This window comes from Ovis aries, chromosome X (assembly GCF_016772045.2).
Source record: "Ovis aries strain OAR_USU_Benz2616 breed Rambouillet chromosome X, ARS-UI_Ramb_v3.0, whole genome shotgun sequence".
Classification (NCBI taxonomy): domain Eukaryota; kingdom Metazoa; phylum Chordata; class Mammalia; order Artiodactyla; family Bovidae; genus Ovis; species Ovis aries.
Genome location: NC_056080.1, coordinates 34153315 through 34225403, shown reverse-complemented (window position 1 = coordinate 34225403; position 72089 = coordinate 34153315). Strand labels below are relative to the sequence as shown.

At 38.0% G+C, this 72089-nt stretch overlaps 1 protein-coding gene and 2 non-coding genes across 3 annotated transcripts; 2 read left to right on the top strand and 1 right to left on the bottom strand.

Annotated features, from left to right (window-relative positions):
* Positions 1–5149: 5149 nt before the first annotated feature.
* TRNAS-GGA (transfer RNA serine (anticodon GGA)) lies at positions 5150–5221 on the bottom strand. Its single transcript has one exon. It is a non-coding gene; the product is annotated as a tRNA-Ser (tRNA).
* A 10731-nt stretch (positions 5222–15952) lies between these two features.
* On the top strand, positions 15953–16024 carry TRNAS-GGA (transfer RNA serine (anticodon GGA)). Its single transcript has one exon. It is a non-coding gene; the product is annotated as a tRNA-Ser (tRNA).
* Positions 16025–18172: 2148 nt separating this feature from the next.
* LOC101115943 (zinc finger protein 671-like) lies at positions 18173–71324 on the top strand. The gene is made up of 3 exons (XM_060407744.1): positions 18173–18240; positions 66101–70384; positions 70588–71324. The coding sequence occupies exon 2, from the start codon at positions 68916–68918 to the stop codon at positions 70137–70139; it is 1224 nt and encodes a 407-aa protein (XP_060263727.1). The 5' UTR covers positions 18173–18240; positions 66101–68915; the 3' UTR covers positions 70140–70384; positions 70588–71324.
* The last annotated feature ends 765 nt before the right edge of the window (positions 71325–72089 follow it).

Here is a 72089-nt window from a genome sequence, read left to right as displayed (position 1 = left end):
TAAAGACAACTCTTACATGCTTTCTATAAGTTTTGATCTCCAAGCTAAACATTTCCCAGATTTTCTCTAATTCCTCCTAAGTCATCATTTCAACTTCCCACTCAGCTTCCTTTAAACATACTCCAGGCTTTCAAAGAGCCTCATAGAATGTAGTACCCAGAACTGAACCCAACATGCCACATATGACCTGACAAATACTGAGTATTCTGGAAACATCAGTTCCCTAATGTGCACATTATTCTTCTATAAATAAATAGTAAATAGCTAATTTACTAGTATTCAACCACTAATATGTTCTCCCAACAGATGTAGTTCATATGGAAAAGTATTCATCATTGACACTCAAACTGTATCACATAGCCTTATTTTTAAATAAAGGGTGAGGCTGACTTGATATCTAAATATCTATATGCTTCTAATTCACCTTGCTAAGATCACCTAAAGAGTCATACAGTCATGATTTACTACTAAAGTATCTAAAACTTTGAGCTGTACTTCTTTTGAGGATTATGTTTTCTGCCATTAAACATACATACACAATAGATTATGGAATCTTTATTTGAAAAACTTGGTGATATCAGTTCATGAGTTAAATACGGTGAGATCTAATCAATCAAGTTAAAGCTTCTTTGTTTCTTTCTTTATATATTCACCTTATTATACTATAATAAACAAATAAATTGTATATATTTAAAGTATGCAATGTGATTATTTGATATATGAATATACTGTGAAATGATTATTACAATCAACACATCCATTACCTCACATATTTACCATTTGTGTGTGTGTGTTGAGAACATTTAAGATCTACTCTCTTAGCAGATTTCAAGTGTACAATACTTGTATTAATGTTTGCTCTTATGGGAAAATCTCAACAAATTTACTTTGGGCTAATAGTGTTTTTTAAAAAAACAATATATTAATATCTTTTAAAAGTCTGTGAACATAGAAATCTTACTATGAGAATTTCTTTTGGGAGAAGTCAGAGCTTAGACTTGCAGCAATCAAATTAAAAGTGTCCTTAGGAGAGTAGAAAGTACAGCTGAGATAATATTCTCTTCGTAATGAAGAAAATTTTGTATTAATTTAATCACTATTAGAAGATATCCATTTTATCACTTATATAAATATTTATATAAGCATCTGTATACATATATACAATAATTTTATTTTATAAATAAAAACAAACACGAAATTCTTTTGAGACTGTCATCTACAGTCACGGAACAATTAGAATAGAAATCACATTACTTTTCAGACAGGTTTATGAGGATATTACTGAAGTAAAATCTTGTGTTAAAATTTCCTCTGGACTGAGGATCATGAAATGAAATAATAAGAAAATGACATAAGTGAAAACCATTACATTCATGGGCATTAAGCCAGGGTTTAAAAAGTAGACATTATAGGGGCAAAAAGACATAAAAAAGAAAATTAAAGTATCAATGCCTTTGGAAACCATTTTGGACACTATTGATAGGATTGTGTGATTTTATGATGACTTAGATCATTTTTCCACATGATACCCTTATATAAAATGACAGTATCACCCCCCTCATATCACTGATGAAGATATTTGGGCAGCATTTCATCAGCCTCACTTCATCAGTAGACAATGTAAGACAAGCTTCTTCAGGCAGCAAAATGTAATGAATGGCATTTATATACCTCTAATTCCAGAAACATAAAAATCCTGGACAGAAGTCATCACACACAGCTTAGCTATACACAGAGAAAAAGATATCCCTAGTTTCCAAAAGCAGAAAGTCAAACCAAAACTATAGGTTGATATCATGGTACTTCAGGATGTTATCAAAACTGAATATAGGCCCTGACAGAATGAAGTTGGAGTTGTAAGGCCCACAGAGGGTATGGTTTTATGCTTGTATAAAGTTTAATTTGAGGAAATGGAACTGAAATCCCCACAGAAAGTCATAAAAGGAAAAAAAAACACTATACTTTCTGGGAAAGAGAGGCAGCAAGGCAAATTGTCATCTGCCCAGTCTTCTGGCTAAGAAATAATTGAGTTCCCTCAGAAATCAAAACTTTAGATTCTGCCACACATGAGTGGAAATCCAAATTTGTATCTCCCATAAGACAGATAAATCCCACAGTTACACATTAATGCCAAAATCATCATCTGATATGAAATCCTTGGGGTGCCTGTCAGAAGACAAGGAGGACACTGACACAAACACAGAAGCCTTTCCCAGAGAAACAATTATGCAAAAAACTTTCTCAATATACTTTCTAAAGCTGGGTAATTTTAATCATTAAAAGACAATAAAGGAAAACAAAATAATATACCAATTTTATTTGGGAATATAATATTAAATCCTAAATGGCGTTTTAGGAAACAGAATGCATCATTCTATTAAGCAAATCAAGGATTTCATTTCCATTAGTGTGCTGAAAAACCTTACCATGGAAAACTGAAAGAATATGTGATAATTTTTTTTTAAAACCATCATTGAGCTAAGAAAAAAGTAATGAATTCTCAAATGTCAATAACAAATTTAAAGAAGTACTAAAGATAGATGAGCTACTTCAGAAGGCAGTTTTTAAAATTTATTTATTTTAATTGGAGGATAATTACTTTACAATATTGTGATGGTTTTTGCTATACATCAACATGAATCAATCACAGGCATACATGTGTCCCCTGGTGCCCTGTGTCATACATCAAACTCGCACTGGTTATCTACTTTACATATGGTAATATATATCTTTATATGCTATTCTCTCAAATCATCCCACCCTCTCATTCACCCACTGAGTCCAAAAGGCTGTTCTTTACTTCTCTGTCTCCTTTGCTGCTCTGCACTAAGATCGTAGGTACCATCTTTCTAGATTCCATATATATGCATTAATATACACTATTTGTCTTTTTCTGACTTCCTTCACTTATTTAATAGGTTTTATGTTCATCCATCTCATTAGAACTGATCAGATATACTCCTTTTTATAGCTGAGTAATATCCCATTATAAATAGGTACTACAGCTTCCTTATCCATTTATCTGGTGATGGACATCTATGTTGCCAGAAGGCAGCTTTTAAACAGAGGCCTTGTACCAAACTTTCGTTCACTGGAGGAGGAAAAATATTTCCCGTGTTGTTGTTCAGTTGCTAAGTTGTGTTTGATTCTTGCTATCCCACAGACTGCAACATGCCAGGCTTCCCTGTCCTTCACTATCTCCCAGAGTTTGTTCAAATTCATGTCCACTGTGTTCTCTAACCATCTCATCCTCTGCCACCCTCTTCTCCTTTTGCTTTCCATCTTTCCCAGCATCAGTGTCTTTTCTAGTCAGGAGGCCAAAGTATTGAAGCTTCAGCTTCAGCATCAGTCCTTCCAATGAATATTCAGGGTTGATTTCATTTAGGATTGACTGGTTTGATCTCCTTGCCGTCCAAGGGACTCTCAAGAGTCTTCTCCAGCATGACAATTCAAAATCATCAATTCTTCAACACTCAGCTTTCTTTATGGCCCAACTCTCACATGTGTATATGACTACTGGAAAAACCATCAGTTCAATTCAGTTCAGTTCAGTCGCTCAGTCGTGTCCGACTCTTTGCGACCCCTTGAATCGCAGCACACCAGGCCTCCCTGTCCATCACCATCTCCTGGAGTTCACTCAGACTCACATCCATCGAGTCCGTGATGCCATCCAGCCATCTCATCCTGGGTCATCCCCTTCTCCTCCTGCCCCCAATCTCTCCCAGCATCAGAGTCTTTTCCAATGAGTCAACTCTTCGCATGAGGTGGCCAAAGTACTGGAGCTTCAGCTTTAGCGTCATTCCTTCCAAAGAAATCCCAGGGTTGATCTCCTTCAGAATGGACTGGTTGGATCTCCTTGCAGTCCAAGGGACCCTCAAGAGTCTTCTCCAACACCACAGTTCAAACGCATTAATTCTTCGATGCTCAGCCTTCTTCACAGTCCAACTCTCACATCCATACATGACTACTGGAAAAACCATAGCCTTGACTAGACGGACCTTAGTTGGCAAAGTAATGTCTCTGCTTTTGCATATACTATCTAGGTTAGTCATAACTTTTCTTCCAAGGAGTAAGTGTCTTTTAATTTCATGGCTGCAGTCACCATCTGCAGTGATTTTGGAGCCCAAAATAATAAAGTCTGACACTGTTTCTACTGTTTCCCCATCTATTTCCCATGAAGTGATGGGACTGGATGCCATGATCTTCGTTTTCTGAATGTTGAGCTTTAAGCCAACTTTTTCACTCTCCTCTTTCACTTTCATCAAGAGGCTTTTTAGCTCCTCTTCACTTTCTGCCATAAGGGTGGTGTCATCTGCATATCTGAGGTTATTGATATTTCTCCCGGCAATCTTGATTCCAGCTTGGGTTTCTTCCAGTCCACCGTTTCTCATGATGTACTCTGCATAGAAGTTAAATAAGCAGGGTGACAATATACAGCCTTGATGTACTCCTTTTCCTATTTGGAACCAGTCTGTTGTTCCATGTCCAGTTCTAACTGTTGCTTCCTGACTTGCATACAGATTTCTCAAGAGGCAGGTCAGGTGGTCTGGTATTCCCATCTCTTTCAGAATTTTCCACAATTTATTGAAAAACCATAGCTTTGACTATACAGACCTTTGTCAGCAAAGTGATGTCTCTGCTTTTTAATATGCTATCTAGGTGTGTCCTAGCTTTTCTTCCAAGGAGAAGGCATCTCTTTTAATTTCATAGCTGTGGTCACCATCAGCAGTGATTTTGGAGCCCAAGAAAATAAAATCTGTCACTGTTTCCACTTTTTCCACTTTTATTTGCCTTGAAGTGATGCGACCAGATGCCATGACATTAGTTTTTTGAACTGAGTTTTAAGCTAGCTTTCTCACTCTCCTCTTTCATCCTCATCAAAAGTCTCTTTAGTTCCTCTTTGCTTTCTGACATTAGAGTGGTATTATCTGCATATCTGAGGTTGTTGTTTCTCCCTTTGAATCTCCAAATGCACACTGATCTAAGAAGATGAGTTTGCAGCTCAGTTTCACATTAGTGAAAGTGAAGTCACTCAGTCGTGTCTGACTCTTTGTGACCCCATGGACTGTAGCCTATCAGGCTCCTCCCTCCATGGGATTCTCCAGGCAAGAGTACTGGAGTGGGTTGCCATTTCCTTCTCCAGGGGATCTTCCCAACCCAGGGATCGAACCCAGGTCTCCTGCATTCCAGGCAGACGCTTTAACCTCTGAGCCACCAGGGAAGCCCCCAGTTTTACATTACTTGCAAGTAAACATAAGTCTCGGAGAAGGCAATGGCACCCCACTCCAGTACTCTTGCCTGGAAAATCCCATGGATGGAGGACCCTGGTAGGCTGCAGTCCATGGGGTCACTAAGAGTCGGACATGACTGAGTGACTTCACTTTTACTTTTCACTTTCATGCACTGGAGAAGGAAACAGCAACCCACTCCATTGTTCTTGCCTGGAGAATCCCAGGGACGGGGGAGCCTGGTGAGCTGCCATCTATGGGGTCACACAGAGTCAGATACGACTGAAGCGACTTAGCAGCAGCAGCAGCAGCAGCAGCAGCAGCAGCAGCAGCAGCAAACATAAGTCTTCCCCTGGAGGAATGACCATCACTACAAAGTCTAAGAATGAGGCACCATGATCAAGTCAGAAAAAAGGGTGGACTTGGTTACACAAAATTTCATGTACAGGAATCATCAGACACAATATAAAATAATCATGTTCAAAATAGCTGAAGAAATAAAAGAAGAAATTTAAAAAATCAGCAAGTACCCATTAAAGTAACTAAATAAATCACAAAAAAGGAAACCAATGGAATATCTAGAAATTGATACTCAAGTTCAGTTAAACAATAGATTCAATAGAGAAGAGGAAAAATTAATAATTGATAGATTGAAGAAATTATCCAGAATGTATAATAGAGGAAAATGGTAGCAAGTATATTAGAGATTAAGAGAAAGGTTAAACTTGCTAACAGTTAAAGGAAGAAGAGAGAAATGGAAAACAAAATAAGAAGGACTAGTATTTTTGAAAAACACTTCTATTTTCTCTATCTTCTCCTTCTGGAAATCATATTAGAGATTTATTAGCAGAGGACTTTCCAGAATTGTGTAAATATATCAAGCCTCAAAGCTATTCAGTTATACATGAAATATTTGTTAATGGCTCAAATGGTAGAGTCTTCCTGCAATGCAGGAGGCTCAGGTTCGATCCCTGAGTCAAGAAGATCCCCTGAAAAGGGGGATAGCAACCCACTCCAGTATTCTTGACTGAATAATTCCATGGACAGAGGAGTCTGGTGGGCTATAGTCTATGAGGTCACAAAGAGTCAGACATGACTGAGTGACTAACACTTTCACTTTCACATACATTTTATCATGTAGCAAAAAAAATATTAATAAACTGCAATCATATACAATATGTTCTCTGCAACAAACCAATTAAGTAACTAAGTTAAAGTCAGCAATAAATGACAATTAGAAAGGCCTCATATATTTATAAAATATAAACCTATTTCAAACAACTCATCATTAAATGGATTAACCAGGATGGAAAGACATATAGATGATAAATGGAAAAATACTTAAAATAAGCATTCACATTAAGAAACAGAAAGGTTGAAATTTATAACTCAAACATAACTGAAAAGGTTTGAAAATGAACATCAGAATCTAAGGGAAGTAAGATTAAGACATAATACAACTATAAGCATAGCTTACTAAATGAGAAACAAATAAGAAAACAATAAAAAAACAAAAAAAATCAACAATATTGATTATTTTAAAAGACTAATAAAAGTGACAAAAAGATAGAAAAGTCAAAATAAAACATAATAAAAAAGGAGGATATTAAAAATGTCATAGATAATTAAAAGTTGAGAAGATGAAATAACTACACATCAATAAATATAAGACAGCTCATGTAAACAAATTTATAAAAATATTATTAAATAATATTGACACAAAAGAATATGGGAAATATAAACAGCCTTTTAAAATAGCTAAGCAGTTGAAGAAATTGTACCAGATCTTTAAAACTTTCCCACAAATAAGATTCCATGCTTCACAAGCTTTACCAGTGAACTCTAAGAAAAATTTTACCAACCTGCTCAAAATATCCCAAGGTCTAGAAACAGGAAGAAATGCATTTAAATATAATAATCAAAATCATTATTAACTTGATACCATAAACCAACAAACAAAAAGAAGTGTTAAAAAACTGACCAATCTTAACATGAATCTAGATAAAGGTTTGCAATCTTTTTCTGTAAAGGGCCAGATGGTAAATAACTTAGGCTTTGTGGGCCAGTCTCCATTGCAACTACTCAACTAAAAGCAGCCATAGACAAAATGTAAATGAATCAGCATGACCGTGTTTCAATTAAACTATTTACAGAAACAGCGTGTGGTCTGGATTTGGCCCTCGATCCCTGATCTAGATACATTCAATCTTAAATAAAATAATAAATTGCAGAAACTGTTTTTGGTATCCTGAGCAGATCCCTTTTACCAACTGATATTAATTACAAAAGCTGAGCCATTCATTTCAAAGCAAGAAGTCTCTGGAGGGGTACCTTGAGACCAAACTGTACCTGAGACTACATCTTTACTTGATTCTGTCCCCCTCCCTGAGAGTTTAGCAAGTTTGCTAGAAAAAAATTAATATAAAAAAATCAAGAGCAACCCAGTTTACACAGAGATAGATCATGTAGGTATTTTTTTAACTTCCCAATAGCAACAAAATATAGCTGAGACGAAATCTAATAATAGTTGTGCAAGGTCTTTTTAGAGGAAATTACAAAGCTTATTATTAAAACTTACATGAATAGACAGACTATGATTTGGAAACCACAACATCATAAATATGTAAGTTATCCTCACATTATTTTACAGTTTCATTTTAATTTTAATCAAAATTTCATCTGCTATGAAAGAATAATACAATATATATTTATGTTATTAATATTATTTCACTATTACCAGATAAAACACAAGGGGAATATGTTTAAGAGTATGGATTTGGCAATCAGTTAAGGTGAAAAGCCCAGCTCCAACACTTACTGTCTGTGAAACTTCAGTAAAATTACTTAGCCTCTCTGTACCTCAATTTCTTCATTTATAAAATGAATATAAAAACATTTATTTTATGGAGTGTTGATTAAGATGTGTACACTACTCCAAAGGTTAATTTTAATTTTATGTCAGCTTGATGGGGCCAAGGGATGACCAGATAGCTGGCTAACTATTATTTTTCTAGGAGTGTCTGTGAGGGTGTTTCTGGAAGAGATTGGCATTTGTATTAGTGTACCTAGCAAACAGATGGCCTTCCCCAATGTGGATGGGCATCATTCATTCTACTGAAAGCATGACTAGAAGAAAAAGGTGGAAGAAGGTTGAATTTGCTCTCTGCCTTACTATTTGGTCTTAATCATTCCGATAAGGCTAAAATCTACACTATTAGCTTTCTGACTCTTACGCCTTCAAACTACACTATTATAATTCCTTGGTTTCCAACTTGCAGAAAGTAGATCATGGGAATTCTCAGTCTCCATAACTGCATAAGCCAATATTTAGACTCTATTGACTCTGCTTTTGTGGAGAACTCTAACTAGTTAAAATAGCAAGAAGAGTGTTGCCTATTTTCTGTTAACCCCCAAGATATACTCTACATCTTAGATCTTTTTCCATTCTTCTCTGTACCCTAAGTGGCTATTCTTTACAAATTGAATCCAGTCTCCCTAGCCCTCAGGCTCTGAGTTGAGTTCAGTCAATGAGAGACACTAGTAAGAACCTGGAAAGTAAAAGAAGTACGACAGCAGAGTACTTATTTTCCTGAATCATTCCCCCTAACCTCCCTCCCACCAACTCCTGCTTTCTTCTGTGGGAATCCAAGCAGCTACATTCACCTCCTTCATGCCTGTGGCAGAATGAACTCCCCACTGTTCCTAGCACAGAGGTACTGCACAATCATATGTTATTTTGCTTAAAGTATATCTACAACTTTGTAAGCAATCAATTGCCATTGCATTGTATTAGAAAACGTACACAATCAATTGGGCTTATTATTTTCTTTGAAAAATAAGTTGCTAATACTTAAGAGGCACCCAGAAATAAATTTAATAAAAGATGTCAGAAATAGTGGAGAAATTAATAAAAGTTTACTGTTATAGACAAAGGAACAGCTAACATTTTCAGACATACAGATTATATTCATGGATAGGAAGATCACATGTGGTAAAGACATCAACCTTTCCTTTTCTTAATTAATCTGGAGTGGGTTGCCATTCCCTTCAAGGGATCTCCCCAACCCAGGGATAGAAACCATGTCTCCTGAATTGCAGGCAAATTCTTTCCCATCTGAGCCACCAGGGAAGCCCTAAAAGGGCCATATTAAGAAGCTAATTTTGAAGAACTCTAGGAGGGATACTCTAAGACATTAAGGCGTATTAAAAGTATATAGGAGTTTTTTAAACGTGATGTTGACAGTAATTTAGGGATAATCGATATAACAATGGCAAAAAATTGAGTCTATAGGTATGTTAACATGCATACATGCATATGCATACACTTCAAGAATTTAAGAGATTGTACTATGAATATATGAGAGAAAGAATGTGCTATTCAATTCTATAAAAGTTACTGATACATCTTGCCATTCATATGGAAAACTTTTTTTACTGCATACACTATACAAATCAAATATTGAAATCTGATGAAAATAATTAAAACATAAAAATATTAAAATAAAATGTAGAAAATACATTATGACATTGGGTAGTAAAGGAGAAGAGAAAGGACCCCAAAAAAGGAACTGAGAAAGAAAAAAATGCTTATGAATTTAGCAAAATTATAACCTTCCTCTAATATGCCATAAAATTAAAATATGAGCCACACTGTGAGAAAAGATGCTTGGAGTGATTCTAATTCTAATGGACTCAGCATTAATATACAAAATAAAGATGTAGATATAGATGTACATAATATTTATTGTATGTGTATGTGTTTAATACAAGAAAAGTCTTGAATGGCTCATAACATTAAAAAATATATTCTACTTCCCCACTAACCAGAAAAAATAATTATAATAAAATTTTCATGTCATTGTATATCCATATGATCCACAGCTACTTAATATGTCTGATATTATCAAGTTTTGGCAGGAAAAGGCAACAGAGAAACTTCCATATGCTATTGGTTGCAAGGTAACATGGTGGTTCTATAAAATCTATAGCCCAAATTCAGGAAATATCTCCTTCTCCCTTCTGAACATAAATTAAATTAAATATTAGGTTCTTACAAGGTAATGAATACCAGCTTCATAATTCTAACATATAGATAACAGAATGATTAATCAATATATTTCTTGTTTTGTTTCCTGCACAAGATGGTATTAGGTAGTATTCTGGTCTTACTTGCACTTTCAGCCTTCTCTTGAGATCTCTATCCCTTAGCAATTTATACTTCTGAATGTAAGTAGTAGAGTTGTTTAGACTTCATTGTTAAAATCAAATGATTATTAATAACAGGTGATATTTATTTATGATCACCTTGTATTTATAATGTGGCCAAAACATAAAATACCATTAAATGTCATGAACACACACATACTTTACAATAATAATGCACAAGTCAGAATAGAATGTAATTAGGTCCTAAAACAAAATAAGTGCTCAAACCTGCTTTCTATCTACAAAATTATTCTGCCTCTCAACACTGATATGATGGTAGTAATTTTATAAGCCTGGTTGTTGAAAACCCAATATGAATTTAAAAGAAATCTTCATTACTTTTCTTTTAGCTCCAGAATACAGTACATAAATTGGAAATATTCACTTGTCAAAGATACCATTTCACATTTTCAGTTCTAATTTCCATCCTAAAAGTCATTCTGTGTGTGATACCATAGCAAGACTTCTAGTTGTTCAGCCTCTGACATTAACAGAAGTAAAAAATCTCATACTTGAGGGAGGAAGTTCTCTCTGACACAGAAGGCATTTCTAAAAACTGCAAGATTCTTCCACAAATAGTATCATTTAAATAATCCTTTTAATAAATGTCAATATCTAGCACTCTAGATAATATTTTCACTTACTTTGATTTCCCTAGTCCCAGTAACAAATTACAGAAAAGCAATAAAATCAATGAAATCTACTGTATTCCACTTATCCAGCTTGAACAAATTCTCAAGATAATAAGAGGATTTCAGATGTATTTTGAGATGTCAAATTGTTTCAAAAGGCTTTTAAAAAGTTAGAACAGATGAAGATAGAGTGAAAATTTTAAATCACACTTTCTTCACAGTAACAACTCAACATTTCAGTCAAAATGTTTACTGTAACAATCTTATGATGAACATCATTAAAACAACCTATGCATCACCAAGCACACCGTTGGTGGTTTTTCTTAAGGTAGGTATCCAGAACTGGAGTTGCTGGATCAAAGTACACATTTAAAACCATAGGAAATTGTGCCACTATCCACACAGAGTTTGTACCAGGATACACTCAAATCAACAGTGTGTGAGAATCAGCATATACTCACCCCCTTGCCCACACTGTTAATTTTTTTTTAATTGCAATACAGTTGATTTACAGTGTGTTAGTTTCAGGTGTACAACAAAGTGAATCAGCTAGACGTATAGTTATATCTACTTTTTAAATATTCTTTTCCCATATAGGTCATTACAGAATATTGAGTAGAGTTCCCTATGCTATGCAGTTTGTCCTTATTAGTTATCCATTTTATAGATAGTAGTGGAGAAGGCAATGGCACCCCACTCCAGCACTCTTGCCTGGAAAATCCCATGGATGGAGGAGCCTGGTAGGCTGCAGTCCATGGGGTCGTGAAGAGTCAGACATGACTAAGCAACTTCCCTTTCACTTTTCACTTTCATGCATTGGAGAAGGAAATGGCAACCCACTCCAGTGTTCTTGCCTGGAGAATCCCAGGGACGGGGGAGCCTGATGGGCTGCCGTCTATGGGGTCGCACAGAGTTGGACATGATTAAAGTGACTTAGCAGCAGCAGCAGCAGCAGCAGTGTGTATATGTCAGTCTCAATCTCCCAGTTTACCCCCCTCACACCATCTTGCCCTCTGGTAACCATAAGTTTGTTTTCTACATTTGTGACTTGATTTCTGTCAACTCTTTACTGTGTGACAGGCAAACATGAATATGCATTCCTGGTTTTACCTGTATTGTTGAATATCTTCCCAGAGACATACTGACACTTTGAAACCTTCTAATCTTTTTCCTGATCATATACTTCAACCAATTGTCTATTATTTTTAATTGCCTATTATTTTTCCTTATGAAATTTAATTGAACTGTACTGCTTTCACCAGTGTAATTCAATAATGTATCAACAAAATTATGAACATGTATCCTCTGCTGAATATGTTGAAAATATTTTCTTCCATTTTACACATAACTTTTAATTTTGCTTTGGTGAAAAATAGATTCGTTTTGTAGAATCAAACTGAATTCCTGGTTTTCCTGATGTCTTTGAGATTTGGAGTGTCATTTGAGAAATCGAATTCAAGAATGGTAAAAATGTTCTCCCATTCGTTCATCTAATAAAAATTATTCAGGCCGAGAATTTACCTAAAATACATTCTCATATATGGGATGAGGCAAATAACTAACACTTTATTTCCAAGTGTATGGTCAAATTGATACAACACCACTGAATATCCACTCTTTTGCTCAGATATAAAAAATAGCATCTTAACCATTTATTAAAAGTTGGGGCTTCCCAGGTGCCACTAGTGGTAAAGAACCCACCTGCCAATGCAGGAGATATGAGACTCAGGTTCCATCACTGGTTTGGGAAGATCCCCTGGAGGAGGGCATGACAACCCTGAGAGATGGGATGGGGAGGAAGGTAGGAGCAGCTTCAGGATGGAGGGACACATGTACACCCATGGCTGATTCATGTCAATGTGTAGCAAAACCCACCACAATATTGTAATTAGCCTCCAATTATAATAAATAAATAACTTTTTAAAAATTATCTTAGTATTTCTAATGAGAAATAAGGTTCAGTATATCAGCTGAACTGCAATATAAGGTGGAACAGGAAGATTTCACTTTATTCAGAATAAGTTCTTTAATTAAACACCCTGGTAAATGCCTTGGAGAATGTTCTCCATTATTTTATTTTCAATTTGATTTTGGTATTTTTTAGTATCTGTTCTTATTGCCCTGGGATTTTTTTCAATACACAGTGTAATATGTTTAGTTAATCAATTTCCTCCTTTTTTCCAACTTCTAGAAATTTCTCTAAATTTATGAGCCACCTATCCCACCAGTTCTTGCTTACAAGCATTCTTTGATGTTGGCTATTTTTTATAATTTTAGGAAATAATGCATAGGTAACAAAGTTCATGGGTATAATCAGCTTGCCATAATGATCAAATCTCCAATGTTAACACATTTTATAATTCTTTGAGTCTGTGTTCTCTATGTTACCATGAAAACTGAGTTATTTTGAAAGTCTCACTCACCTTTATTTCCAATCTTACACTTGATTTAACTATTCATAAGTACAACTGGCTTTATTGATAGTTTTTGTTATGACAAAAAAATTGGGCATCATGATTCTCAACATGATGAAAGCAGTCTTGAAGTAAAATTAAGGATACAACTTTGATCTTCTAAATATTTATTCAAGTTTTAGAGAATTATTCCAGCAGCTCCTCAGTTATGAACTAAAGTAAACATAATTAAAGTAAGATGTATTATAAAGCAAATTAGAGGTCAGGCTTCAATTTTTTCAAACTTTGAACTTTGCCTCTCCTCTGATTCCCCATATTTCAAAGGATGGCTCCACCTACTACTCACTACCCCATATCTGTGTGCCCTTCTCAATTAGTCTCACACTTCTCACAGCTAAAACCTCGCCAAGTACTGAGGATCTGACTTCCTAAATACTTCGTTTTTATTATTGCAAAATGTATATAACATAAAGTTTGTCATTTTAACTATTTTGAAGTGTACTCTTCAGTACTATTGAATTCAGTACTAAAGACAATTGAATCAAGTTTTGCCTCCCTACTACAATGACCCTCTTGGGGTCAACTCAAAAATCATCTAATGTCCTGCTTCCTTCCATAAATGATGGGTTATCCAGATGATTAAATAGTTTAAAAATGCTATAAAATAATTTTAATAATAAGAAAATACTCAATATAATTTTACACAAAGACATTTATATTCTGGGAGTTCTCACTTCCTTTCTTCATGTGGTGTTTTTATTTTGTTTTGTTTTTGTTTGTGGCCTAGAGTTCCTTTCTGAACTGTTTGAAGGTGTTATAATCCTATTCTTTTAAGGCCCAACCGAAATGCTATTACTACTGTGACTTATTCTCAGTTTCCCCTTTTTTATATTCATATTCTATACTTACATAATGTTATATGTCAGGGTTTTTAAAAATATATTATGTCGTCATTGGTAATGATATTTATATAACTATCTCCTCTGTTAAAGATAAGTGACTTAAATACAGAATACATCTCTTATTAATAAGAATGGGGGTTCAATATACCAAAAAGATGTATCAATCTTAAACATCAGTTCAGTTCAGTTCAGTGGCTCAGTCGTGTCCGACTCTTTGCGACCCCATGAATCGCAGCATGCCAGGCCTCCCTGTCCATCACCAACTCCCAGAATTCACTCAGGCTCACGCCCATCGAGTCGGTGATGCCATCCAGCCATCTCATCCTCTGTCGTCCCCTTTTCCTCCTGCCTCCAATCCCTCCCAGCATCAGAGTCTTTTCCAATGAGTCAACTCTTCACATGAGGTGGCCAAAGTACTGGAGTTTCAGCTTTAGCATCATTCCTTCCAAAGAAATCCCAGGGTTGATCTCCTTCAGAATGGACTGGTTGGATCTCCTTGCAGTCCAAGGGACTCTCAAGAGTCTTCTCCAACACCACAGTTCAAAAGCATCAATTCTTCGGCGATCAGCCTTCTTCACAGTCCAACTCTTACATCCATACGTGACCACAGGAAAAACCATAGCCTTGACTAGATGGACCTTAGTCGGCAAAGTAATGTCTCTGCTTTTTAATATGCTATCTAGGTTGGTCATAACTTTTCTTCCAAGGAGTAAGCGTCTTTTCATTTCATGGCTGCAGTCACCATCTGCAGTGATTTTGGAGCCCCCAAAACTAAAGTCTGCCACTGTTTCCCCATCTATTTTCCATGAAGTGACGGGACCGGATGCCATGATCTTCGTTTTCTGAATGTTGAGCTTTAAGCCAACTTTTTTACTTCCACTTTCACTTTCATCAAGAGGCTTTTGAGTTCCTCTTCACTTTCTGCCATAAGGGTGGTGTCATCTGCATATCTGAGGTTATTGATATTTCTCCCGGCAATCTTGATTCCAGTTTGTGTTTCTTCCAGTCCAGCGTTTCTCATAATGTACTCTGCATAGAAGTTAAATAAGCAGGGTGGATGAACCTAAAAAGTAAACTTAAAAGTACATTGAGAAAATGATAGAACTAAAAGGAGAGATAAATGAATCACAATTAAAGTTGAAGACTTCACTCCACTCCATTCAACAGAATAATTAGTAGTAAGTATGGGATAGAGAAAGGATAAGAATAGAGAAAATATGAAAAATATAACCAACCAACTTGACCTAACTGCCACTTATCAAACATACCATCCAGCATCAAAAGAACATGCATTCTTTTCATGGTCATGTGGAATAAAAGCCAAGATAGATTACATCTTAAGTCATAAGACAAACCTTGACTACTTTATAAGAATTGAAATCATTCAAAGTGTGTCCTCTGGAAAATAATGGTTATATGTATAACTGAATTATTTGCTGTACATCTGAAACTAACATAGCAGCATAAGTTAATTATCAAAAAGAAAGAAAGAAAACTGCATAATTCAGAATTAACTACAGAGAAAAAAAAAGATAACCATTAGGATTATTAGCATCTATTTTGAATGGGCTTCCCTGGTGGCTCAGAGGTTAAAGCATCTGCCTGGAATGCTGGAGACCCAGGTTCAATCCCTGGGTCGGGAAGATCCCCTGGAGAAGGAAATGGCAACCCACTCCAGTACTCTTGCCTGGAGAATCCCATGGAAGGAGGAGCCTGGTAGGCTACAGTCCATGGGGTTGCAAAGAGTCAGACACGACTGAGCAACTTCACTTCACTTCACTTTGCATGTCCTTAATGGGGCTAACTCTTGTTGAGACCCTATCCCTTTTATTCTTCTAAGTTTTTCAGACAATACAATGATAATTTGCTGTTTCATGCTATAAAGATGTTGCATAAAAATGAAGTTTCTCACAAAAAACTTCAAAATTCATAAAACAAACATTTTACATATTTGACCAAATTTTTATATTTCTGTATTTTTAAAGATATTGTGGCCAAAGACAGAAAGCAAGGCACAAACCAGGAAAACAATTTTCAACACATACAGGAGTCAAAATATTTATAATCAAAATACATCAAAAAGAAAAATACAATGCAATGGAAAAACAAAAAAAGAATAAGATAAAAGTAACTCAAGGAAGAAATATAATCAGCCAGTAAATACAAGAACATGTTTCAACCTAAGAATCAGGCTAAGACAACTTGAAAATAAGACTTTTTTTCTCATTTTTAGCAAAAAATGAGAAAGGACATTTTCTAAATATTAATAACAAGTTTTGATAAAGGTGAAAAAATAGACAAGTTCCTCTACTTTTAGTAAAGCCATTTTGGAGATAATTTCTTTTAAATTTCCACTTCTCGGAAAACTCTACCTCTGCTCTACTTTACAGAAGTGCAAGCATGTGTGAATAAAGACTATGTAAGGATAAAAAATTAAACAATTTTAAAAAAAGAAACAAACTGATTATAATGGAATTAACCAAAAATGAGTACAGAGACAGGAGAAATGACTAGATATTTAGAATCCTAAAAAATAATTCAGAAAAGAACTCATAAGGAAAATTATAAAATATTTTACTAGAATAAAAAATGGCTTTAATCATAATCATCAAAAATTAAAAAAGGTTCAAATGATCTTCAACTATGATACATCCTTAACATGGAATACTACCTATCCATAAAAACAATGATCTCCTGATAGATACAACTTCTGAGACACACAACAACATGCTAACTGTCAAGAACTAAGTGAAAGATGCCAGACTGAAAAAAACTCATACTGTATAAATCCATTTATATGACATTATGGGAAAGGTAAATGTAGAAACAAAATATTTCAAAATTCAAAGTTTTCCAGGGGCTGGAAGGGAACTGATTTTAAATGGGCAGCACAAGGGAAATTGTTTGGCTGATAAAAGTCTTGTTTTTATTTTATTTCTGGTGATCTTTATTTAACTGTATACATTTGTCAAATTCCTAGAAATGCACAGGTATGATTTTTTACTCTCTATAAATTTGGAAAGAAAATAAAATGGAAAAAAAATCTATGGATGGCAAAAAAAAACAATCCAAAGTTATCTGGGCAGAAGCCTTTCAAATTCCTTTTCACAAGTTTTTGTTCTTCCTTATTGGAGAAACTGGAGCCAACAACCCCCAAAAGCAGAAAAAAGGCAGAAAAGGAATACCTTCATGATGGTTTCAAAGGAAAAAAAAAGAAAAAGAAAAATGGGAACAGAGAGAATAACTAAGATTCTCTTAATGTCCTTTTTCAGCCCTATTTTTTTTGGGGGGGGGGAGGGGATTGTTTACTGCAGTATTATTTCAGCAATACCCAGTGGGGAATGACCCATTTGTTCACTGCGGAGCAGTAACCCCTTCTATTTCCAATTTGTCCTTTTGAGTGTCCCCCAGTTCTGAGGAGATACCCACTCTGCTGTTCAGCTTGACCATGAGAATTCCTTTTATCTTTCAGTTCAGTTCAGTTCAGTTCAGTCACTCAGTCATGTCCGATTCTTTGAGACCCCATGGACTGCAGCATGCCAGGCTCCCCTGTCCATCACTAACTCCCAGAGCTTACTCAAGCTTTTATCTTTAAATTACCCTCATCCTGGCTGACATGCCAGCTCTTTCTTTCGATGAATTTCTCTAGCTCGAGGTGGCCCAGCTCTCGCTCTGGGAATCAGCTGTTCATTCCCATCTAATAGCCATGAGGAAGTTTCTTTGATCCTTAGACCCTCCTTTGGTTACCCCAGCAGCTGGAGCATGAAGTCTTGGATTACAAACCAGTCTTCAGAGACTGAAAGCACCGAACAGAGACTGAAAGCACCAACTGAAGCATCCAAGAAATGAAATAAGAGAGGTAAGATTTTTAATGGGGCGGGGGGTGGGGGACTGCTATCTTCAATGACTGAATGTACATCCATGCTGCTTCAAACAAATGATTCAATGATTTTAAAATGCCACAGTGGTAAAATTTCTACGTGTTACAGAGAAGAAAGAATCTAGGTTAGAATCAAGCAAACTGATGCTTATCTGATACCCCTTCAATAGAAGCCTTACTTCTCCAGGTCCACTGCCTGTCCCCACTGCTTAAACACCAAGGGTGCAAATGAAGCAGCTGTGACCTGTAACTGCCCAATTCAAGGATTCGTGAAGTGATGTGTAAGAGATGAAACAGTGCTATACCTGTCATGTGTTTACCCTCTTCCCTTCTAACTCAAGAGTCTTCAGTTCAGTTCAGTTCAGTTCAGTCGCTCAGTCGTGTCCGACTCTTTGCGACCCCATGAATCGCAGCGTGCCAGGTCTCCCTGTCCATCACCATCTCCCGAAGTTTACTCAAACTCACATCCATTGAGTCAGTGATGCCATCCAGCCATCTCATCCTCTGTCGTCCCCTTTTTCCTCTGTCGTCCCCTTTTCCTCCTTCCCCCAATCTCTTCCAGCATCAAAGTCTTTTCTAATGGGTCAACTCTTTGCATGAGGTGGCCAAAGTACTGGAGTTTCAGCTTTAGCATCATTCCTTCCAAAGAAATCCCAGGGCTGATCTCCTTCAGAATGGACTGGTTGGATCTCCTTGCAGTCCAAGGGACTCTCAAGAGTCTTCTCCAACACCACAGTTCAAAAGCATCAATTCTTTGGTGCTCAGCTTTCTTCACAGTCCAACTCTTGCATCCATACATGACCACTGGAAAAACCATAGCCTTGACTAGACGGACCTTTGTTGGCAAAGTAATGTCTCTGCTTTTCAATATGCAAGAGTCTTATTGAATGTTAACTCCAGGAGTTAACTGCTCTGTGGAACTCGGGGTAGGTGGCTATGAGTCATATTTTAGTCATACTTCAAAAGAGTAAGAAATAAACCACACTAGTTTTCCCTTGTCATGTTATTCTTTTGCCTTTGATGAACCTGTTAACCTATTCCTTTATGGGTACATTATATCAGTTAATAAATGTAAATTCTAGATTTTTAAATTCAGTGAGATGCTAAGCTTCTTTTTTTGTTTGTTTACATGAGAAATTTCTAACTTTCTGACAGACAACATGAAATGCAGAGTTGAGAATGTGTGAGAAAATATTTGAGTAGAAGCATAGAGATCATAAATATTTCTGCTCATTACTCACATTTTATGGTTTTTTTCCCCCCACATTTTTCCATGAAAAAAGGCTTTCCATAGTGGAAAAGCATGACATTCTTGCCATATGTAGAGCACTTAAAAGTTTTATCTCATCTGCAAAAACTATGGCTGAAAGATGAAGAATGAGTGGGGAGAAGGGCTACAGGGCTTCATGCCATGAAGGAATAACGAATATCCTAAGTTAAGGTTCCTTAATCATTTTGCTGGTAAGATATAGGTGGCCAGGCTATGGTGTAGGAATCTCCTACATTAAAGCTACTGGATATGCTTTAGAAATAGATTAAATTCATATGGTGAAATATCATTGAAAACTGAATTTTTTCATCCCTATCTCTGCCTAACTTCTGCACATCACCCACCCTCCCTAAAATGCTGGCATGCCAGAAATGACATGCTAAAAAAAGAAGTAAACTATGCTGCAGGAATCAGCTATGTAATAATCACTAACAGCTCTGCCACAAATATGACAATTAGAACACTCTGCATTTTGAGTAATGACATCCATATTAAGAGGAAACATGAGCAAGGCTCTTCACTGATGAGCCAAACCCATTTCCTGAGGGGCATATCTATTGACTAATTTTAGAATTTCAAAATAAAACCAAGTTGGCATCTTTTTATTTTGTGCAAGCAGAAAGTGAACAGAGGAGGGAAATAGGAATAAATGGAAGTTACTGAAAGATTGGTGGCTGTGGTGGGGGCCATTCTGTGCTGGGCATTTGATATTTCCAAGAGATCCATCATGTTGCAGTGGCGTCTCACATCTGCTCACTTCCTCACACCTTTGTGTTCATGTGAGGTGATGCCACAGTCTGGCAAGACCACATCTTTCCTCCACTCGCTGCTGTTTATTCTGGCTCTTTAGAAATATGTCCTTGTTGCTGTGGTGATCTCAAGATGAGTCGGGAATGTTGATTTTTCAGTGTGTGTTCTTCCAAACTGGCCATTTCTTTGGCAGTCTAATTCAGTGAAGGCAGTAAGAATGAGTCATGTTATCCAAACAGAGAGAAATAAAACCACAGCTAGCTCACCATGAGACGCCTGCTGCCAACATAATGCCTGCTGCTGCTGCTGCTGCTGCTGCTGCTGCTGCTGCTGCTGCTAAGACGGCATGGCACCGTCTATGGGGTCGCACAGAGTCGGACACAACTGAAGCGACTTAGCAGCAGCAGCAGGCGTTATGTTGGCAGCAGGCGTCTCATGGCGAGCTTTCCTGTACAGTCTGGCCGACTGTTCCCTCAATTGCCTAAGGTGAGAAACTCGTCACCAGATATCACTGCACGTAGGATGAGAAGACTTCCTGACCCGGGGCTCCTCAGAGATGGGTCTCAGCACGGCCCTAGAAGGTTTCTTCCTTGGACTTCACCTTGCTCAGAGCTGGACTTGGTGACACGTCCACCTTTATCCTCCCCAAGGAAATAGCGTCCTTCTCCCACCTCACCTGAGACTCTGGAAACACAGCTGTGTGGGGTGCTGATCGGCTCCCATTGGCCACACACTCAGACAGCGTGTTAGCACATAGACAGGCTGCTGTTCTGAAAACAGATCAGTAATAGAACATCTCGGCCCTGACTGAGGAGCTGAGCTTGATAAGAGCAGCGGAAAGTGAGGGAAAATCTGGGAGTGGGCAGGACAGAGAGAAGGGCCATCCCATCTCACTAGGGCGACAGGCCCACTCATGGAACTGCTACTTTCTATTTTCGTAATGTCACCACCCTCACTGTGGCATATCTTGCTCTATAGCTTGTGCTCCTGTTAAAAATGTGTAATGTTCGTGGTCTTCTCGAGCAAGAGAACGTGTTTGTCATTTAGTCAGGCTCACATGACTCAGAAGATGGCATTGATGGAGGAAAAAAAATACCATGATTTTACCACTGTCACTTTAACTCTGTGCAGCTGTCTCACCTCATTTCATTCATTTGATTAAAATAAAATAGATAGTTATTTAGGCAAAGACAGTCTCCTGTGCCTCTCTCAAAATAGAAAAAGTTTTGCTGTTGTTGTTATAGAATCATTCCCTGCGGGGACTGAGAAGAATACAGGGGTTTTCACGGAAGTAGAGCCTATGGGCCAGATCAAACTGTCTCCACTTATCCACAGAGCTTCTCAATTCCACACCTTGTCCACCACCTGGTTTATGCCCCAGGGCCCATAATGAGAAGGCAGACATGGAACTTCTTTCTGATTAATTTGAACTTGATGGAAAGAGATCGTGCAGCCTATATCATCTTACATTTATTATGCCCTCTCTGGCCTCCCTGCCCTACAGACCTTCCATCAAGGGGCAAGACAACTGCACCCCAGCCTTCCTGTCCCCCAACACTAACAGTTTGTGCCAGTCACTTAGGGGATCAAGCCCAGATTCCCCAAGCTCTTTGAACTCTCCAAGCCCCAGTAGCCTTCACTTATTCAGCTCTCTCTCTCTCTCCTGCAGTCCCACACCATTTACTCATTGCTATTTGTCTCCACACTTTCTTCATTTCATACGACTCACCAGGAACCACCATTTTCTGTCAGTTGTATGCCATTTTCTGCCTGAACTTCTCTAGCCAAATCGCCTATAAATTTCAAGGTGCAACTCAATGTTGTTGACTTGTAATAGACTTTTTTAGAGGCATTTTAGGTTCACCAAGGTTGACTTTTTATTTCCTTAAACATGTAATGTCTATATGACCATCCTAGTTCCCATGAAGCACTCTCCCTGAGAACTCTGTACCAGACAGGTTAGCACTTTGTTATTGAATCTCATATTATTGCCTAAAGATTTCACACACACCCACTCTCCCACACATACACACTTAATTTTATCCTCAAAATACAATATTCTCCACTCATTTCTTTATTTAAATAAATATTTATGACCATCCTGCCATTGGTCAGGTGCTAATTCTAGACCATATAAAATGTAAAAGATATGATCCCTGCTTTCAAGGATATCACAGATTATCAGTAAGGGTTTGGCACATGCAAAAATAATTACCAGGAAGCAGAAAGTGCTATATCATGATAAGTAAGTGGAGAGACAGAGGTCATTCCTTAAATTTCTTGAAATCATCCCATAGTGATTTTATTTGTTATAGAATTGTAAGCAGCCCCTAACTTTAAAAATTGCTAATTTTAAATTTGATAACTTATGTGAAGTTCATAACAATGTATATCAAAATTGTTATTCCAAAATCTTTTGCTTTATTTTGGTGGAGTCTTAGCTACTGGATCACCTGGAAGTCCCTGGAAAAATATTTTTATAAACATGGACTAATTACATGCAACAATTCTTGAAATACTACTTTTCTTCCCTAAATGTAATAAAGTCAATTAATTTTCCTAGTTGATGAATCTAAGATTTCTTTCATCACTCCCCTTTGGAACATCAAGAAACAAATGGTCAACTCTGACCCATGGTTAAGGCCAAGCTTCCTTTTCTAGCCCATATAAACAGAGGTCTTAGAAGCTCAAAGCTAGATCTTATAGCAGTGAATATGTCATTGAAACACATAAAATGAAAATATACAGAATTTCAAACTTTGACCAACTGGACATACACTCTCAATAAAGTTATTTTGATAGATATTGCTACAATGAAAAAATGGTGACACGTATCAGAGTTGATTTGAATGAGATTTTCAGGATTTTTCAGTTCTAATCTTTGAACTTTCAGAAACACAACCATATATCAGCTCTTGCTTAAGTCTTCATAATGGTATTCTTTAAACTGAAGTTTTATAAAGACAAACAACTAAAAAGTATCCAGTGCTGAAAATACTATAAGATGAAAATGTCCCTGGTCTGAAAATGGACAAAATCTAATTTAAATAGTAACCATGTTGTGCATATAGAGCATTTACTAAGCACTGACTATGGGCTACATACAGTGCTATGTAATAAAGGGTATCTGTTGGTTTTCTGACGGGAAGTGGATGTCAAATGCAGAGAAGGTATTGGGAAGAAAATTTTTTTCCTCTACTCTTCTAGGTTCTTTTGTCTGGCCTAATAGTTAAATTGACATAAAAAAGATTAATAGGAGAAAAAACAAATCTTATGTACCTACAGGGACTCCATAAAGAGTATGAGACCCAAAGAACACCCAGGCAATTGAGGCTTATATGCTATTCTGAGCAAAGGAGACACAGTAAGGGTTTGGAACTTCAAAGGGGTGGAAGGCAATTAAAAGGGAGATGGAAAAGCAAATTTTTGGTAAACAAATATTTGCCAGGTTATACAGAAACAGGTTCTTCCCTGTCTGCCAAATCTAGTTCACATTATACTCTGGTTATCTATGGTGATAGCTCCCTTCCTAGAGCAAGTCCTCTCTATCCAAATTTTTTTAAGCAGTTAGGAAGAAAGTCAAGGTTCTTCCTGAGTCTTTCAGGCCTTGATTGTTTTCAGCTCAAAGGAATTCACATGTCTAAGTGGCACATTTTGGGTAGCTAACTTTGCTCCCCTACAAAAGTTTATTGAAGAGACTTAATGAAGGGACCTGTATGCAGGTCAGGAAGCAACAGTTAGAACTGGACATGGAACAACAGACTGGTTCCAAACAGGAAAAGGAGTATGTCGAGGCTGTATATTGTCACCCTGCTTATTTAACTTATATGTAGAGTACATCATGAGAAATGCTAGGCTGGAGGAAGCACAAGCTGGAATCAAGATTGTCAGGAGAAATATCAATAACCTCAGATATGCAGATGACACCACCCTTATGGCAGAAAGTGAAGAAGAACTAAAGAGCCTCTTGATGAAAATGAAAGAGGAGAGTGAAAAGATTGGCTTAAAGCTCAACATTCAGAAAACTAAGATCATGGCATCTGGTTCCATCACTTCATGGCAAATAGATGGTGAAACAGTGGAAACAGTGGCTGACATTTTTTTTTTTTTCCTCTCGGCTCCAAAATCATTGCAGATGGTGATTGCAACCATGAAATTAAAAGACGCTTACTCCTTGGAAGGAAAGTTATGACCAACTTAGATAGCATATTCAAAAGCAGAGACATTACTTTGCCAACAAAGGTCCGTCTAGTCAAGGCTATGGTTTTTCCAGTGGTCATGTATGGATGTAACAGTTGGACTATAAAGAAAGCTGAGCACCAAAGAACTGATGGTTTTGAACTGTGGTGTTGGAGAAGATCCTTGAGAGTCCTTGGACTGCAAGGAGATCCAACCAGTCCATCCTAAAGGAGATCAGTCCTGCATGTTCATTGGAAGGACTGATGTTGAAGCTGAAACTCCAGTACTTTGGCCACCTGATGCGAAGAGCTGACTCATTGGAAAAGACTCTGATGCTGGGAGGGATCGGGGCAGGTGGAGAAGGGGACGACAGAGGATGAGATGGCTGGAATGCATCACTGACTCAATGGACATGAGTTTGGGTGAACTCTAGGAGCTGGTGATGGACAGGGAGGCCTGGAGTACTGCAGTTCATGGGGTTGCAAAGAGTCAGACATGACTGAGTGACTGAACTGAACTGAACTGAATGAAGGGAATACATGGTAGAGTTAAGAGAAACTAGTAAGAGGTGATAATAGCAACTGAACAAAAATGGCAGCTAGACCTGAAGAGGTAAGGCAAGTTAGGCACTAGAATCTCAAGAAAGTGTACAAATATAAAAGAATGACACCCAACAGGAACTGAAGTCCTTGGGAGAGAAAGCAACCATTGCCAAGTCCTGGCCCAGGAGGGAGGGGACTGAGAGAATAAATACTCAGATTGCTTGTGTGTCTCTTTGCCAGAAAGCTATGGTGCTCAACTGACACTGTCCATTGAGGTCAGCGTCCGGAAGCACAAAGCATAGTGGAGAATGTGAGAGAATTGATCTAGAGGGACAGATGGGGAATATTCAACATGAAAACCTCCCTCCTCTTAAATGGGGAATGAAAATGTGTGACCTTTTGTGGAAATATCAAACTCCTCAGTTGGGGGAATTCCCCGTAAGATTCATAAGGGACTAGAGCGTGTCCATCACTATTTCATGACAATCTTCTCATTTATTACCTTATTTTCATACCAAAAAAGAGATAAATTGTTTTAAAGCAACATCTATTGTCTTCTTTTTTGCCCCTGGGCTTTGGCTAAAGTTTTGTTGTTTTGGGGACAGTGCTTCCTAAGTCTTCCAAAGTATTTTCCAAAATTGCTCTAGCACCTGTGACAGAACGGGCTATGCTTGATTAACAAACATTCTCAAAATTACTGCTGTTCAAATTAAAAGGTGGCTTTCTACTCCTTCAGGTTCAGCTATATCCCAATAAAATCTCAAAATAAAGATCATCTAGCTTTCTATCCCCTTTTCAAAGAAGTTCTTATCTCCCCTATCATCAGCATTAAACTTTCCTAATAGGCACTGAGATTGCAAACTCCTTTAGAACAATATCTATTAACCATGTCTCACAGGATGATTAAACCATCTCCGACACGCTGTTATTGCCAGACAAGATATAAAGAGTTTTTACTGGCTTTGGGTTGGCCCAAATGCACGAAGTCCTTGCCATGCTTCCTCCAACAAACCAAACATATGTAAACCCTTGCATAGGGGAATCTGTGACTGGGTTTGGTCCCAAAGAAGTTCTAGATCCTTTGAATAGTTCCAGACACTACTGGCTTTTCAAAAAGAATTTTAGGACTAAGATTAACTTGAACTTGAAAACTCATTGCCTCCGTATAAGGCAGAAACAATTTAGACCTATACCTTCCACACGTACATTTCTGGGATTAGCCAAAATTGAGGATCAGGTCCAGAGACTATAGACAGATGGAGTAGTGTTCACGGGACAATCTCTGAAGTCATTTGAAAAAGAACCAGGAAGGAGACCATAGCTGTATGATAAATGGATATTTTTACTGCTGCCTGCTCCTTGGTCTAGCCATAGCCAGTCCAGTAAGTCCTCAGGCATTACTGTGCTAATGAATAAAAAATCCAGCTTAAAAGCATAGCTTTAAATCCAAGTGCCTTCAGCTTTTGGAAACTTGTTTCTATTTAAGACAGCCTATCCATTTTACAATCTCAGAGAGAGAGAGAACATGCATAAGCACAAGAAGTTCTCAAAAAAAAAAAAAGAAAGAAAGAAAAAATAATAATAATGTTGAATTTATTTGTACAAACTTGGAATTCTAAATCCTCCCACAGGTCCAGAAGCCCAGCTGTTGGGTCTTTTCCTCGCAGTTTTCTAAATCTCTTGGAATCTTTGCAAGTGTATATGTCTTTAATATTAATACAACATGTTTCCGTTCAAAGTATGGCCCTATCATTGCTGTGTTTGGGACATGTGGACATTCAGAATGCCCTGGGAGGCAGAAAATGACTCTTATCTGATGACTGGTGGTTATCCCTGGGTGGAAAAGGAGATGGCAGTCTACTACATTTCTCTGTGTGGAGCTGTATGTGCCCTGTAGAAGCCACATCACAGGTGCCCATTAGGCCTCCAGACTCTCAGTAGAGAAGCTAATGCAGAAGCAGAGTTTCAAAGCTCTACTCTCTCTGACACACACATTTGTGTGGGGCCTGCCTTGATGCTGTATAGTTCCCTTTCTTTAGAGAGCACATTCTATGATCTCTTAAGTGATACAGAACACACATACACACACACACATGCCAGGTCAGTTCTTCGGAGAAATAATAATGATAATCATAAGAACCAGCATTTGTTGGATATTTGCTGTTTGTATGGACTATGTTATTTACTCCTCAATAAAGTCCATAAAGTACTACTATTAATCTCTCCATTTTACAATAAGGAACCTCAGGCACAGAGTTTAAACACTTTCCCCCAAAAGTATCAGTATTAGGAAGGCAGTAAATCCTAAGACTACTAGAGTACATCAAACTGGTCATCATTGCTATTGCTCAGTATCACTTGGTGCCAGACCATGATGTGAAAGGGTTGTCATGAATCATACTGAAGAAACTGATGCTAAAACAATTAAGTTAAATAAGCTGTGAATGTACATACAGCCTTTAGTGTTCAAACTGGGATTCAAAGTCCTGGGTTTCTGATGAAGAATTCTATACTTTTAACTATGTCATATCACCTCATTTCACAACTTCCTTTAGGGGGTGCTATGTGTGACTACAGTTACCAAAACAAAAACAAAAAATCCTCATTTTCAAAGGGTGAAACACACAAAGGAAAGTAACTATTAATGCTCAGCTAACCATGTAAGGATGAGAAGGGGTATAAAGAAGAATTAATATTAATGGTGTAGTTTGGTAAGTGCCAAAGGCTTCCCATGGAGAAGGCAACGGCACCCCACTCCAGTGTTCTTGCCTGGAGAATCCCAGGGTTGGGGGAGCCTGGTGGGCTGCCGTCTATGGTGTCGCACAGAGTCGGACACGACTGAAGCAACTTAGTAACAGCAAAGGCTTCCCAAGGTTTTAACGTGCATTGTATTCTCTAATTCTGATAATAGTACTACAACAGTGCCAGTCAGTAAAACACTCTATCAGTTAACCAAAAATAACAGAAAACTCAGGCCTTTCTTTTGTTTTGTTGCCCTCTCCCTTAGCATGTTAGCTTCTTTATCCACCCCACTTGCCTAGAGAGTGTGAGATAGTTAATTCATGCTAGCCCCATGTCCATTTGATAGACAGGAAAAACTGAAGTAGTAAAAGGTGACAGCTATACTTTGTTTTCCAGCAAAGCTTTCCCAGTAAACCAGTAACTCGTATCTCATTGACCAAAACTGTTTCCAATGGCTACCTCTTGTTACAAGGGAGCCTGAAGAAGTATTTTAGCTGGCCACATTGCTACTGTGGTTCCAGGATCATTTAATAAGGTCCTTTCTTTCTAGCATAACCAAGTATTTAGGGCACCATCTGCAATTCTCATCCCCAAATATGTAACCAGCCATTTCTACAAGAAGCCCTGGTTTTAATTTTTTTTTTTTTAGTCTCCTTTTTGGGTGCTATTTCTATAGACTATTTCATTTATTTCCTCTCTATCCCTTCCCATGCTTTCTGTGTTGGCTATTCTTCAATGTGCACTTATAATTCAGTCTTCATTTAAAGAGTTAGGTTGCTTGACATTTCCTGTCCTTGTGCTTTTGTGCCATCACTTCTGGTTTTCTGGTCACTTTTTCCTTGAGTTCTTCCATTTGTGCTTTGTAGCATTCCTCAGTAACTATAATTGCTCTTTCAAGGAGCTTTTTCATTAGTTTTCTGTTGATTCTTTTATAACGTTAGGTTATAATTTTAATCTGCTTTGTGGAAACCATTTGCAAATGAGTATGTCTATTATCTATAGGAATTTGTGTTACTTTCAACTTTCTTTTGTGTTTTATTCAATAGTATCCACAACACCATCCCAGTTGTGTGTAGGCAGAGCTTCATCCTTTCCTACTGCTTTCATTTTAATGAGATGGACTTCTCTACAAGGATATTCTAGTATATCATTTCCAGCCTCACAGCTCACACTCCCCTCCTGTCAAGTACACGTCTTACAATACAGCCAATTCTGTAGCCAGCCCCACTCTGACTCTCTGAGCCCAGCCTGAGTCAAGTGAACTTCTCCTGCCAGCCCTGGATTTCCTAGTTCCCTCCTTGGCCCTTTCTTCCACCACCATGCACTCTCAGACACTGTTTCTTGGTGACCTGTTCTACTATCCACCTCCTCTGGGCTCCCGAACTCCTGAACTTGTTTGTCTGTCCTTCCCCAGTGCTCTGGAGTTTCTCAGTCTCAGTTATACTCCCGTAGCTCCCGCTCAGCTAGGAGGTCCTCATTTGAGAAGCAACTGTAGGCTGGAGATGCTGGAGATCCCAGAGCTCTCTGAAGCCCTCTGCCCACCCTGCCTGCCCCCTCAGTCCTCTCGTAGTCACCTCCTTCCCGTGAAGCTTCACCAATGATGTAATCTATATGCAACTGAGTTTGTGAATTTTCTCTGTCTCCTAGTTTCACTGACAATATCAAGTTTTTTGGTTTTCATTTGTCTTATTTCTCTACACATGATTTCCAGCAGAAAGGAGATCCCAAAATCAGTTGCTTGGTTATAAAACTCTTGTAAACTACTTGGTTATAAAGTTTAATTTTCAAATTTTTCTGAATAGTTTTAAGAGTATCATTTGCTAAGGGCTACCAAGGGTGAAGCTTGTTGCTATACACTGTGGCTATAATGACTCAGTAGAACAAACCTAAGAGCTAATTGCTGTCTTGATATCATTTTTGAATGGAGTAAGTGAGGTTCAGGAAGGTTAAGTAATTTTTGCTTAACCTGTCACAAAGAGGATAAGTAGAATTGAGATTCAAAACCAGTTTGTTCTAAATCTAGACCCCAAGCCCTGATCCCATGAAATGACTTACCACTTTTCCTGCATATTTTAATATTCCAAGATTAAAATTATTTATGTATTGTTCATACAGTAGTGCATCCTGTCACAGTTTAATATGGACAACCATAAAGACCTTGATTTAAACACTGCACTTTGGTATGGTTCTCTAAGAGCTTCGCATATTTTTTCATTTAGACCTGAAAGTGGAAACCTGACCTCTAATTTTAAGATTAAAAGATAAATATGGCCCACACTGCATCAATTTATATTGAAATAAAAGGAAACCTCTTTAATCTTCTCTCCAAAACTTGACAAAAATATTGAGTTAAAAATAAACATGGTAGCAATGAAGGTGGTATTTTGAAAACACTGTGTATTTTGAAGTCTTAAGAAAGCAGAGTCATTTACATGTTGTCCACCATGATAATTTTTACCTATTCACCTATCAAAATCTTCATAAATTTGTAAGCAGCACAACTGTATTCCAAACAGAAATCATAAATAACTATAGTTTCAAGGTTACATTTAACAAACATCTATTATATGGCAGAGATCTTTTAAATACATAGATATGAAGGTAAAGTATATGACACTTAAGCACATATATATATATATAATTTATATTATATAATATATGCATGTATGTGTATATAGTATTTATATGTATCACATCATAATTTATGAAAATTACACATAATTATATTATTATATGTTTGTGACTAGTGGCCTTAATCTTCAGTTTACAGACAATCAGAGGAGTGAAGAGATCAAAGAACTTCTGAGAAGTGTTTAAGATCCTTATTATTAGGACTGCAAATAGAATGCAGGACTCCCTGACTTCAAGGTCATTCCCAATTTACTTGGGTGCTTTGAAGGCCTAAGTTCAAAAGAAACAGAATAATCTTGCAAAGATGCAAAGTAGAGAGAAACAAGGGAAAGTGAATTTGGAGCTAATTTAGAGTGGAAAGTTTAGCTTCCCAGTGAATTCTGACTATGTGGACACTAGATCATCCTTCCGGGACCAAAAACATGTAGAGGTATTCAAGGAGCAGCCACACTGCTCAAATGCGGTAGACAACATCCAATCTTTCTCGTCATGTCTCTCACATGAGGCTAAAGTCTGAAAGCAGAACTAGAATTTCATGGAGTTTTAAAGTTATATACATTGAACACTAATATGCTTTGTCATAATATTAAACACTCTACATCACAGATAGCATACATTTGTATTTTCAGCTAATATACTTAAACACCATCAACTAAATCAAAATGGCAACACACACCAATCTCTATTTGTGTTCATGCAATTCAGCAGACATCAATGGAATGAGTGCACATGAAGTAAGGAAGGCAAATGCCAGCTAGCTCCTCTAGGCACACATGACAACATGCTTTATGGGGCTCTAAGCACACTATAGGAGCAAGAACCTTTTTTTTTTTTTCTCCATTAATTGGAGAATACTGAGCTCCAATTTCTCTCATATGGAAGAAAACCCTGTTGCTACTGGGACTCTTATGACTCCCAGCAGCCTGACTAACTTCAACTGCACAGCAGTTCAGAATTTACACCATTGTTTTGACATGAATTAGCACAACAGTTAGAATATACACCATTATTTTCCAGACTCAGAAAAAAGCATGTCATTTAAATGACACCTGTTATGGAAAATATGATACTTCTAGGGCTCCAAAATCACTGCAGATGGTGACTGCAGCCATGAAATTAAAAGGCAAATGCCAGCTAGCATTTTCCTTGGAAGGAAAGTTATGACCAACCTAGATAGCATATTCAAAAGCAGAGACATTACTTTGCCAACAAAGGTCCGTCTAGTCAAGGCTATGGTTTTTCCTGTGGTCATGTATGGATGTGAGAGTTGGACTGTGAAGAAGGCTGAGCACCGAAGAATTGGTGCTTTTGAACCGTGGTGCTGGAGAAGACTCTTGACAGTCCCTTGGACTGCAAGGAGATCCAACCAGCCCATTCTGAAGGAGATCAACCCTGGGATTTCTTTGGAAGGAATGATGCTAAAGCTGAAACTCCAGTACTTTGGCCACCTCATGCAAAGAGTTGACTCATTGGAAAAGACTCTGATGCTGGGGAGAGATTGGGGGCAGGAGGAGAAGGGGATGACAGAGGATGAGATGGCTGGATGGCATCACTGATGTGATGGACGTAAGTCTGAGTGAACTCCGGGAGTTGGTGGTGGACAGGGAGGCCTGGCATGCTGCAATTCATGGGGTCACAAAGAGTCGGACATGACTGAGCAACTGAACTGAACTGAAGGTCTATGAAAATATCAAAATTCACTAACTTTATAAAACTGAATAGGTGGCCCTGGTTAAAATAAAAATTCTCACTTTTTAGGAACAGCCAAGTTCTATGTGGCAGGATTCATTCTCTATGGGCTTCCCAGGTGGCTCGGAGGGTAAAGAACCTGCCTGCAGTTGGAGAGGACTGAAGCAACTGAGCAGAGCACAGCACATACATTCTCTATAAGTGAGAGAAGGCCACACTCTCGGTTCTAATGTTAGTCAATCAGCAACCAACTGTCAACTATTGATTCAGTAACTATATTATGAAATGCAGAGGACTAGGTTATGAAGACAATGCAAAAAAAAATCAAATACAGATCCACTTCACAATGATTTCACTAGTTGAGGACACATGCCAAATATATACATACATAAATACTTGTATGTGCTGTGCTGAGTCGCTTCAGTCATGTCCAACTCTTTGCAACCCTATGGAAGGTATCCCTCCAGGCTCCTCTCTCCATGGGATTCTCCAGTCAAGAATACTCTTCCAGGGGCTCCTCCCAACCCAGGGATCGAACCTGCATCTCTTACATCTACTACTTGTATAAAACCTCTTAAAATATAAACTGGGTATTGACTTCAAATTTCCCTCTGAACAAGATGTCAAATCCTTAGCAGCATCTACAACTACCTATGGCAGTGTGCATCCCTGCCCCCTCCATCATCATCTCTACTACTAACTAGCTCCCTGATCACTTTTCTAACCACTCTTCCCCTCACTCAGTCTACTCCAGGCTCAATGGAGTCCCTGCTATTTTTGGAAAACTTGCAGAAAAGCTCAAACATCAGGGTGTTTTCACTGGCAAACTCCACTGCCTGAAACTTCAGCTGTCAGATAAACACACTGCTAACTCTTTTGTATCCTCCACACTTTTGCTCATGTGAGGTATTCTCAGTGACATTCTTTACAGGGAGCTCTACATTGACCATTGTTTACAATTCCATAGGACAGGGATCTATTTTTATTCAACATTATATAGTCATCTCCTAGAACAGCACCTGACACATAGTAAGTATTCCCTAAATATTTGTTAAGTGGATGAATAAACAGCAATTAACTATAAAAAGATGATAAATACCAAATTAGTAATACCAAAAAAAATGTATAGTAAAGAATTAAGATGATAACACAAGGATGGTTACTCATGGTTACAGAGACAAACTAGGTTTGAAATGGACTCAGATGTGATGTGAGAGTCATAAAAGTACAATTGATGGAGATAGAGAACTTCTCAGGGGAGTGGTACCCCCAGATCATTGAGGAGGTGTGGTCATAGTAAATTCAGGAATGAGACTGAAGGGGACGGGACAGGGAAAAGCAACAGAAAGAAGTGAGAAGGCTATGGTGCCTATATTTAGAGTAACTGAAAGAACATACCCAAGTAGTTAAATATCAAATATCATTCAGCCCCTACTTATTTCCGTATGTATCCAAAAAAAAAAATTACAACCATTTTTTTGTGTGAACACAATGAAAATATTGCAACTATGAAAACTGAAACAATATTTCCTTTCTATTGTTTAATACCCTTCTCATTATCAAATTTCCCAGTATTGCAACATTCCTCTCAATAGTTCTTTAAATAATTTTATTTATTCATTTATGTATTTGGCTGTGCTGGATCATTAGTGGGGCATGTGGGATCTAGTTCCCTGAAAAAGGATTGCACTGGGGCTCCCTGCACTGGAAGAACAGAGACTTAGCAACTGGACCACCAGGGAAGCCCCTCTCCCAATAGCTTTATTTATATTAGGATCCAAGTAAGAGCTCCACTTCTCATTTTGCTGTTAGGTTTCTTAAGCATTTTTCATCAAGAGCAGTGTCCTCTCCACTCTTTTACTTTCATGACATTGAAACAAATCAGAGAAAGCTGCCCTGTATGATGTCCCAGAAACTGGATTTGTCTCATTGCTTCCTTGTGATGTTATTTCTTCTGTTCCTCTATCATTTTTCCCTAAAATGAAAGTGAGAGCTAGAGGCTTGCTTCAATTCAGAATTCACATTTTTGGAAAGAACAGTTCACAGGTGGTGATTGAGTGTCATAGTCATCATATAAGCTCTATTTGATGTTGTTTGAATGATCTTTAGTGATAAGGGTAATAAGACTATATTGACAGGATAAGGACAACCTAACTCCTTTGTGACAAAAGTTTATTCCTAATATATTATCCATTGCCTTCATCATTCAGTCTCCTGAATCAATTATTTTATTTGAGAATGTAAAGTTGATGGAGAGTTTCAAAAAATAGCAAGGAGAGATAAGAAAGCCTTCTTCAAAAGAAATGCAAAGAAATAGAAGAAAACAATAGAATGGGAAAGACTAGAGATCTATCTCTTCAAGAAAATTAGAGCTACCAAAGGAACATTTCATGCAAAGATGAGCACAATAAAGGACAGAAATGGTATGGACCTAACAGAAGCAGAAGACATTAAGAAGAGGTGGCAATAATACATGGAAGAACTATACAAAAATGATCTTCATGACCCAGATCACCATGATGGTGTGATTACTCACCTAGAGCCAGACATCCTGGAATGTGAAGTCAAGTGGGCCTTAGGAAGCATCACTATGGACAAAGCTAATGGAGGTGATGGAATTCCGGTTGAGCTATTTCAAATTACAAAAGATGATACTATGAAAGTGCTACACTCAATATGCCAACAAATCTGGAAAACTCAGCAGTGGCCCCAGGACCAGAAAAGGTCAATTTCATTCTAATCCCAAAGAAAGGCAATGCCAAAGAATGCTCAAACTACTGCACAATTGCACTCATCTCACACACTAGTAATGTTCAAAATTCTCCAAGACAGGCTTCAACAGTACATGAACCACGAACATCTAGATGTTCAAGCTGGATTTAGAAAAGGTAGAGGAATCAGAGATCAAATTGCCAACATCTACTGGATCATTGAAAAAAACAAGAGTTCCAGAAAAAAAAAAAAAAACCCACATCTACTTCTGCTTTATTGACTATGCCAAAGCCTTTGACTGTGTGGATCACCACAACAAACTATGGAAAATTCTTCAAGAGATGGGAATACCAGACCACCTGACCTGCCTCCAAGAAATCTGTATGCAGATCAAGAAGCAACAGCTAGAATTGGACATGGAACAATAGACTGGTTCTAAATCAGGAAAGGAGTACATCAAGGCTGTATATTGTCACCTTGCTTATTGAACTTACATGCAGAGTATATCATGCAAAATGCCAGGCTGGATGAAGCAGAAGTTGGAATCAAGATTCCTGGGAGAAATATCAGTAACTTCAGATATGACACCACCCTTACAGCAGAAAGCAAAGAACTAAAAAGCCTCTTGATGAAAGTGAAAGAGGAGAGTGAAAAAGTTGGCTTAAAACACAACATTCAGAAAACTAAGATCCTGGCATCTGGTCCCATTACTTCATGGAAAATAGTTGGAGAAACAATAGAAACAATGAGAGAATTTATTTTGGGGGGCTCAAAAATCACTGAAGATGTTGACTGCATCCATGAAATTAAAAGATGCTTGCTCCTTGGAAGAAAAGTTATGACCAACCTAGACAGCAAATTAAAAAGCAGAGATATTACTTTGCCAACAAAGGTCCATCTTGTCACAGCTATGGTTTTTCCAGTAGTCATGTATGGATATGAGAGTTAGACTTTAAAGAAAGCTGAGAGCCGAAGAATTGATGCTTTTGAACTGTGGTGTTAGAGAAGACTCTTGAGGGTCCCTTGGACTGCAAGGAGTTCCAACCAGTCAATCCAAAAGGAAACCAGTCCTGAATATTCATTGGAATGACTGATGCTGAAGCTGAAGCTCCAATACTTTGGCCACCTGATGCAAAGAACTGACTCATTGGAAAAGACCCTGAAGCTGGGAAAGATTGAAGGTGGGAGGAGAAGGGGTGACAGAGGATAAGATGGTTGGATGGCATCACCAATGCGATGGATATGATTTTGGATGGACTTCGGGAGTTGGTGATGGACAGGGAGGCCTGGCGTGCTGCAGGCCATGGGGTCGCAAAGAGTCAGAGACAACTGACAGACTGAACTAAACTGAAAGCTGTGCCTGATTTTATAATTTCCTACACAATTATTAACTGGAATTCTTTTATAAGGAAGATCCTTACCTCAACAAATGAAGTTCAGGCAGGAAAGGAAGAATAAATATTTATTTTATTCCATTTTTTTCTTCATGCTGTTGTTCACTATAAAGAACTGTTACCTTAGCATTTTTAGGTGGAAAAATAAAGCTCTACTGATATCTATCTTTTATTTAACTTTAATAGCAATCTTCCAGCCAATTTCCAAAATTTAGAGCCTTTTATTTACATTCTTAATCAAACCAAAAATTATTTGCATTTCCTTCTATTACACACATAATTTGAGGTATTTGAGGTAATTTGAGAAATGTAAGAACTTAACTAACCACAGATAACTCACAGATAAACTTGTTAAATTTTAAGGTTAACACTGCAAATGGAGTTATCTATCTACACAGTGTGCCTGTCTTTTATCAAATATAACTGTATGCCTTGATATTTTGATACTTCATCCTCTGGCATAAACTTTTATTATGTACATACTTATGATAACAGGCAAAGAGAAATACGAAGTATCATTCAAATATTTGTTTTTCATCAAATAAGATTTCTTTCTTGAATTACATTTAAATAATAATAATTAGAACATTAAGTAAATTTCCAGGATTCCTTAAGCAATGACTATTAAAACTCAATTTCAGGAACTCTTATTCATTACTGGTGGGAGTGCAACCTGGGGAGTGCCACTTTGGAAGACAGTTTGGCAGTTTCTTACAGAACTAAACATACTGGTACCATACAATCCAGCATTTGTACTCCTTGGAATTTATACAAATGAACTGAAAACTTATGTCTACACAAAAACCTACACGGGGACATTTATAGCAGCATTATTCATAGCTGGCAAAACTTTGAAGCAATCAAGATGTCCATTGGTAGATGAATGTATAAGTAAACTGTGGTACAACCAGACAATGGACTACTATTTAGTACAAAAACGAAATGAGCTATCCAGTCATGAAAAGACATAGAGGAATCTTAAATGCAGATTACTAAGTGAAAGAAGCCAATATAAAAAGCTACTATATGATTCCAACCATGAAACACTCTGGAGAAGGCTATGGAGACAGTAAAAAGATCAGTAATGGCCAGAGGTTAGTGGGGAGGGAGGGATGAATAGATGGAACACAAAGGATTTTAGGGCAGTGAAACTATGCTGTAAAATACTATAACGGTGAATACATATCATTATACATTTGTCAAAACCCATAGAATGTATAACACCAAGAGAGAACCCTAATGTAAATTATGGCTTTTGGATGATAATGACATGTCAATGTAGGTACAGGATTTTTATACTTGGAAAAGCCATGCATGTGGTGGGGAGGGGCAAAGTATGTCTGGGAACTCTGTACTTTCTCCTCAATTTTTCTATGAACCTAAACTGCTCTTTTGAAAAAGTATTTTTAAATAAAATTCAATATCAGTAGTGACACCTGTGAACAAATAATCTATTCACTCATAGGCTACAACTTTGGAGTTTATTACTCCTTTCCTACCCTAGGATATGTAAGAATATTTAAGACTGTACCTGTCTGACAATAAGGAGAAAATGAAATATGTGAAAATTCCTTGCAATATATGACTATAGTAGGTGTTCAATAAATGCATTCAAAAGTCATTAAAGCATCTGTATGAATCACTTGGGAAGCTTGTTAATATGAAGATTCTGATTCAGCAAGTCGAAGGTGAGGGTCTGAGATTCTGCATTTCAAACAATTTTCCAGGTAATGCTGATGCTGCTAGTTCCTCAGACCACACTTTGTGTGACAAGGAATGCTTTACAAACTGGTGTCTCCAAAGAGTATTCCTGCTTGATAGTGGTTGGCAAAGGGAAAATTCCTCTAATGTAATTCACTTAGAAAAGGAAATGATGAATATATGGTCGCCTGCTTGGTGAGCCTGATATACACAGAAACAGTAAAGGCTCTGAGTAAAGCAAACTGCTGAACTTTAAATGACTCAGCATTCTCCAATCATATATGACCACAGCACCTAATTACCTTTCTGAGGAATAGCTATTAGTCATCCTAGTATTTCATAATACACAATTCAGAGAATGCTGATTTATATAGGTTATAAGAAGATAAAAAAGCATACAACTTTATACTAGCTTTCAGTATTAAACTACATGATCTTTGAAAAGTCTAGCTTTATGTTTGATGAAATATACTGAACAAAATATGCTGTTCTTTTAAGTCATATATTAAGACAATCATATTTGAAAATAGTGTTAAAATCAATTTCCATATTTTTAATAGTCAAAGGCCAAAGAAATTTTTGTATATACAGTTACCAAACCCAAAGCTAGCACAACTCATAAAATAAGAAAAAAATACGTTCATTTTCTCTTCCAAGAGAGTCGAATATCAGTCCTTGAAAAGACAGTTGGGAATAGTTGCTCTCCTTCATGCAAATTCTTCAGATTCTGAGATTTAGACTATGATTGAGCTTACTGCTATGTTTTCCCTATTAAGTTTATTTCTCTCATTAAGAAAAGAGAAAGAAAAAAAGATGGGGGGGGGGAAGCACACAACTTTAAGATAAGGATAGTTTACTTTTTGTGAAAATACCTTAAGCTACTTAGTCTCATGTATCTGATTCTCTTTAAGTGAAGGAAATGACCACAGCAAGTGGAGGTTATGCACAGATAACAGTGAACTCACCTAACTACACATCAGGAGGAGAACAAGCAGGGGACAAAAGTAGATTTCAGACTCTCAGACAGTATGCTTGCGGTGGAGTGCTGAAGACAGTATGCCAGATTGGGTAGACAGGTGCATGTCAGAGATGATTAATGAGGGGAAAAAGGGAACAAAGTCCTTCACTTTCTTGACCTACACTGTCAAAAAGGAGAATGAGAATACATGTTTTTTGGACTCAGAAATGTTTTTTTTGCCATATATCTCTTCTCCCCCAAGCAAAAGTACCAACCAGTATAGGTTTTCTTTAGGGTTACAAGTCAAAGAGGTATGGCTGTTTGGCCCTGCCCTTCCTTAAACTTGAGTGGAGGTGGCAGATAGTTATGGTTTTCCTAACTGTGAGTATCCAAAAGAGTGGGTACACAATTAAGTCAGCTTGCCCACTGTGAACCAGGCATGAGTAGGCCAATAATATCCCCAGAAATCATAGTCTGACTAGCGATGAATCTTCCCACTTAAGGCTAAGAGGGAAAATCCATTGTTGGGAAAGCCCTCAAACTGTTCCCAATCGACTGCAAGAATGAGCTTGAAATTAATATGTGAACACCATTAGTTGCCAGGGATCTATGACCCTTTTTTGGAAAAATGAGATGAAGTAAAAAATATTTGAGAAAACAAATATGAAGCAAACAGGAGTAAAATATAGTGTGACCCAACTCATTTTTAAAATAATGTTTTTGTACTTATTTTAAATATATATCATAGAAAATACTGATGAAAAGTTAAACAAAATAAACTATAAAATCCTTTTAACTATATAGTATGGCTGAATTATTCATAATAAAATCTGGGAAAATAAAAGTTAATCAAAATCAATAACAACAATAGTCCTATTACTCAGAGATAATCACTATTAATATCTTGGCATATTTCCTTATGGACATTCTTTTCCTTACACATGATACTTCCTTTATATAAATGTATTCATGCTATATAAATAACATTTTTAACAAATATTTCCTATGTTACTAACAACAAACCTTGGAGAAGGAAATGGCAACCCACTCCAGTATTCTTGCCTGGAGAATCCTGTGGACGGAGGAGCCTAGTGGGCTGCTGTCCATGGTGTCGCACAGAGTTGGATACGACTGAAGCAACTTAGCATGCGTGCAAGAAGATATTTAGAATATAAACTTATAGCCATGTAGTATGTGTATATGGAGGGGAGGTCTAAAATTATTCTTTTTTAATTATTTAACCATGACATTACAGTTTTCATACAAGGGTTCATAGTTTCATAAAAAATCAAATCTTTCCCCAAATGACCATGGGAATAAAAATATATAACATCTTTCAACTTTGCAGGGGTTTTCAGGTAGCAGCCAATTTTATAGGAGAATTAAAACATCAGCAATAAGGCTATGAGACTTTATCAACCAAATATTTTTCTCATATTGCTATATAGAAGGAAGAGAGTAGATTGTAGTAATTATTATCTATAGTTTCTTTAGAATCAAGTAAAATGCTGCTTCATTTCTGGCTTTGTCACTTACTGTGTGACTCCAGGCAAGAAGTCAATATATCCAGGCCTTCATTTATACATCTGCAAATTCTGAATAATAATGGTATATACCCCATACAGGTGGTGAGCTGATTAAATGAAATCAGCTTTATGCAGGTACCACTGTGTACATGGTGCTGCTTTCCAGGCTTCACCAGCTCTTTTCTGAAGAACTCAGCCAGGGTCAATCCAGCTGAGTATGAATCAGTGGTAGTATCTGAGGTTCTGCTTAAAGATCTTAAGATGATAAAAGGATTTGTGATGATAACTGAATCTACAACCTGATTTGAGAGCTACATAAATAACAAATTGCCCATAACAATATGTACAGCTACAAAAGACACATAAGTTAGGTTCCAATATCGACATCTATGTTTCCCTTTGTGAAGACCTGGTAATAATTTTTATGCCACATGGAGAGAGACCACTCTCTGCACTGCTAACTAGCTTTCCCTGTTTCTATGTCCTGACGCCATTTTTCTATGAGTCCCATTTCACTCTTGTATCACAGATTTTTTTTTTTCCTGGAATGCTACTTTCCTGACTGATGCCTCTACTTACTGTATGTACAAAAGTGGTTTCCCCCCCCCCTTTTAATGTAAAGTGTCCATGACACGGCCTACATGTCTCCAACTTTTATTTTCCACCACAACACACTCCATCCAGACACCAGACACTATGCAAAATGTAAAGTGCCTCCTTTTGCTCAGCCAGTCGAGGGCAGATTTCTGCTCTAACTCTCTGTCATAGTCCCTCCCTGAGCCACTTCTATACTCTAATGTTATATTTTCTAGTTTATTACAATGCATATAGTATATTTACTTTTCTTTTACTTAACAAAATTCATCAATAAATAAAATTAAAATCACTTCTTGATTAGAACCTGAATCAGCTACATAAACATCACCAAATCTTCTGAGTAATGCCCTGAACATCCCTTTTAGGCAGTAGCTACTCCAGAAATGTTCCCATGGAAACAATTACGTTCAATATTACCTCAAGTACTTTAATGCTATGTCTAGTCTCAGAGTCAATTATATTTAGCTGAGGATAATCTGTCTTAACTCCCATTAAATTAGAACTCCTTTTAATAATGTTAATATTTGTAATCTGTCTATAACATATACTTGCATTTTTTCTAAATTACAGAGCCATAGCTTATACTTAAAAGTAAGCAGATATACTTTTAGACAACCAACATACCTATTCTTTTATAACCATTCTTATTCTAAAAATATTCCCCCAAAATTTTAAGGATGTGAGTTTTGCAATTTATAAAATGATATGATGTTTCAGTATTTCAAATAATCACACGTCACCACTACTTTAGAGAGAGTAATCAGCTCAGTTAGTCTTTAATATATAAAAGAAGCAGGCTATGGAAGACTGCTCTCCAAAAGAACTTTCTGTAATGATACAAATGTTCTATATCTATTTGGTCCGGTATAATAGTCACTAGCCACAAAGAGCACTTGACATGTAACTAGTGCAACTGAGAAACTGAATTTTTATTTTAGTTTAAATCTAAATAGTTACATGTGGTTGGTTGACTACCATATTATACAGCACTGTTTCCAGGAAACTTTTGATAGAAATATCTAGCATTAAACACATTCTGCTTAATATCTTATTATAACAGCAACATTCATTGCTGGAACCTTGAAGCTCTCTTCTTCTCTATTTAGAGTGTACATTCAGCCATTCACTTTTTGCACCTCATTATCTCCTATGTATCAGAGTTATTTATAAGAGTGCACATATTCTCCAAGAGATTACAAACTCTTTGAGTGCAGGAACCACATCTTTCTCAATTCTGTATGCCTCATTGATCATACTACAGTACATTACATATTATAAGTACCCAGTGTTTGCAAATAATAATGATAGTCCCTTCTCATTTCAATTTTGAAAACATATTCTGATGGCATATTTTCCTTAGTACTTCTCTGTGTCCTAGTATAACTGAGCTCCTCCAGAGTTTAAACCTTCTCTGTGTTGTATTATAAGCTTCCCAGAGAGTACATTTTAATACTCTAGTTGGCAATCTAAATCAGAACTCTAGAAGAAAAATCCAAAAATTTATATCTTTGTTGCCACATGTATTTTGAAATAGCTAGACATTTTTTGTAACATTGCATCAAGAAAAAGTACTGATGGTGAACTAGACAAATTTACAGGCAGGAAATTGAAAAATATTAGTTCTTTAAATGCACCCTTCCTTTCCCTAGATATCTTGAGGCATTTTTTCATTGATCTTTTGTGACAAAAACAAAAAGGAACACTAGCTAGAGGACTACATGCAACTCAGTATAATGATACACTCAGAACAACTCAAAAGGGAAGGAGGCAAGAGGCAAGAATCTGTCAATCATCTCTTTTAGTATGATAAATTTTCAAATAACTCCACTATAGACAACTATTTAGAAAACTCATATTTATGGCTGAGAGACATTAGCATGAATTAGTGATTGCTCTAATTTTTTGTATCAATGTGAAGAACATAAGGTTTGAAGTTTAAAATAAAAGCTCTGCTGCTGCTGCTGCTAAGTCGCTTCAGTCATGTCCTACTCTGTGTGACCCTATAGATGGCGGCCCACCAGGCTCCCCCATCCCTGGGATTCTCCAGGCAAGAACACTGGAGTGGGTTGCCATTTCCTTCTCCAATGTATGAAAGTGAAAAGTGAAAGGGAAGTCGCTCAGTCATGTCTGACTCTTAGCGACTCCATGGACTGTAGCCCACCAGGCTCCTCTGTCCATGGGATTTTCCAGGCAAGAGTCCTAGAGTGGGGTGCCATTACCTTCTCTGATAAAAGCTCTAGGTAACATTAAACAGTCTAAAAATGACAATAGTTAATCTAGCAAGGTATCTATTTTATAAGAAGCTAGCTTTATATGGAACTGTATTTGGGAAAGAGGGAAATAAGAATTCAGATTATTAAAACATGTATTATTCTAGTCAAATTTTATTTATGTAAAATTTCATTTTTAATTTTATTTTTTAATCTGTAGGAAAATGTGTGTGACTTCAGTCTCATCTATACAGCCTTCTGTAGTTACATAAGAATAAGGGCCTTCTTTTGCCTGGAAAATCCCATGGATGGAGGAGTCTGGTAGGCTGTAGTCCATGGGGTCGCTAAGAGTCAGACACGACTGAGCGACTTTCCTTTCACTTTTCACTTTCATGCATTGGAGAAGGAAATGGCACCCCACTCCAGTGTTCTTGCCTGGAGAATCCCGAGGACAGGGGAGCCTGGTGGGCTTCCGTCTATGGGGTCGCACAGAGTCAGACAAGACTGAAGCGACTTAGCAGCAGCAGTATAATCTAGAAATCAAGGTGCATAGCTAATAAAATCAAGCATTATTTAAAAAACATTTTCATTATGCTCTTTCTATTCCATTCATTTTTTAGGTCAAAAGTTGGATGTCTATGTTTATCAGAAAAATACATGTATATGTATGGCTGAGTCCCTTCGCTGTCCACCTGAAATTATCACAACATTGCTAATAAACTGTACCCCAGTACAAAATAAAAAGTTTAAAGTTAAAAAAATATATTAGAAAATAAATAAAAACTCTAGGTTTGTTTATGGTAGAAAAGAACTTGTGTTTCCATTAGCAGAGAGGACTATAAAATAAGAATAAGTATCAAAATTATACACCCTGCTTTTAAACTCATGAATTAGGATTCATGCATTTGTTATGTCCCTCATCATTTGCAATTATGAGGTAAAGAAGATGTGATTCAGTTCAGTTCAGTTCAGTTGCTCAGTCGTGTCCGACTCTTTGTGACCCCATGAATCGCAGCACACCAGGCCTCCCTGTCCATCACCATCTCCTGGAGTTCACTCAAACTCACGTCCATCAAGTCGGTGATGCCATCCAGCCATCTCATCCTCTGTCATCCCCTTTTCCTCCTGCCCCCAGTGGTTAGTGGGTGAATAAATCCTTTTTTACTAAAAATGTCTTCAAACTATATAAAAATGCATTAGTTTTAAATCAAAATGAAGCATATCATCAAACACTTCCACTCAAGGAATGAAGATCCATATCAGTTTATTATTTTCCAAATTTGGTCTGGCACATTGTGGCCTTGAAATTGAAGAAAATGGTCAATGATTTACAACCAACCATAAAATTCAGGCATCCACTTGGTTGTCCTAAGATAACCAAAGGATCAGTTGGTAAAAATGATTATGGGTTAGTCTATTCACTGCATCTCTAGGTAATGGAACATGATAACTTTACTGCCCATAGTGTCTGTAGTTTTTAAAAGTAATGTAATTGATATTTACTATCATAAAGGAAAATATTAAATATTAGAGCTTAAGAATTTTCCAAGACATAGGTCTTCATTCTGTGATAACTAAATACAAGTCAGGCTGTGAACATAAAACAATTATTTAATATTCAAAAAGTTTGCTTGCATTTGGATATTTTTAAAGTGTGCCAGTCCTAGTGTTAAACCTGGACATAGCATTTGATTCTGGTTTTTAAAAAATGAGCAAACTAAAAATAACAAAAGAGTTTAAGTATATCAACTAATAGTCTCTTCTTCTAAAAGAAACTATGAGACATGAGTAAGGTCACACTTCTCCATCCATGTCCCCGCAAGGATATACTGCCTTTTACCATCTCATATTCATGTTTAACCTAGCACTGTGTTTACAATAATTTTCAGTAATGGACCCAGCAGGAAAAGCATGAAGGCTTTAGAAATTATTGTGAGTAAAAAGTAAATTGCATTAAAAGGTTGTCCATTTAGTACAATTCAGTACAGTAAAGCATCTAGAGAGGGTGGAATAAATATTACTGCCTTATTATGTTTTTAACTTTAGAGTAAACAATGTTAAACTGTGTACCTTAGCTCTTCTGTTTTGAAGCCTACTGATCAGATTCACATTTTACTCTAAGAGTGAACATTTACTTACTGAGATGCCAGCATCATTTGCTAGTAATATAAAACAGGACGTCATTCTCGTTTTATGCATTAAGCAACTTACCACACTGTCAAAGATCAGATTTATATATGTGAACCTTTTAGAATATATTTTAAATTCTGCTTAGAAATAGATTTGGGTTTTGTTTTGTTTCTCCTCTTCACAGTTGAGTAACACTCAAAACTCAACTGTAGGAGTGACATCACCAAAATGGTGACTTTGGAGACCCCAGCATCAACAACTAGACAGGCTATCCACAAACAAAAACAGCTCCGGGAGAGCTCTGGAGTTCTATTAAGAAATTTTATAACACAGTGAAACAAAAAGCCTGAGAATAATTGCACAAGAAGAGAAGAAAGACAACTTCATTTTGCCTGCACCATCCCATCCCCCAAGCCAGAACTGTTCGGAGCCAAGAGGGAACTTTGAGCCAGAAAGAGTTCCTCCTTCCAGACAAGGAAGAATGAGGTGAGCAATGAGCTTCTCCAGCCTTTCAGGGCACCACACACTGGTCCTGCCCTGGTTTAACTCTACACAGACTGGAAAGCTGAGATGTATAGAGATGCCTAGGAACAAGAAAAGCAGGAACTACTAGTAGCAGCCAATCAGCAATAGTAATTGCAATCCACAGTGACCTGCTCTGTAGACAAACCAGGCCAGCACAGCCAAGGCAGACCACCTGCAAATCCATAAGCTTTCACCCCACAGGTGCAAATTCTACATTCACTGATGACAGCTACCTGCATCCCTCCCTATGCCTCACTGCCCCCCCCACCCCACCCCGCTATATGACTCTGAACCCTGGAACAACACTGGCAACCAGCTTAGGCCTCTGCAGCTGCAAGAGTGCAAGACACTATCTGATGCACCCTCCGCTGACCCCCCACTGCCTTGTGAGTGCTCAGGGGCTAGCCCCTCCAGCTATGCATTGGCACAACCCTTGGCCAACCCCTGTCACCAGCCTCCACTGCAGTGTGCACTCCTGGGAAGACAGTGCTAGCCCCAGAAGAGCATGCCAAACAGCCAAGCCAAGGTCCCTGCAACTACATGTGGGTACAGATCAAGCCTAGTCTTCTATCACTGGCCTATACCATACTCATCTATGACTAGCCCTTCCAGATGTGCACACGCACAATTCCACACATACTGCCATCACAAGCCTCCAATGAAGGGTGAATGCACAGGGGGAAAATAAGAAACTGTCAGTGAGCTCTTAGTTGACCCTAGGCTTTGCTGCAGAACCTGGACTCCACCACAATGTGTGCATCTGCAACTGGCCCTGCCTCTATGTAGGCACCTGCTGCTGGCCACTAGAGCCAAATATGTAAACACCAACAGTTCAGGCCACCACCAATGACTGACTTAACTGCTGATCCTGGAAGAACTACTGAAGATCTTGACAGGAAATAGTAAGTTCTTACCTATCAGCTATTACTCTAAATGAAAATATATTGAATTCTCCAGTCAAAAGACACAGAGTAGATGGACGAATGGGAATAAAAAAGACCCAACTATATGTTGCCTACAAGAGGATCTCTTCACCTTTAAGTGCACATACAGGGTCAAAGCGAGAGCTGGCAAAGATATTCCATGCAAGAGGAAACTACAAGAAAGCAGGAGTAGCTATACTTATATCAGACAAAATAGACTTTAAGCCAAAAGACTAACAAGAGACAAAGAAGGTCATTATATAATGATAAAAGAGTCAATTCAGTCAGAAGATAAAATATCAGACATATATAGACATTTCATCCAACAGCAGCCAAATACACATTCTTTCTTTTCAAGTACACATGGAACATTCTACATGATAGATTATATGATAGGTCACAAAACAAGTCTTAGCAAATTTTAGAAGTTTGAAATCATATAAAGTATTTTTATTCCATGAGGGTATCAAACTAGAAATCAATAATAGGAATAAAAGTGGAAAACTCACAAAAAATGTGGAAATTAAACAACACTTTTCTGAACCAAAGGGTCAAAGAAGAAATCAAAATTGAAAATAAAAAATTTTGAAACTAATAGAAATAGAAGCATAGCATATCAAAACCCATGGAATGCTACAAAAGCAGTTCTAAGAGAGAAGTTTAAAGTAATAATGTTTGTCCCCCATGGTTTAGTTGTAAGTCATGTCTGACTCTTTTGAGACCCCATGGCCTGTAGCCCACGAGGCTCTTCTGTCCATGGGATTTCCCAAGCAAGAATACTGGAGTGGGTTGCCATTCCCTTCTCCAGGGAATCTTCCCAACCCAGGGACTGAACCATGTTTTCTGCATTGCAGGTAGTTTCCTGCATTGCAGGCAGATTCTTTACCAACAGAGCCACCAGGAAAGTCCTTACAGTAATAAACACATTAAGAAAAAACTCAAATCAACTACCTAACTTTCCACCTTAGGGAAACAGAAAAGGAATAAAAAATTAAGCCCAAAGTTAGCTATAGGCAGAGTAATCAGCCCCCCCCCCCAAAACAAAAGTGGCATCCAAATCGGAGAGAAAGAAATAAAACTGTCTTTTGTTGCAGATAATATGATTTTCCCCTTCCCTGATAGCTCAGTTGTTAAAGAATCCACTTGCAATGCAGGAGACCCTGATTCGATTCCTGGGTCAGGAAGATCTGCTGAAGAAGGGATAGATTCTTGGACTTCCTTTGTGGCTCAGCTAGTAAAGAATCCACCTGCAATGCAGGAGATCTGGGTTCAGTCCCTGGGTTGGGAAGATGCCCTGGAGAAGGGAAAGGTTACCCACTGTAGTATTCTGGCCTGGAGAATTTCATGGACTATATAGTCCATGGGGTCACAAAGAGTCAGACACAACTGAGCGACTTTCACTTTCATTTTCAATATGATCTTATATTAAAAAAAAAAATCCTAAGATTCTGTCAAAAAAAAGAAAAACTATTAGAACTAGTCAATGAATTCAGTAAAGTTACAGGATACAAAATCAACATACAAAAATCAGTTGCATTTCTATATACCAACAAAAATTGTGAAAAAAATTATGCATTGTAGAAGGAAATGGCAACCCACTCCAGTGTTCTTGCCTGGAGAATCTCAGGGATGGGGGAGCCTGGTGGGCTGCTGTCTATGGGGTCGCACTTCTACAGTGAAAAAAATTATTTAAATCCCATTCACAACAGCACCAAAAACAATAAAAAGAATTTTGAAACAAATTTAACCAAGGAAGTGAAAAATATGTACACTGAAAACTATAAGATTTGATGAAAAAAACTGAAAAAGATACAAACAAAAAAGACATCTTGTGTTCATGGGTCAGAATATTGTTAAAAGGTCCATGCTACCCAGTCAAGTTCAAGGTTAATTCCTATCAAAATTCTAATGGCATTTTTCACATTAATATCCTATAATTTAAATTGAATGAAAAAACACCCTAAATATTCAAAGGAATCCTGAGAAAGAAAAAGCTTTAGATATAACACTTTCTGATTTCAAACTATACTACAAAGCTACAGAATCAAAATAATATGATGGCATAAAAACAGACATATAGACTTATAGAATATTGTTGTTCATAGGGTAGAAACTTCAGCAATAAGATGAATAAGTTCTAAAGATCTAATGTACAGCATAGTGATTACAGTTAATACTGTAATATATATTAAGAGTTGCTAATAGTATAGATTTCATTGTTCTCACTACAAAAAAGAAATGTTGTTTATGTGACATGATGGAGGTGTTAGCTAATGCTACAGTGGTAATCATTTTGCAATAAGTACAACAAATCAATGAATTGTACATCTTGAACTTATAAAATGTTGTATGTGAAGTAAATTTCAATAAAACTGAAAAAATGGAAAAGAGGAAAAATCTTAGATGTAATAAAGAAAATTCAAATTTGAAATATAAGAAAAATTTTTCCTCTAATAGGATAAAATTTTGAAGAATGAAAATACACTGGATAGATTAAGAATGCATTTTCTGCCATTGATATTCTTTATTACAATAATGCATTTGCAATGATTGCAATGAAACTTTGTAGAACTATATATATATGATATTCATATTAATGTTTAATGTATCCAAAACAGTATTATTTTGATAAATATTAATTAATTTCAGAAGGCTGCTGCCACTAAGTCGCTTCAGTCGCTCTGATTCGGTGCAACCCCATAGACAGCAGGCCACCAGGCTCCCCCGTCCCTGAGATTCTCCAGGCAAGAACACTGGAGTGGGTTGCCATTTCCTTCTCCAATGCATAAAAGTGAAAAGTGAAAGGGAAGTCGCTCAGTCGTGTCCGACTCTTAGTGACCCCATGGACTGCAGCCCACCAGGCTCCTCCATCCATGGGATTTTCCAGGCAAGAGTACTGGAGTGGGGTGCCATTGCCTTCTCCTTCAGATGGCTAAGCTACTTAATTTAATAGTATATTTAATGCTAAGCTATAGTGATGCTGGGAGGGATTGGGGGCAGGAGGAAAAGGGGATAACAGAGGATGAGATGGCTAGATGGCATCACTGACTCAATGGATGTGAGTCTGAGTGAACTCCAGGAGATGGTGCTGGACAGGGAGGCCTGGTGTGCTGCGATTCATGGGGTCGCAAAGAGTCAGACACGACTGAGCGACTGAACTAAACTGAACTGATAGTGGAATTCTCATGAGATTAAATACAATAGTTACATGATATCAAATATATATTGATCAGTATCTTGATGTTAAATATGAACAGGTTAAACGTTTATGATCAGATATGAAAAAGTTAGAAGTCTTTGCAGTATGTTTCAAATGATTACAAATCCATGACAAAGCCAAAAATATGGGATAAATCAACATTTTATACAATTTAATAATCCAAATTCATATACCTTTTTCAAATAACAAAAATGAGGATGATGAATTACAGTTAACATCCACTGACCGCCTTCTATATGCCAGGCACTGTCCTAAGTTCTAAGCATTTTACAGGAATCAACTCATTATGTGAAATAATTGTCAAACTGTTTACCTAATTTCTATACAATTAGGAAAACTACAGTGATGCTCCTCTGTAAGAAAGGGAGGCCCTTAATTATTTATGAGTAAATATTTCACAGATGGACCTGGAATTGAAGACTCATTGGTGTCGTTATTAAAATCATCAACGTAAATGAATGTTCATCTTCATTCAGAAAAATGTTTTTTAAGAAATATCAAGACATACTTTTCTTATCATGCAAAGAGAAAAATATCTTTATAAACTACAAGTGATAGATTCTACATTTAAATGTGATATTTTATTCATGTATTTTTATAAATTTACATGAAAGTTTACATACATCACTTATTAAAATCCAGGTCTAGAAGAAAAGATATCAATGTAGTGTTGCTCATAATCCTTTCACCTATGTTAGTCAACTCCTCTCCCACCCCACTCTCTGCCAAATCTCAATAGATAATTTTATTTCCAAACTTACTGGGATTTTAGCTATTTAATATGTGTTTCCACCTCTACCCCATCCACCTCTCTCTCTTCTCCCCTCTCCTCTTTTTTTTTTTTCTTTTCTTCCTTTTATTTTTCCTTCCTCAGGCAGTAGATGATACATCTGGATTTCTTTTCAGGGCTCACATAGCTACTTTGCAGTTTGATGCACAGGGCTCTACTCTGTGGATGACCTGCATTCCCTTCCTGAAATTTTAGTTTCTTACTCCAAAACTAGTTTTGCTTGAGTTGATAGTATGGTTCTTTTTTTTTTTTTTTTTCATTTATCTCTTTAAGCATTCTTTTCTTAACCCTGGTACCTTATAATATCATCCCCCTACATTCTTTTTTTTTTTAAATATCTTCTAAGCTACTAACCCATATCAGCACAGATAAGTCAATTTTTCTTTTTCTCATTAAAAACTACTTCTTTATCCTCCTCAAACTCTCTGCAGCATGTAAACTGATTAACTTCTCTTTCTTTCCACTCTTTATTCCCTTGGTTTTCATGATGTTGTAATCCATGGGAGATTTCCACATATTTCTCTGAACAATCTTTCATTCTCCAGTGCTTTTAGTTCTCACATCATAGATTTTTTAAAAGTGTGCTTATTTTTGGCTATGCTGGGTCTTTGTTACTGTGCGGATTTTTCTCTAGTTGCTCTGAGCAGGGCCTACTACTTTCTTGTTGTGGAAAATGGGCTCTAAGGTACACAGGCTCAGTAGTTGGGGCACACAGGCTTAGTTGCTCTGCAGCATGTGGGATCTTTCCAGACCAGGGATCAAACCCAAGTTTCATGCATTGGCAGGCAGAATTTTTATCACTGAGGCACCTGGGAAGCCCCTCACAACTTCTTTTAAAGTGACATTTTCTAAGATTCCATAGTAGGTTCTTAATTCTTATGTCACAGTTTCCTAGTTAATATTCATATCTGCACCCATATCATCTTATCCCTTTTGGCAGAACTTTCAAATCCTGAACTTAAGCCCTGACTTCACTCTTAAGTTCCACATCCTCATGTACAATTGACTCTTTGATATCTCCACATGACTTTCCCAAGTATCTTAAACTTAAGATATCCTGAATTAAAAGGATTATTTTTCTAATGTTCAAATATAACAACTGTTGTTTAGTCATTAAGTGGTATCTGACTTTTTTGCCACCCCATAGACTATATCCCACCAGGCTCCTCTGTCCGTGAATTCTCCAGGCAAGAATACTGGAGCAGGTTGCCATTTTCTCCTTCAGAGGATTTTCCCAACCCAGGGACCAAATTCATATCTCCTTCATTGGCAGGCAGATACTTTATGACTGATACACTTGGGAAACCCAAAAATCTACCAGTTATACTAAGTAATAAAACAACAAAATTAAACTATCCTCTTCACTCTCTTTGTTGGTACCATTAACTTCCTTTCAATTATCCAAACCTAATATTGGAGAGTCATATATAACTCTTCCTTTTCCCTTAACCATTTTTATTCAGTTATCAAATCTTTTGATTTTAACTTCAGTCAAATGATTGACCCCTTCATGGATCACAGCCTTGTCATGGAGAAGGGGCTTGCTCAGTGAAGCTATTTAAGTCATGCTGTGCAGGGCCACTGAAGACAAGACAGGTCATAGTGGAGTGTTCTAGGAAAATGTGGTCCACTGGAGGAGACAATGGCAAACCACCCCAGTATTCTTGCTGTGAGAACCCTATTAACAGTATGAAAAGTCAAAAAGACATGACACCAGAAGATGAGCACTCAGGTGGCAAGGTGTCTGATATGCCACTGGGGAGGAGCAGATGGCGATTATTATTAGCTCCAGAAAGAATGAAGTGGCTGGGCCAAAGCAGAAATGATGCTCAATTGTGGATGTGTCTGGTGGTGAAACTAAAGTCCAATGTTCTAAGAGCAATACTGCACAAGAACCTGGAATGTTAGGTCCAAGAATCAAGGTAAATTGGACATGGTCAAGCAGGAGACGGCAAAAATGAACACTGACATTTCAGGAATCAGTGAACTAAAATGAATGGGAATGGATGAATTTAATTCAGATGATTACTACTGTGGGCAAGAATCCCTTGGAAGAAATGGAGTAGACCTCACAGTCAACAGTCTCAAATGCACTGCTTGGCTGCAACCTCAAAAAACGACACAAAGATCTTGGTTCGTTTCCAAGGTAAAACACTCAACATCACAGTAATCCAAGTCTATGCTCAAATTATTTATGCCAAAGAAGCTGAAGTTGACTGGTTCTATGAAGACCTACAACACCTTCTACAACTGACACCAAAAATAGATGTTGAAGATTGGCATGCAAAAGTAGAAGTCAAGAGATACCTGGACTAACAGTAAAGTTTGATCTTGGAGTACAATATGAAGCAGGGCAAAGGCTAACAGAATTCTGTCAAGAGAACACACTGATCATAGCAAACACCCTCTTCTAACAACACAAGAGATGGTTCTGCACATGGATATCACCAGATGGTCAATATCGAAATTAGAATGATTATATTCTTTGCAGCCAAAGACGGATAAGCTCTATATAGTAAGCAAAAACATGACTGGGAACTGACTGTGGCTCAGATCATGAGCTCCTTATTGCAAAATTCAGGCTTAATATGCAAAAAGTAGGGAAAACTGCTAGGCCATTCAGGTTTGATCTAAATCAAATCCCTGAGGATTACACAGTGGAGGTGATAAATAGATTAAAGGGATTATATATGGTAGAAAGAGTGCCTGAAGGACTATGGACAAAAGTTCATAACATTGTATAGGAGGTGGTGACCACAAACATCCCAAAGAAAAAGAATGCAAAAAGGCAAAGTGGTTATCTGAGGAGGCTTTACAAATAGCTGAGAAAAGAAGAGAAGCAAAAGGCAAAGGAGAAAGGAAAAGATATACACAACCTAATGCAGAGTTCCAGAGAATAGCAAGGAAAGATAAAAAGGCCTTCTTAAAGGAACAATGCAAAGAAACAGAGGAAAACAATAAAATGGGAAAGACTAAAGATCTCTTCAAGAAAATCAGAGATATCAAGGGAACATTTCACGTATGGGCATAATAAAGGACAGAAATGGTAAGGACCTATCAGAAGCAGAAGAGACTAAAAAGAGGGGGTAAGAATACACAGAAGAACTATACAGAAAAGGTCTTAATGACCCAGATAACCACGATGGTGAGATCACTCACCTAGAGCCAGACATCCTGAAGCATGAAGTCAAGTGGGCCTTAGGAAGCATTTCTACAAACAAAGCTAGTGGAGGTGATGGAATTCTAGTTGAGCTATTTCGAATCTGGATGCTGTGAAGATGTTGCACTCTATATATATGTCAGCAAATTTGGAAAACTCAGCAGTGGCCACTGGACTAGAAAAGGTCAGTTTTCATTCCAATCCCAAAGAAGAGCAATGTCAAAGAATGTTCAGACTACCATACTATTATGCTCATTTCACATACTAACAAAATAATGCTCAAAATCCTTCAAGCTAGGCTTCAGCAGTATGTGAACCAGGATCTTCCAGATGTATAAGCTGGATTTAGAAAAGGCAGAAGAACCTGAGATAAAATTGCCAACATCCATTTGATCATAGAAAAAGCAAGGGAATTTCAGAAAAATATGTACTTCTGCTTCCTTGACTATGCTAAAATCTTTGACTGTGTGGATCACAATAAACTGTGGAAAATTCATAAAGAGATGGGAGTACCAGACCACCTGACCTGTCTCCTGAGAAACCTGTATGCGGGTCAAGAATCAACAGTCAGAACCAGAGGTGGACCAACTGACTAGTTCAAAAATGGGAAAGGAGTACAACAAGGCTGTATATTGTCACCCGCTTATTTAACTTACATGCAGAGTACATCATGTGAAATGCCAGATAGGATGATCACAAGCTGGAATCAAGATTCCCAGGAGAAACATCAATAACCTCAGATATGCAGATCATACCTCTCTAGTGGTAGAAAATGAAGAGGAACTGAAGAGCCTCTTGATGAGGGTGAAAGAGAAGAGTGAAAAAGCTGGCTTAAAACTCAACATACAAAAAAAACTAAGACCATGGCATCTGGTCCCATCACTTCATGACAAATAGATGGGGAAAATGTCAAAACAGTGTCAGATTTCATTTTCTTGGGCTCCAAAATCACTGTGGATGATGACTGTAGCCATGGAATTAAAAGACACTTGCTCCTTGGAAGGAACACTATGTCAAACCTAGACAGATTCAATTAAAATAAATAAATTTTTTAAAAAGTAAGATAAAATACTACTTATATAGTATGAGATAAACCATGTAAAAATACATACATACAAAATAAAGACTGAGAATTTTGTTAATAACAACAACAACAACAACAAAAGCAGAGGCATCACTTTCCTGACAAATGTCTATATAGTCTACACTCTGGGTATTTCCTATGGATACACTATGGGTAGTAATGTAGGGATGTGAGAGTTAGACCATAGAGAAGGCTGACCTCTGAAGAACTGATACTTTCGAATGGTGGTGCTGGAGAAAACTCTTGAGAGTTCCTTGGACTGCAAGGAAATCAAACCAGTCAATCCTAAAGAAAATTAACCCAGAGTAGTCATTAGAAGGATTTATACTAAAGCTTAAGCTGCAATAATCTGGCCACCTGATATGACAAGCTGACTCACTGGAAAAGACCCTGATGCTGGGAAATATTGAAGGCAAAAGAAGAGTGTAGTAGGGCATAAGATGTTTGGATAGCATCACTGACTCAATGGACATGAATCTGAGCAAACTCTGAGAAAAAGTGAAGGACAAAGTGAAGGACAGGAGTGCCTGGCGTGGTGCAGTCCATGATATCACTAAGAGTTGGACATGACTCAGCAACTGAAAAAAGACATCAACAAATGAGCAACCCACCAAAAAGATCTTCAGTTGCTCCTCATTTCCTAAAATCCACATCTGTCATTTAGGGCTCTCCACATCCTAGTTTTTACTTCTTTTTCTAGAACCATTTCTGCCACCCTTCAGCCAAATGCTTTCTTCTCCCTAACTAGCTATTTGTTCTCATTTCCATGTCATTGTTTATACTGCTCCTTGGCTAAAATCTCTCCTTTCACATTCATACACACATTCATCAATTCTTTTAGTGAGTACCTAACTACCACATGCAAGATGCTGGGTCTTCCTTTCTTTCTTTTTTTTTGGCCGTGCCGTATGGCATCCCTGACTTGGGATCAAACCCTTGCCCTCAGTCACCTGTATTGCAAGCACAGAGTGTTAATCACTGGACCACCAAGTAAGTCCCTACAAGATGCTGTTTTTGATCCTAGAAATGTGATGGTGAAGAAAACAATGTTCCTACAGTAAGGGACTTACATTCTAATGATAAGACAGGATTTAAATAAGTGAACATATAATAAAATGTCAGGTATGAAAAATAAAAATAAGGGGATGGAAGTTACTCCCTATAACCAAGCACTCAGGGAACTCTTCCCTGAAGGGAATAACATTTGAACAATTGTCTGAATCATATAATATATTGGGATCTATATAATAGTAGGTACAAAGACCCTTGACAAAAGCATACATGAGGTGTTAGAGGAAAAGCAAGGAAACAAGTGTGGCTGATGCACCTTGAGTGAGGGTTTTCCAAAAAGAAGGTAGGAAACAAAGTCAGAGGAACCAGAAGTCAATTTCTCAAGGCTATGGACCATGGTAAAGGTATGGCTCTTAGTGTGATGGAAAAGCGTTTGGAGGAGAGCAGAGGAATGATGCAATTTTATTCATCTTTCAGAAAGATCACTGTGCAGGCATATAGGGACTGTGATGGTGGTGGGAAGAATGAACATAGGAGACAAGTTAGGAGGCTATGGGACCAGTGTAAGTAAGAGATGATTGTGGCTTAAAATAGGGAAACTTGGGTAGAGGTAGTAAGAAATGAGTAAATTAAAGATTAATTTCAAAAACAGAGCCAAAGAAGTTGGCTGAGAATTGGATATGGGAAATGAAAGAATGAGAGGAATCCTGGATAAGTCCTAGGTGTGGGCCCTTAGCAACAGGGTGCATTATGACACGTGCCTTCCTCCAAGATAAGAAACACTGGAAGAGATCTGGATGGAGAATCAAAAGGTTTTGGACCTGCTAACTTTGAAATGGTCATTAGACTGTAAAGTAGAAATGTCTAATAATCCTTTAGTTATGAGTCTGGAGTTCAAAGGAGAGCTCAAAGCTGGAGACTTCCATTTGAATCATCAGATTTTACTGTGTCATCTGGAGTCACTGAACAGGATGAAATCACTCCATTCAGTAATTCTCAACCTGCTCACACATTCGACTCACTGAAGGAGATTTAAAATAAAATATTAATATCTCCCCATCCCTGGTGGCTCAGATGGTAAAGCATCTGCCTACAGTGCAGGAGACCTGGGTTCAATCTCTGGGTCAGGAAGATCTCCTGGAGAAGGAAATAGCAACCCACTCCAGTACTCTTGCCCAAAAAAATCCCATGGACGGAGGAGCCTGGTAGACTACAGTCCATAGGGTCGCAAAGAGTCGGATACAACTAATAGAATTCACTTTCTTTCTTAGAAGCTTCCCTCATGGCTCAGATAGTAAAAAGCATCTGCTTGCAATGTGGGAGACCTGGGTTCAATCCCTGGGTCAGGAAGATCCTCTGGAGAAGGAAAATGCAACCCACTCCAGTACTCTTGCCCAGAAAAATTCCATGGATGGAGGAGCCTCGTGGGCTACAGTCCATGGGATCACAAAGACCTGGACATGACTGAGCAACTTCACATTTACTTTCATCTCCCCATCCCCAGACCAACTGAATCTGAATCCTGGGGTGGGGGACACAGGATAACAGTGAATTTTTAAATGTCTTCTAAGGTGCAACCAGGTTTAAGAACCACTGACCTATTGAAATGGTGCAAAGAGAGGTGTGTGTACTCAGCTCTGGGGCACATCAAAATTTAGAGACTTGTAAAAGGTTTTCCCAGGTGGCTCAGTGGTAAAGAATTCACCTACCAATGCAAGACACACAGGAGACGTGGGTTTGATCCCTGGGTTGGGAAGATCCCCTGGAAGAGGAAATGGCAACCCATTCCAGTATTCTTGCCTGGAAACTCCCATGGACAGAGGAGCCTGGTGGGCTACAGTCCATGGGGTCGCAAAGAGACATGACTGAGCACGAGCATGAAGAAGCAGGTTACAACAGAGAAAGCCAGAAAACAAGTGGCCACCAAGGCAAGGGAAAATCAGGAGGGTAGTGCAGTGTCCCATAATCCAAGAAAAAAAGCTTTTCAAGAAAGACAGATGAACTTGGTCAAGGTGAGGAATGACAGATGACCCCTGGATTTGATAATATGGAGGCAGCTATAACGAACGGGTTTAGACAACACACAGGGACTAAAGAGTTGGGACACAACTGAGTGACTGAATTGAACTGAGGGACTAAAGACTGACACCATGCATCCAAGAGAGTAGAAGATGAAGAAGTAAAGATAGCACGTAGTAACAGCAACTCTTCATCTTATCCATCAGGTGCTTTGCCCATTTTCAAGGCCCAGAAACCTCCTCTAATTTCACCAGACTATCTGGCGATAGAGAGAGCAATAGAGAGCAATCTCTCTATTGCTCAATTTCCACTTGTCCTTTTCTGTGAGATACCAATTTGAACTCCCATTATTTATGCTTTTTGTGGAGAAGGGTCACATTTAATTAATCTTTCTATACTCTGCAATGAGGTTCTCAGTAATTGGTGGCTCAAAATTAAGGAAAGAAAAAAGCTTTGAAATATGCTGAAAAGCAACGAGTGTTACTGAAGTACCAAGTAAGCAGAGTTCTAATGTCACATACCAGAAAGGGAAGATGCTGAAATGCACTCAGCTGTGAAGTAAATGTGAAGTATTGGGAGATAAAAAGGCAGAAGTAATCAAAGAGCTGGAAAAACAGTTTCCTTAATTATCGCTAATGTTATCTTCATTATTGAGCACTATGTAGCACTAAACTGCAGTTATGTGACAAGCCACTGACCCATGCACAGATGACAACAAACTATGCATCCTCCTCTTACCCATACACAGCTGCCAGGCCTCACCTGAACCACCAGCTCTGCCTATAAAAAGGTAATGAGCCAGAAAATGCTGAAGCTGTAGTTAAGGAGCTGCATGGTCATGATTTTTGTTTGTTCACATTTATTTTTTAATAATATAAATTTTCCAACACAAAAAAAGTTTGTAAAATCTACCTAAGTTAGTGAAAAATAGCAACACAGAGGACACGGTAATCATTAATACATGCATATCTAATCACAAAAAAACATGATAGGTATTAGATTTTCATTGGCTCTGAATGTCACAGAAGTGCTTACTATTCACAGAATTTTCTTTTAGTGAACTTCAGACTACATCCATTCATTATACTCAATAACAATTTTCAGTTTAAACTTTTTGTAAATTGAATGTCTCAAATATGTGAACTGTACACAATAAAAAACTATCACTAGGTTTTGCTTTCTAAGTCTTACAGGTCTTCATTGTCTCTTTTGAAGCCCCAAGGCACTAAGTCCCCCAAAGACCTTGAGTACAATCTCCTCAGCTGTCATCTTTGATCTTTCTTCCCCCTAAACCAACAATCTTCCCCAAAAGTGATGAATAACCCTCAACACGTGGAGCAAATGTGATTTCCTTCATCTTCCTTTTAAAAGACAATATACATGAAAACTCAGCCAGAAAAGGACTCTTTTTTTATCCCTCTGTGGAAAAAAATCAAGAATGCATTTCTTATGAAAGAGTTTCACACACACGCACACTAACTGCTAACTAAAGTAACTGCTAACTAAACTGCTAACTAAAGTTAGAAATGAAATTAGAATTGTCTTTCTCTAAAGCAACAGAAATCTACACTACTTACTTCAACATATGTTTATTTGGAAGAATATGTTAAATCTAGTTAATGATTTAATTAAAGGGCTGTGTTTTCCGAATCAGAGCCACAATTTTGCCTTCTGTTATTTATCAGAATGTAGATAAAATTATATATTGCACAGCACAGTGTTTACTATATCTAGTGAGGAATAAAGAGGGAATTATTACTAATTAGAAATAGCTTTCAATGCTTAGACACATATCTGTTATAGAGAGTATGGCTACCCCTAACAACAGAAAACACCCAGGAAGCAAATAGAGATATTATTTTTAAAGCATTTTTTTTTCCCCTGGTAAACCTCATAAAAAGAAAATCTTAGGCTTCTGTGAAAAACTACAATATTAATCACTGCCTCACAAAGATTTTAATTTTTTCTGCTTTTATTAAATCTGTGTTTTTCTCATAATATGGAAAAATCACTAGTATATGTTGGAAAGCACTTGCTTTCTATCTAGTCTGGACTCAAAATCAATTGAGGAATCCCCCTAAAGCAAACTTGAAAGGTGGTGTTCATACAGCACTTTCTTGAACCTTCTCAGCAACATGACATTCATTACTCTATTAGGCAGTCTAATCCATTTTTAAAAATCTCTTAATTGTTAGACCATTCTAAAACAAATATCAATATCATGAGCCTGAGTTACAATTAAGAGATGACATAGATGTCATTGACCTTCATCTCTTAATATGATCCTCACTGTAAGGAAATATCCTTAAATCCTTTGCTGTTAAGGAAGGTCTGGGGGCACCAAGATTACTTTTAAAGAGTCCTGAACCCAAAATTGCTGCTTGGTTGGTTGGTTTTTAATAACATGTGACAGAAGGATAATTTATTAGAACCAATTCCATAAAAACTCATATAAAATGACCATTTTCTGAATGACCACCTGAGGACAAATGTACAACAAGCACCTCTGAGAAGGCACACAAGTAAGTTACTGATAGCAAGTCAGAAACTGGAGGGGGAAGGAACATTAATTTGTGAGTAAAAAAAAGGAAAGGATGGGTGGAGAATGGAGTCCTGGACAAAGGAGAACAGCCACTGCTCCTTGCTCATTTCCATGGGACAGGGGCTGGACAACAGTGTGGAGCACACATGGTGGGGGGACGGGGACGCTGCAGAACTACGACTGTGACTAGCACCTTCTGCGTATTGACACAGCCGGCTGGCAAGTTGCAGGATAGGAGCCATGTAGGACTGCCATTCGCATAGGTAAACATCAGTTTTCACGAGGATGTGCAAGCACACAGAGCCTATGGGCTCTCCTCCACATCATCTAAATATAAACACAGAAGCACACATCTCCCACTACAAGTGGGAGGAGAGGCGTGGCCAGACACCTGCTGGCTCCGGTTCCAGATTCAATGACTTCTCCCCAACGGTGGGTCTTGACCCACAATCCACACTTGCACAGATACAGAACTTGGCCAGGACGTCTACCCAGCTGATTTGTTTCACTGTCTACTTCACCACTGCACCCAATCCTTAGCTTAGATTCACAATACATGTGTGTGTGTATACATATTAATATATAGATTAGATATACATGTGTATATATAGTGAATTAACAAGAATATTTATTATATGAGGAGGCTTGATTTTACTTCAAAGTAAAATGGCAACTGCATATTACATTTATATCTGCAATTTAAAATTGTTCCAAGGCATGTACAATGGGACCAAGTATTTTCCAAAGGTCTTTTAAAGGTGATTGCTAAATTTTCTAGAATCCAAAGAATAAAATAATAAGATGTTAAAGCAGAAACTATGGGAAAATCCAAGCTTATGGAAGAATCTATTAAAAAAAAAAATAATGTCCTCTTCCTGCTCTGATTTTGTGTTAGGAATAGAGACTTATGCCATTACTTTCCTACATCATTGGGAGCATTATTCTTCCTGATATGTAAAGGGTGCTCTATGCACCCTACTTTATGCAATGTTGTCTGTCCAGCATCTAGAAAATGACTGTCCATAAATTTCAGCCAAAAATTCATAGGCAAATCAGGTCTACAGTGCTATCTCAGAGTTTGTATATAGGTATGAAGCTATATTATACTAAACCATACATCTAGTAAGCTGGTATCTTTATTACTATCTGATAAAGCAAACTAAGTCTAATTGTTTTCTCTATAAGAGCTCTAAGATCTTTGAAAGAATACAACTGATGTCCCCTGGAATCTTTATTCTTGGCTAAAAGATCAAAAAATACTGTTCCCTTTCCTTACTTCATTGCTCTGGGTTTCTTTCCCTGGGCTACACCTCAAATGAATTCAGAAAATACTGAACTGAACATCTTCTGTTCAGTAATACAGTGGGACTCTCCCCTCCTGTGACATTATTTATTTTAAGGCAGCCTAAGATGGCAGTGTATGAGCTATGACATTAAGCATTGCCAGATGTTTTGGGGTTTATATGCTGAGTCATCACTGCAACTCATGTAAAAATTCTAAATAGAAATGTACTCGTATTAACTGAGCTGCAGTTCTAATAGGTCACAGTTTCAATCTGCCTTTAGAGGTCTCCATTTTCACGCGATATCACTGACAATCATGGCAAGTGATTGCCTGGTTTATGTTCTGGGTCTGAGAAAATATTTCTGCTTTCTCTCCATGATCAGTGATCATTTCTTACCTTTTAACTTCTAAAATTATTTTTCTATTTCCCCTTATACACAGGACCTTGGCTAGGATCTACTTTTATATGAGTCAATGCTAATTTTCTAAATATGTTACTTTTTAGTCCTTAAAAGATGCCTTTAAAAGTCTCTTAGGACAAATGTCCTTGAAAAAAATAGGTATTTATTCTTTAAAACAATTTCTTTAGCTTATTCAAAGTGAAAACATATGTGCCAAAGTTAGTGATTTTCTTTGGTTGTATATTACATTAATATCCAATTGGCTGGAAAAGTAATAAGCCTCCTTAAAATTATACATCTTAGCTATATTAACTATAAATCTGACAGTTTCAAAATGATACCTGAAAAATTTTTAGAAAGTCCTTGATAAAGTTATTTATCATAAACTACTAAAAATACTGGTAGAAATATGCTTTATCTTATCTCCTAACTACTTCACCTCTCTTCTACAAAGCAAGATGGTGGTTGTCTTAGCTCTATCAAAAGAGTGCAGAGTATAGACATTATATGATTTTAGTATACCACAAAGTAGTCTGAGTAACTTTTTTAGATAAAAATATTTTCAAATCTTCATGTAAGTGTACTCAGTTCAAAATATGAGATTCATTTTCCTACAAGGTCAATTAAATATGCAATTAAAAGTTATGCCCACATGTCTTCCTCCCATAGTTGTTAGAGTAAACTCTCTAGGGTCATCATGTCTCCACTGATTTGTACATTGTACAGAATCATTCATGCGAACTGTATTCCAAACAGCTTTAAAACATTAAAAGTTCCATTTTATAATTTCTTCTGCTCAGTAATCAATGTGGTGAATCTCCTTCATCTTGATAAAGGTCATAAAGTTGTTTTATTCTTCAAAGTGCCTGATTTTGTGGGTTGTAGCAAGAAGAAGGAGTAAAAGGGAGAACAGGTCATAAAAAAAGAAACAGGGTAATCAGTACCAGCAAAGAGATAGAATGATATTTAGGAAAAACTATACAATTTTTCCCTCATTCTGAATATTTCTTTCCACTCTTTGACCATAACTTAGATGGCTATTTTGCATGACTCAGCAGAAATGGATGGAAATAAACAAACAAATTTTGTCTTTATAACTTCAAACATCTAGGTTCAGAGGAATACAAATAATTTTTATTCAGAGTCAATATATTTAGAGACGTTATGACCAAGTCGAAAAAAATTTAATAGTTTCTTTCCTTGTCACCTCCACAAAGTGAAAAAATATCATGATTTGGGGGAGATCTGTAATAGAGGAAGTGTGAAAAGTGGAAAAGGACTGTGAGGGATTGGAAATTAGCAAGAAAGGACCCAATCTGAAATGACCAACAGACAGGGCTACCAATCTAAGGGGTAGTTTCATTATCTTACTGTTGGTAAATGGTAAAGATTTAAAACAAACTGGTGTTGGATGAGTCAGTCCTAAATAAAACCTTCCATTCTAAGTTTAATCAGGCAAAATTTAGTAGAACTATAAGGATTAATTGAAAGTGGAACAAGGTAACACACATATCTCAGAAACCATCAATTCAAAGAACTGGGAAAGGGATGCACATAACCCAACACCAACCTTAAGCTAACACATCTATTATATGTGTGCAGAGATGAGGTAAATAAAATTTATTTTCAAGCAGTCACAGAAATCAACACAAACATGAATTAAAGCAAAAATAAAATTTCAAATTTCCACAAAACTACCACACAAGAATCACAAACAAAATACAATAAAATAATGTTAGAAAAATTAGTGTCAAAAAGGTAATGCATACAGAACACTACAACAAATGTCTCAAAAAATAAATGCACAATTTTGAGTAATTTTAAGTAAAAGCAGAATTCAAAATGGAAATTGCCAAATTTTTATTTTTTAAGAAAAAAAAAATGAACCACACTACTATTACATTTCAAACCTAAGTGTTTCAGCTAAAGCAGCAATAAAAGAAAGATGTCTAGCTTCAGCTACATTTACTAGGACACTGCTGCTGCTGCTGCTGCTAAGTTGCTTCACTCATATCCGACCCTGTGTTACCCCAGAGATGGCAGCCCACAAGGCTCTGCCATCCCTGGGATTCTCCAGGCAAGAACACTGGAGTGGGTTGCCAGTTCCTTCTCCAATGCATGAAAGTGAAAAGTGAAAGAAGTCACTCAGTCGTGTCCAACTCTTTGCAACCCCATGGACTGCAGTCTACCAGGCTCCTTCGTCCATGGGATTTTGCAGGCAAGAGTACCGGAGTGGGGTGCCATTGCCTTCTCCAACTAGGACACTAGAAGCCCTGAAAATAAATGAACTGAGAAAAATAATAAGAAAATAAAACACTCTAAATAGAAGAAATTATGAAGCCAAATGAGAAAAAAAGAAATCAAACCATAAATGCAATTAGAAGATAAATAATTTTCTACAAGAATAATAAAGACTAAACTTTGTTTAGAGGAGAAGGCAGGTGTAAACAAACAACATCAATAAGGAAAATGAGTAACTATTAAGTAATCTATTATTTAAGAATAGGGGTTTCCCTGGTGGCTAAAATGGTAAAAATCTGTTTGCAATGCAGGAGATCCAGGTTTGATCTCTGGGTCGGGAAGATCCCCTAGAGAATGGAGTGGATACTCACTCCAGTATTCTTGCCTGGAGAATTTCACAGACAGAGGAGCCTGGCTGGCTACACTTCATGGAGTCTCAAAGAATTGGACACTACTGAGCAAATAACACTTTCACTTCACATATATTAAAGATTAATTACCATAAGATCCAACAATCCCACTTCTGAGTATATATCCAGAAGAAACAAAATCAGTGTCCCAAAGAAATTTCTGCACTCACGTGTTTACTGCAACACTACTCACATTAGCCAAGATACTGAAACATCCTAAATGTCAGTTCATAGATGAATAAAGAAAACGTGATATCAAATGAAATACTATTGAACCATATAAAAGAAAATAGTCCTGCCACCTGTAACAATATGGATGAGCCTAGAGTACCTTATGCTAAGTGAAACAAGACAGAAACAGAAAGACAAATACTATAAATATTCCCTTATATGAGGAATCTCAAAAAAGTTAAACTTATAGAAACAGACAGTAGAATGGTGGTTGCCAGGGAGAAGTTGGTCAAAGGGTCAAACTGTAAGTTATAAGATGAAAAAGCTCTTGGGATCCAAAGTACTACACTGTGACTTACTTAATATTATAGCATTATATACACAAAATTTGCTAAGAGAAGATTTTAAGCACTTAAGATCTTAAGCACTCTTTTTGTTGGACACAAAAGCCATAAACTGTGAAATGAAATATTACTTGCAAAGGATCTGAATATCTATATAACCAACTCAAGAAAATCTACCAACAATTAGAACTAAAGTGAGAATTCAAAAGTGCCTAAATACAAGCCTAAAGTTCAAGTGAAGAAAGGTCTCATGGTGTAGCAGTTTTGGTGTTCCTTTGCCTGCGTTTATTTATTTATTTATTTTTAGCACCAAAACCTTACACTAGAGAGAGGCCTTAGGAGAGTGGGGAATGTGCTTTCTCCTTGCTCGACACAGTAGGACGCATAAAAGAAAAACTCTGAAAGTAGCCTTTGTAATGGAACCAACAACCAGAAGTTGAACTTCATACATCCACGGGCGAGACAACATCAATTAGCAGGTATGTGGGAAGTCTTCAGGAGCTAGTTTGTATTTTCTAACCTTCCTAGGACCTTCCCTTGGCCTGAGGTATATCATTGCTAGTGTCTGCTGCAGGAACTGCCCCCATGTCTACCAGCAGAGAGACGAAAGACCATGTGGCTCCTATGCCAATGTTCTTAGCTGAGTCCAACTGACATTCTCTTTCTCTCCTGTTTCCTACAGGGACTCATGAATGATACAAACCCACCGGGGATCCACTTTGCTTACCCCCTGGTGGTTTCAATGTGGAACATGACCCAGCTCCTGTGGAAAAGATCTAGAATCTACTGCAGTTTTCCAAAAGTTTGTGTTTCCCATGGACAGTATTGACTCTACGTGAGCTAGCTGAAATGGATTTCACCAGCCTCAAAATCACCACCTTGGAACTGCCTGCAGCACACATATACAGTTGGTTGGTTTTCTCAAAGAAATGGGAGATCCAGATTTTAATGTAGAACCATCTTATCTCTTAACAGCCTTATTCATTTATAATTGAAAGAGAATAAATTGCACTTTGTCGTGGTTGTGAAGTCACTCAGTCGTGTCCGACTCTTTGCGATCCCATGGACTGTAGTCTACCAAGTTTCTCTGTCCATGGGATTTTCCAGGCAAAAGTACTAGAGTGGGTTGCCATTTCCTTCTCCAGGGGATCTTCCTGACCCAGGGATTGAACCCAGGTCTCCTGCATTGCAGGCAGACGCTTAACCCTCTGAGCCACCAGGGAAGCCCATTGTAAGAACAGTTAAGGTAATGAACATATCATTACCCACAAAAGTTTTCTCATGCTCCATAATGATCTCTTCCTCTTGTCCATCCCTAATGCACATGCAACTATTGATTTGTTTTATTTTATAATTTATTAGTTTGCTTTATCTGGAATTTTATATAAATGTAATCAGTATGAGTTTTGGTTTTTTTCCCCCTACCTTCTATCAGTAACCATAATTGTTTCAAGATTATTTACTGTTTGGGGGACTATCCATATGTTATTCCTTTTTGCTGCTGAGTAATATTTCCCTGTGTGTGAATGTTATACAGTTGTTTATCTGTCAATTATTAACGAACACTTAGGTCATTTCCAGGTTCTTTCTATTAAAAATAAAGCTTATTTGAAGCAAAAAAAGGAAAAAAGTATCTTTAGTGACTTCACAGATGCAGTTTCCTTGCAAAAGAAAGGCAGCTCCTCAAGAACAAACCTCACCACTCATTACCTCCATGGTCTCTCTCTCTCACTCTCTCTCTCTCTCTCTCTCTCTCTCTCTCTCACACACACACACACACACACTTTCATACTCAGTCATGTCTGACTGTTTGCCACCCCATGGACTGCAGCCCACCAGGCTCCACTGTCCATGGGATGCTCCAGGCAAGAATACTGGAGTGGGTTGCCATGCTCTCCTCCAGGGCATCTTCCCAACCCAGGGATCAAACCCATATCTTTTATGTCTCCTGCATTGGCAGGCTGGTTCTTTACCTCTAGTGCCACCTGGGAAGCCCATGAGACCTACCTACTAAACCTTTTTCTTAAAGCTAATGTCAAATGTATAAAGCTTGTTTCAAAATATAGAAGAGAAAATAGATAATTCCTAATTTTCTGAGTTTAGCAATGATTGTGACCCCCAAGGCAGAAAAGCACAAGAAAGTGAAACGGTATATTAATCACAGTTATATATAGAGAGAGAGAAGCAAGAATTCTAAATAGAGTATTGGCAAATAATAACCAACAAATAATAATGACATCATTTCCAATGGTTTAATCTCAAAACTGTAAGGATACCACAATTAAAGGAAATTTACCAACAAGGTGAATCCACCAAAAAAATCTGTCTAAATGAATGGTGACTCAGGTGGTAAAGAATCTGCCTCCAATGAGGAAGACCCTAGTTCGATCCCTGGGTCAGAAAGATCCCCTGGAGGAGGGCATGGCAACCCATTCCAGTATTCTTGCCTGGAGAATCCCATGGACGGAGGAGCCTGGCAGGCTACACTCCATGGGGTCACAGAGAGTCGGACGTGACTGTGAGACTAAGCGACTAAGCACAGCAGGGCACCACTGAATGATATCCAGCAATCACTCATGATTAAAAGAACTTTCATAAATATATAGCGTGCACCTATATCAAATATTGGTACAGTATAACATGCACAGTCTAGAATAATGTACATTCAATTCAGAAATTTTAAAAGTTATCTCTTATCGCCACTGCTCATCGACATTGTCCTCAAGGTTCTAGCCACTGCAATAAAACCAGAAAAAAAAGTGGAGAATGGACACAAAAGCTGTAAACTATGAAATGAAATATTACTTGCCAAGGATCTGATCATCTATATAACCAACTCAAGATAATCAACCAACAATTAGAACTAAAGCGAGAATTCAAAAGTGCCTAAATACAAGCTACACACACACATACAATTAATGGTAACATTGTATAGCAATGTACATGTAAAAATAAAAAGTTAATTCGTAAAGTTAATTCGTAACATCAACACATTTTTGAGCGCAGGAAGGGCTGAAAATAAGACTATCAAATTTGAAATGGAGGCACTTGGATGGACGTGAATGAAGCTAAGAACTATGAATTTTTAAACTGCCTCACGTCACCTTCACAGCAGAAGCCTTCTTTCTGCTCTCCAATCGAAGGAAGTCAGCCACTCCCGGACTAGGGAAAAAATATCTTTACGCCGACGTCTGGGCGGGACTTCCAGCCTCGAGGCATTTGCACACACTTGTTTTCAGTTCCGGTTGACTCGGAAGTGCGGGACAGAAACTGCTTCTCTGCCAGCGCCTCTGCACCTCACCGAGCAGAGGACCATTTTGCGACTGGGACCCACCTCCACAATTGGGATTTACCTGTGTGCTTTGCAGATTCTGTGCTGCCCCACTCCCAGGTTAGTGTTAAGTGAGACTCCATACCCCTGCCAGTGAGGCAGACTACCGTGCCTGTTCCCTGGCACCTACTCAGGCTTGCCCACTCAGTGCTTTGGTACTTTGGCAATGGCGGATGCTGCACCACACACGGACTCCCTCAAAAGCATTGTGACCTTTGAGGATGTATTCATCCGCTTTACCAGAGAGGAGTGGGACCTGCTCACTGAGAGTCAGAAACGCCTGTACCATAAGACGATGGTGGACAACTTTGCACTGGTAATGTCAGTGGGACTTGAAAGTTCCAGATATCGTTTGATTTCTCCACCAGAGCCAGAGAGCGCACCCGAGGTTCCTGCCAGGATAGGCATAGCTGCGGCAGTGGAAGAGGTAAGCCAGGAAAGCCCTGGCCCTAGTCCTGGCCATAGTGTGGAGGATAGAGATGACTCTTCTGTTTCTATAAAAATATCAAATGTTCGAAGTCTGCAGGTGGCGCCTTCCATCCAAAACAGCCCCGTATGCGACATGTGTAATCCAGTCTTTGGTGGCGTTTTTCAGCTGGCTGGGCAGCCAGAAACCTCTTCTGAGCAGCAACCACATATGTGTGGATCATGTGGAAGAGCTTTCCCACTCAGTGTAAGCCTTGACCAGATGCAGAGGTGGCAGAGTGGAGGGACAGTCACTAGAAGGGAAAGGGACCAGGCTGCCTCTGTGAATAGCCACGGATGCCATGGGTTAGGGACTGCCTGTACCCGTGAGAACGGTGAGGAAGACATCTCAGCTAGTTCTGGAGTTGTGCAGCACCGTGGCACTCAAAACGGGGAGAATCCGTGCACGAGCGCTGAGTGTAAGGAGACCTTTCCCACTGGACAAAGGGATCATCAGTGCAGTGGAAGTGAGGGGGCTTGCGGCCATCAGGAGGGATGTGTCCAGCAGCAGGAAATCTACGTACGAGAAAGGTCTTATGAATGCAACACATGCGGGAGAGTCTTCAACTGCAGAGACACATTTAATAATCACCAGGAAGTCCACAGTAGAGAAAGGTCATGTGAGTGTGATGTATGCGGGAAATCCTTTACACGCAGTTCCTATGTGAAAATACACAAGAGGCTTCATACTGGAATAAGGCCTTTTGTGTGTGATGAATGCGGAAAAACATACATCACTAAGTCCCATCTTACTCTCCACAAGAAAACTCACACCATAGAAAGCCTGAGCAGACGACTGGTTGTAGGAAATGTGTTGCTCATACCGGTCTTGGTTAACGCAAGAGAAGTCACACAGGAGCAAGGCCTTGGACATTCAGCAAATGAGGGAGAGCCTAAAGAAGCCTCTCCCACCTCTGACCAGTGAAAGTTAAAGTGAAGAAAGGTCTCACGGTGTAGAAGTTTTGGTGTTCCTTGGCTGCGTTTATTTTTTCTTTTAGCACCAGAACCTTACACTAGAGAGAGGCCTTAGGAGAGTGGGGAATGTGCTTTCTCCTTGCTCAACACAGTAGGACGCATAAAAGAAAAACTCTGAAAGTAGCCTTTGTAATGGAACCAACAACCAGAAGTTGAACTTCATACATCCACGGGCGAGACAACATCAATTAGCAGGTATGTGGGAAGTCTTCAGGAGCTAGTTTGTATTTTCTAACCTTCCTAGGACCTTCCCTTGGCCTGAGGTATATCATTGCTAGTGTCTGTTGCAGGAACTGCCCCCATGTCTACCAACAGATAGACGAAAGACCATGTGGCTCCTATGCCAATGTTCTTAGCTGAGTCCAACTGAAATTCTCTTTCTCTCCTGTTTCCTACAGGGAATCATGAATGATACAAACCCACCGGGGATCCACTTTGCTTACCCCCTGGTGGTTTCAATGTGGAACATGACCCAGCTCCTGTGGAAAAGATCTAGAATCTACTGCAGTTTTCCAAAAGTTTGTGTTTCCCATGGACAGTATTGACTCTACGTGAGCTAGCTGAAATGGATTTCACCAGCCTCAAAATCACCACCTTGGAACTGCCTGCAGCACACATATACGGTTGGTTGGTTTTCCCAAAGAAATGGGAGATCCAGATTTTTATGTAGAACCATCTTATCTCTTAATAGCCTTATTTGTTTATAATTGGAAGAGAATAAACTGCACTTACTTAAATTGTAAGAATAGTTAAGGTAACGAATGCATCATTACCCACAAAAGTTTTCTCATGTTCCTTAATGATCTCTTCCTCTTATCCCTCCGTAATGCACATGCAACTATTGATTTGTTTTATTTTATAATTTATTGGTTTGCTTTATCTAGAAGTTTATATAAATGTAATCAGTGAGTTTTGATTTTTTCCCCCTACCTTCTATCAGTAACCATAATTGTTTCAAGATTATTTACTGTTTGGGGGACTATCCATATGTTATTCCTTTTTTCTACTGAGTAATATTTCCCTGTGTGTGAATGTTATACAGTTGTTTATCTGTCAATTATTAACGAACATTTAGGTCATTTCCAGGTTCTTTCTATTAAAAATAAAGCTTATTTGAAGCAAAAAAAGGAAAAAAGTATTTTTAACGACATCACAGAGGCAGTTTCCTTGCAAAAGAAAGGCAGCTCCTCAAGAACAAACCTCACCACTCTTATTACCTCCATGGTCTCTCTGTCTGTCTCTCCATCTCTCTCTCTCTCTCTCTCTCTCTCACACACACACACACACACTTTCATACTCAGTTGTGTCCAACTGCCACCCCATGGACTGCAGCCCACCAGGCTCCACTGTCCATGAGATTCTCCAGGCAAGAATACTGGAGTAGGTTTCCATTTCCTCTTCCAGGGGATCTTCTCAACACAAGTCTCCTGCATCTCCTGCATTGGCAGGCAGATTCTTTACCACTGTGCCACCTGGGGAGCCCATTGCCTCCACACTGCCTTTGAAAGGTCATGTTCTGTCATGGCACAGGGCAGATACAGAGATGAAATAGCACCCGTATTCAATGCAAGTTCTTGTTGATTTGTATAAGCAAGAAATCAGGAAATATTGGGGAAATGGGTTTTAAGCTTGCTGGACCAGGAGACAAGAACATTCAGTTAAATAAGGTAAAATTTATTAAGGTGGTAATACCTGAGATTTGGCATTTAATGGCAAGGTGAAGCATGGCTGGAAGTGGATCTAATTGCTTTGTAAAGCCTGGGTTGAATGGTGGCCTACATAAAAGAATTCAAGTAACTGAGAATTTCCCTGGAATTTTTCTGTACCTCAGAAGTACAGTTCCTGTATATAACATTTCAAAGTTTTGTCCTCTGGCTTCCAAGTAGGTTCAGTGAGTAGG

Excerpts from the sequence above, each read along its gene's own strand:
- LOC101115943 (XM_060407744.1), top strand. The coding sequence starts at position 68,916 with ATGGCGGATGCTGCACCACACACGGACTCCCTCAAAAGCATTGTGACC.